We start from the raw sequence: 60,948 nt of genomic DNA on the forward strand, positions 1-60,948 counted from the left end.
GAAAAAAATATTTTTGAAAATGTATCTTTAGAATACTAAATTAATAGTTTAGATAATAGTATAATAAGAAATTCCCTAGAATAGACCTAAAAAGAGTTTTTGTAACAAATATAGACCTTAAAAATAAAAATGACCAAAATAGACTTAAATGTTTTATCAAAAGAAGTAAATATACACTTATACCCCTAGGGTTAATTAATCTAAACATTAATGTTTAGAGTTAACGGGTAAGTTTAGGGTTTAGGGTTTTGGATTATGGGTTTAGGGTTTTGGATTATGGGTTTAGGGTTTAGAGCTGACAAATGAGGTTGTGGGATAAGATTTCAATTTTTTATAAATAAAAAAATTAAAATTTTCAAAATAAAAAAATGATATTTTGTTTACTTTAGTTTTTGATGTCTATTTTTGTCACAAAAACTTTAAAAAAAAAATAGAATTGCCTTGATATAATCTTTATATATAAAGTACTGTTTGCTCACTCCTGGCTGTGACACGTCATCGTCCACGTCAGTAAGTCGCTGCACCAGGAGGCGACACGTGTCTGTTCACCCAAAACACATCGTTTCAATTAAAGCAGTACGGATGTTTATGGGCTTTGTTCTTGACATGTTGTGCGGCCCGTTCTTCAGTTCCAGTGGCCGCAGAGCTATGTTCTCTTCAGAGATGCGATCCATTTCTAGGGTTTTCTGATTCTTCGATCTAAAGGAGACGATTCGGTTTGTAAAGGCTTTCGATCACGTCCTTACACCTTCTTCCATCAATCTGAACGAATTCTTCCAGATTCATTGCATTAAGCATGTTCTTAACTCCTTTAGCCACAATTTACACTTCAACGTCTGTTACTCTTCTGAGAGGCGGTGTTTCTACGGGTATAAAATGTTGGAGTAAGCTTGAAGTAACTTGAGATTGAAGCTACCTAATCCTATTGAGTTATGGAAATCTATAAGGATTAGGAAATATTGAAATATGTTAAACCTATTGTGTTTAGGAAACTTTGATTCATATATAAGAAGATGTCAAGATGTGACATAGCTTATGAGTTTTAGGTTATTGATTTGATATTGTGATTGTGATCTGAATTGTGTGAATAAGAGAAGGACTTCTTATTAAACTTGTTTGTGTGATTCTATATTTGGTATCAGAGCCAGCAGGTTCTAAAGATCGATCATGAGTGATAACAAGGATGAGATCGTAGCACACAAAGACACCGGCATGGCGCACAAAGACAACGGCCCTGCTTCCATCAAATTTCCGATGTTAACTTCTTCAAACTATACTGTCTGGGCTATGAGAATGAAGGTGGCACTTAAGGTCAGTGAGGTATGGGAAACAATTGACCCGGGATCCAAGGATGAGAAGAAGAACAATATGGCTATAGCGTTTCTATTTCAATCCATACCCGAAGCTCTAATCTTGCAAGTTGGAGACATTGATGCAGCAAAGGGAGTTTGGGATGCAATAAAGGCAAGACATGTTGGAGCTGAGAGGGTCAAAGAAGCTAGACTACAAACCCTAATGGCAGAATTCGATAGACTCAAGATGAAAGAAGAAGATACAATAGATCTCTTTGTTGGGAAACTATCTGAAATCTCATCAAAATCTGCATCACTAGGCGAGACCATTGAAGAATCCAAACTTGTGAAAAAGTTTCTAAAGACCTTGCCAAGGAAGAAATATATACATATTGTGGCCTCTCTTGAACAAGTTCTTGATCTCAACACAACGAGCTTCGAAGACATAGTGGGTAGATTGAAAGCGTATGAAGAACGGATCGCTGAAGAAAAAGAAGAAACACATGACGAAGGGAAACTGATGTATGGTGATACAAGCCAAGATAGTTATGGAGGAAACTATTGTGGAGGACGAGGACGAGGTCGAAGCGGTCGTTCTCAATGGAGAGGAACAGGTCGTGGTCGCACTGGATCAACGTTTCAAAGTCAGCGAGATGCATATAGACAGCGTCAAAACGGAGATGCGTCACACATAACCTGTTTCAAGTGTGACAAACAGGGTCATTACGCTAATGATTGTCCGGACAAAGTGCTAAAGCTCCAAGAGACGGCTGAAAAGAAAGATGAAGACACCCAAGATGCTGATGAATTAATGGTACACGAAGTAGTCTACCTCAACGAGAATAAAGTAAACCCTACTAGCTTTGAGGCTGATCTTGATGCAGAGAACGTGTGGTATCTTGACAATGGTGCTAGTAACCATATGTGTGGGAACCGCCTGTTCTTTTACAAACTTGACGAGACCATCACCGGTAAAGTAAGATTTGGAGACGACTCTCGGATCGACATACAAGGAAAGGGCTCAATCCGTTTTGTTCTTAAGGAAGGCGAGAAGAAAATCTTGAATAACGTCTACTATATACCAGGATTAAGAAGCAACATTATTAGTTTGGGACAGGCTACTGAAGTGGGTTGCGAAGTCAGTATGAAAGACAAGACACTGATGCTATATGACAGATACGGAAGCTTGATGGTTAGTACTACACGATCAAGAAACAGACTATACAAGGTCAGTTTGGAGGTCGATCGTATGTACTGTCTACAAATAACTGAAGCCACACAAACATCTGTATGGCACTCACGACTTGGCCATGTAAACATCAACACACTAAAGCTGATGGCAAAAAGGAAACTTGTTACTGGCTTACCCAACGTCGAATTGAGAAAGAAAAGTGTGTTTCTTGTTTACTTGGAAAGCAAGCGAGGAAACCTTTTCCACAAGCAACGAAGTTTAGAGCTTCTAATCCACTAGAGCTTGTTCACGGGGATCTTTGTGGTCCTATTTTACCAACAACACCGGCTCTGAAGAGGTATATATTTGTGCTTATAGATGATCACACACGATACATGTGGACAATATTATTGAGAGAGAAAAGTGAAGCTCTTGAGAAATTCAAAAGATTCAAAACACTTGTCGAGGAAGAAACACAGAGCAAGGTCAAGATGTTTCGAACCGATAGAGGAGGTGAATTTGTGTCTCATGAATTCAATGAATACTGCGACAAGAAAGGTATAAAGAGGCACTTGACAGCTCCCTACACCCCTCAGCAGAATGGAGTTGTAGAACGACAAAACCGGACACTTATGGAGATGACAAGGAGTATCTTGAAGCATATGAACGTGCCAAATAACCTATGGGGAGAAGCTGTGAGACATTCTACTTACCTAATCAACAGACTTGCAACAAGGTCATTAGATGAGAGAACACCATATGAGATGCTACGCTCAAGAAGACCAAACCTCTCGCACTTAAGAATATTCGGATGCCTGTGTTATGCAAAAACAGAAGCACCGGGAAGAAAGAAACTCGATGATAGAGCAAGAGCACTGGTACACTTGGGAACTGAACCAGGATCAAAATCATACCGATTACTTGATCCAGTAACCAAGCGAATCAGAGTAAGTCGTGATGTTGTGTTTTATGAAGAGAAAGAATGGGACTGGAGTAAAACAGAGGAAACAGAGCATCCTAAAGCAGGAGAGCTTGTCGTGAAACTCAAGAAGTTGGGTAATGAGTCAAGAGAAGTCGAGATCATTCAAGATGATGAAGAAGAAGAAGGTGAACATGTTATTGAAGTTGATGATGAAGAAGACATTGAAGGTGATGAAGAAGATGATACACAAGAACCTAGACGGTCACATCGCGTGAGTACAAAGCCATCTTATCTAGATGACTATATTTTGCTTGCTGAGGTTGAAAGTGAACGCCTCTTGATGATCATTAACGATGAGCCATGGGATTATAATGAAGCCAAGAAGTTGAAGGTATGGATCGATGCTTGCAAGGATGAAATATTCTCTATAGAGAAAAATAATACATGGGAACTCGTTGTGTTGCCTTCTGGAGTAAAGCCAATTGGACTCAAGTGGGTATTTAAAATAAAGCGTAATGCCGATGGTAGCATCAGCAAGTTTAAAGCACGGTTGGTGGCAAAGGGTTATGTTCAAAAACATGGTATTGACTATGATGAGGTCTTTGCACCAGTGGCTCGGGTTGAGACAATAAGGATGATCATGGCGCTTGCGGCTTCTAGAGGATGGGAGATCCACCACCTTGACGTAAAGACTGCGTTGCTCCATGGAGAATTGAAGGAGGAAGTGTTTGTGGTTCAGCCAGAAGGATTTGTAGTTAAAGGTCAAGAAGAAAAGGTTTATAAACTCAAGAAAGCACTTTATGGTTTGCGTCAAGCACCAAGGGCCTGGAATATAAAGCTAAACCAGATCCTGCGAGGTCTGAACTTTCAAAGATGCTCGAAGGAGCCTTCACTGTATCGAAAGGAAGAAAACAAGAGTCTACTTGTCGTGGTTGTTTATGTAGATGATCTATTGGTTACTGGATCATCACTTGAAGTAATACAAGAGTTCAAGAGAGAGATGGCTACTAAATTTGAGATTTGTGATCTTGGCAAGTTGACTTATTACTGGGGGATAGAAGTTTATCAAGGAGAGAATGGTATTGTCTTAAGACAAGATCGGTACGCACGGAAGATTCTTGAGGAAACGGGAATGAGCTCGTGTAATCCTACACATGTACCAATGGAGATGAATGCCAAATTCTCAAAGTCACCTGATGATAAGGACATTGATGCAAGAGAGTATCGACGAAGCATTGGCTGTCTAAGATACCTACTACACACACGTCCTGACCTTTCATTCAGCGTGGGCGTGCTTAGTAGGTATATGCAAGAACCTAAGGAATGTCATGGAGCTGCTCTAAAGCAAATCTTGAGGTACCTGCGTGGTACATGCTCTCTTGGTCTTCGGTTTAAGCGTGGTGGTAACTTGAAACTGGAAGGTTAAAGTGATAGCTCGCATAATGTGGACAATGATGATGGGAAAAGCACTACAGGCCATGTTTTCTACCTTGGAGATAGTCCTATAACTTGGTGTTCAACAAAACAAGAGATTGTGGCGTTGTCAAGCTGTGAAGCAGAGTTTATGGCTGCTACTGAAGCAGCAAAGCAAGCCATTTGGTTTCAAGAACTGCTAGGAGAAGTCCTCAATGAAGTTTGCAAGCGAGTAATGATCAGAGTCGACAACAGATCAGCAATAGCACTCACAAAGAATCCTGTGTTTCATGGTAGAAGCAAACACATACATAGGAGGTTCCATTTTATTCGAGAGTGTGTGGAAAACGAGCAAGTAGAAGTTGATCATGTGCCCGGAAGTGAACAGAGAGCTGATATACTAACCAAATCACTTGGAAGGATCAAATTCAAGGAGATGAGAAACTTGATTGGAGTTGAGGATATGAATGAAGTTGAGCTCAAGCTTATGGGGGAGAATGTTGGAGTAAGCTTGAAGTAACTTGAGATTGAAGCTATCTAATCCTATTGAGTTATGGAAATCTATAAGGATTAGGAAATATTGAAATATGTTAAACCTATTGTGTTTAGGAAACTTTGATTCCTATATAAGAAGATGTCAAGATGTGACATAGCTTATGAGTTTTAGGTTATTGATTTGATATTGTGATTGTGATCTGAATTGAGTGAATAAGAGAAGGACTTCTTATTAAACTTGTTTGTGTGATTCTATATAAAAAGGTATGCTTTCATCCTCTCCAAATCATTTACATCTTTGAATCACTTTTTTTTTGCGAAGCATAAAGAATCAATATTCAGGAAGATAATCGAAGGATTCAGACATGGTGGAGATCGCTCCTAGAAATCCAGAAAGGTTGAATCTTTGTATCCTTTTATGTAGTTTATGTACCCATTTTTATTGACTCCATAGGTGTCTTACCTTGAGATTAAAAGTCTTTTGAGAGATTTAAGAAACAATTCGAGAGTTCTCTGCAGATGTACGGATCATGTTTCTTAGTAAAAACCTTTAATTGTTTATTTTTGTTGTGTTCTGCTCAGGGTTTAGTGTTCAACATGTTCTTTTTTTTTTTTACAGAACAGGATAGAGACCATGATCAAGGAGAGAATCAGAAACTGAGTCTATATCAAGCCTTGCAGATTATCTGCTTCTGATAGCTTACAAAGGTACACATATATCCCAACACCATCTTGTGTACACAAAAAAAAAAAATCTCTACTCTGTTTGGTGTTGGCTATCTGAGTCACCCTTTGCTTATAGTTAAATGTATGATTAATAAGAAGGCCAGTTTCTGCATCCCAAGGATCGGGTGACTCATCATCATCATTCCCTTACTTTCTTGAACTAAAATGTTTCATGATATCTCATACTAAAAGACTGTTGCAGATAGAATAAGCGGGTCTGTTCGAATGCACATAGTGGCTTTGATAGTTTCTGCCTTTGAGTTATCTTCCCTTAAGTGTCGTTACTGTGCTTCAGTGTCAACTTATATCGTTTGGGGATAGCTTCTAACTTAAACGTCCAATCTCTTTATTTCCATTCACGTTCTTAGTAAGACCTTATTGTGTCTAATTTATGAGCTTCTTACTGAGGCTTTTCTGGACTTCAAGCTACTGATGAATATCATGTGTATTTGTGCTTCTAAAATTGGAATGTATTCCTCTTGAGTTTTTGTGAATCGATTTAAATGTTATTGGTCATAATTGGATTGGTATTACATTGGCCTTCAACGAATCATAATTCACAATGTGAACATACATACGTTTGTGAACATACCTACATACGAATTGTGAAGCATTCATTGTCTTCTCTATTGTTCCAGCCTCCACAATAAGACTTTCTCAAGTAATGAAGTGTCACGTTCTTCTTTTTGCAGCTACATACGTTTGAGTTGCTATTATAGTTGATGTGCACATTAAGATAATGCAGAGATGAATGTCTGAATCTCAGTTTTCAGTTGCAAAAGCTGAGGAAGATAATGATGAAAAGCATAAACCATCAACTGAGGCTCTCAGCTATCACAATGTTTCTCAGGTCTTTCTCTGACTTTCTCTTTCTCTATGTTTCTAATTGTCCCAAAATTTCTAGGTAAGATAGACAATGCTATTCATTCACTAATTTTCCTGGTGCATCTTTGAAGAATCTTCTGAACACATGTGTCCTTATATACTTCTACAGTGTTTATTCTAATGATGGTCCTAAGCGAACATACTTTTTCTGGGATTACAAAACTTGATTTCCTAAAATCTATCTTCACTCTAAACTTGTGAAGAGTATTCACTCTAAACAGCATATTTTATTTATCTGTGTAGTACATGGATTTCCGTTACGTCTGGTTTCAATCGGTCTCTCTCTCTCTATGTGATCTAGCATATATGTGTCGTAGCTGTAACGTATTGTATGATCTCTCAAATATTTCTGTAGTAATGGACTTCACATATGGAAAAGAATGCTGTTATTAGTTGAGAACATGTTAGTGTAAATTTGGTTTCACCTGTTGACTTCACCATTCCGTTCTTTCATGGTGTACAAGCTCCATGCTATCAACTGGTCTAACTATTTTTATTTGGTTTCAGTCTCAATCCGTTCATTCACAGCAGGAATTCAGAGTAGTTATACCAAGACCTAAGCTTTTACCAGGCTTACATGTTCAAATCACCTATAGTTACAGCCAAAAATGGTTCTTCCTCTCGGTATGGTCTCATGCTCAACTGACATTGGCCTCCCGCTGTGTCATGTAAGTCTCATTACCCAAGCATCTGATATATTAGCTTAAACCTTACTGTCTTGAAACTCCATTGAGTCAACCATAATATTTTGGTTAATAATTGAAGGTAAGTTAGAATTTGTGCCGACAAAATAAGTTAAAATTTCTTTATTTGGTTATGAAGCTCTGTTTTTCTATCCTCCATTCATTTTTTGGTCTACAGAAACAGCTCTGTGGTAACAATGCAGCCAGTATCCGCAATGTGTGATTGGCAAGGTTGGGAATACCTGCAAATTTGTTCAGTCCATGAGCTCTTATTCTTCTTCCTTAAGCTACAGCCCGATGGTTTCTTCAGTCATTGACATGCCCCTCACACCTTACCCTCTTGAGTCCTCATTGCTCAGCACATTAGTACCCTCTTGAGTCCTCATTGCTCAGCACATTAGCTCCATCATCATCATCCTCAGATGAAAACGCACAGAGCTTCACTCGTCGAGCTCCAAGAAAACTCAAAACCACAACACAAGTGGTGGCTCTGAACCGTTGCTGCTGAAGTCTCTCCGTCTTCTTCTTTGACAACCAGCCTGAGCCATTCTGATCCTGCTGAGACCAAAAAGAATACCCAGTTAGCATTGAGTAAGACTTAGAATTTAAAGGTACAAAGCTCAAAGGAGAGAACCTCGCTCTACTTCTTCTATTGTTCCTCTATCGCTCTTTTCTTTTTATCAAACTTGCATGAACTGAGGACATGAAAGATGTCTATAAACTATAAACATATTTGGAACCAAGTAAGATAGATTGAACTATAATGAGTTTTTTTTTATATATGAAAAAAAGAAACTAAAAATATTTTTGTATAGCTTTGATAAAAAAACTGATCATTGTAATCTCTTATGCATAACTCTTGCATATCGTTACGTTTCTTTCATGATCAAAATTTGTGTAATGCTTTACTACGAATCTCTTTAACATTATATTCTTAAATAGTATGGCTAAAAAAATACAGCAACTAGAAATATATGCAAATTGTTTAAAAACATCTGTATAAATACACTATTAGGCAAGAGTGCACACTAAAATTATATACCGATTGCTTGATCAATAAGTTATTACTAAGCCAAGATGAATATAACAAAACCAAAAAAAAATTGATCCCACAATATCCGGCTACTTAAAAACGTTATACACGTTTGTCAAGCCCAAACAAGGCTACATTAACAAACGTAATAGTCCAATGTCTCTAACGGCCCTTAATTGGTTGATAAAATGTGCCACTTACTACTTCAAACTGAAAACACCGTGATATATCAAAATATCAAATGTTATTGTATATAGAAAATATAATTTTTTTTATAGAAATTATGTACTGGTTTAAAAAGGTCAACTATAGTTTCAGCAATGATATGAAAATAGAAAATATATATAGTTTCACAGTACGAACGATAGACCAATATAAAAGACCCCGGCAAAAAAACACATAAAACAAAAGAAAAATTAGATGATTAAAACAAATAGATTAAAATATCTACACAACCATAATAAAATAGAACTTATCTTCATTCAATTTGGGAAATTGCCACAAATACCACATTCATAGTATTATTTATTATGTTTACACTAACATTTATACTCTAAGGTTAACTAATCTAAACTTAAGATTTAGAGTTGAAGAGTGAAATAGGTTTTTTGTAATGTGAAATTTAAGATTATAATAAATATATAAACAAATACTTAAAAATATTTAAATATTTTTAAAATAGTTTCAAACATAATTTTCGATTTTCGAAAAAGAAATTTAAAAAAAATCAAAAACAAATTCAAAAAAATTATTAGGATAATTTTAAATAAAAATATTTTATTAGTATAATTTGTATATATCATTACATTTTCTGAATTATTTTTTTCTAATTTTGTATCCTCTAAAAAATAGAGAACAATGAAGGTTACTCTCATCTTAATTCAAACTAAAAATATTTATTAAAAATAATAATATGATCTCAAAATTATTTTAATTGTTTGTTTCTCTATAATATCATTTTTATAATAATTTTAAATGTTTTATAAATTAATATAAAATCTTATAAAATAGTTTTTATTATAATTCCCGTCCGTAGGGCGGGCTGATCCTAGTTTGGTATAAAAAGATGAGAAGAAAAGAAAGAAATGCTTTTTTAATTTCTAAAAGTGTGACATAAAAAACATAAGGAAAAGTAAGGATGCTCAAGTGGTGAACTGCATGCAATCTGTTTCCTTATCCCTCCCATTCATCCAAGTCGGACAAAAACGGCGTCACCTCCACTTGCTCTTCCCTTTCTCTCCGCCGGGAGTATATTCCTCGTCTCCTGGTTAGTATTAATTAGGATATGGAAAATGACGTCAAGGTCGCGGAGAAAGTGGAGGAAGCTGACCGCCTTCTTCCTCCTCCCCAGTCTCTTCCCTCTAATTCCGACGAGGAAGAATCCGAATCCGAATCAGAGGCCGCGTTCGAATCTCGTGACAAGATCGTGATCGTCGATTTCGAATCAGCCGGCGATCCCGCCGCAGCACCTCCTTTCTCGTGGCGGAAACTGTGGCTGTTCACCGGCCCTGGCTTCCTGATGAGCATAGCCTTCTTAGATCCAGGGAATCTAGAAGGAGATCTACAAGCTGGTGCCATCGCTGGCTACTCTCTCCTATGGCTCCTAATGTGGGCCACCGCTATGGGGTTACTGATTCAGATGCTCTCCGCTAGAGTCGGTGTCGCCACCGGTCGACATCTGGCTGAGCTCTGCCGCGACGAGTATCCGGCTTGGGCGAGGTATGTGCTTTGGTCTATGGCTGAGCTCGCTCTGGTCGGAGCTGATATTCAAGAGGTCATCGGTAGTGCAATAGCGATTCAGATTCTTAGCCGTGGCGTCTTGCCTCTCTGGGCCGGTGTTGTCATTACGGCGTCGGATTGGTTAGTCTTCGAAGATGATACAAATCTGTAGCTACTTAGCAGCGCTAATTGAGTTTAAAACTCACTAATCAGTACAAAACATCTATGTTTCAGTCTGAAATTAAGAACAATTGCTTTTCCTTTGGTGCTAATCGATTGTTTGCAAACAGTTTTTTATTTTTGTTTCTAGAGAATTATGGTGTGAGGAAGTTAGAAGCTGTTTTTGCAGTTTTGATTGCAACTATGGGTTTGTCTTTTGCTTGGATGTTTGGTGAAACCAAGCCAAGTGGAAAAGAACTTATGATAGGTAACAAACATAATGATCATTTCTTTCTCTACTCTCTTTGCTAAAAAAATTCAGATCTTTGTGGTCATGGTAGGTATTTTACTTCCAAGACTTAGCTCAAAGACGATTAGACAAGCTGTAGGTGTTGTTGGCTGTGTCATAATGCCTCACAACGTGTTCTTGCATTCGGCTCTTGTACAGTCGAGGCAAATAGACCCGAAGAGGAAATCACGGGTCCAAGAGGCGCTAAATTACTATTTGATCGACTCATCTCTCGCGCTCTTCATCTCTTTCATGATCAACTTGTTTGTGACTACTGTCTTTGCAAAAGGGTTTTACGGAACCGAGAAAGCTAATAACATTGGCTTAGTTAATGCTGGTCAGTATCTTCAAGAGAAGTTTGGAGGTGGGCTTCTTCCGATTCTCTATATCTGGGGAATAGGGCTGTTAGCAGCCGGACAAAGCAGTACGATAACCGGTACATATGCTGGACAGTTTATAATGGGAGGGTTTCTGAACCTTCGGCTTAAGAAATGGATGAGGGCAGTGATAACAAGAAGCTGTGCTATTGTGCCGACCATGATTGTAGCAATCGTGTTCAACACTTCTGAAGCTTCCTTGGATGTTTTGAATGAATGGCTCAATGTGCTTCAGTCTGTACAGATTCCTTTTGCTCTTCTCCCTCTTCTAACTTTGGTATCTAAAGAAGAAGTTATGGGAGACTTCAAGATTGGACCTATTCTCCAGGTTAGTTTCAAATTCTTTTTCCATAAAAGCTCTGAGATTTTCACTTGGTATGACCCTACATAGGTTACAATAGATGAAATGGAATAGAGAAGCATGATGTCATAAGTCTAGGGTTTTGTGAATTGATTGGATTTTATTGGTTCATCTTGCAGAGAATAGCTTGGACTGTGGCTGCACTTGTAATGATCATCAATGGGTACCTTCTGTTGGATTTCTTTGTATCAGAAGTGAACGGGTTTATGTTTGGAGTTACGGTCTGCGTCTGGACAACCGCTTATGTTGCCTTTATAGTCTACCTCATTTCACACAGCAACTTTATTCCTTCTCCTTGGTCTTCTTCCTCTTCCATAGAACTTCCCAAAAGAGTGACAGTTTCCAATAGCTAGCTGCACAAAAATAACTGCCCTTCAGGCCGCATATGTTACAACGGTAAACAAACTTCATCCTCTATACGTATTCAAAACGCAAAACTAGTGATAAGGAGTCTATTTTAGCATAGGTTTTGCGAATGTGACATTGTACTTTTTGTTTTGTTTTTTTTTAATAGTATATTCCCAATATGATCTAAAGAGGCTTTTACATCGCACAAAAGCAGAAAAACAAAACAATCAAACAGCTCATAGTCAGCCATTGAAATAAATGGCCAACCAAAAAGGAATTTCTTGACTACTTTTAGCAAAAAAAAAAATACTAAACTGCCGACTCTAATGGCAGTTATATACAAACCCAAATCCAGGCACTAACAACTTCCAACACAAGGCTTCAAGTCTCTGATGGTAACATCCTCAAAGAAAGCAAGAGGCAGTTCAGGTGAAACAGGCATGGTTGCAACACACTTGAACTGTAGAACGCAAGAGAATCAGATATTAGCCATATAGAAATGTCGTTGTTAAGTCTATGTTATATCAATCTAATGATGATTTTTTTTTACCTTATGTTGCTTGTATTTATTTCTAACAGCTTCAAGAACGTTCCCTCTTCTGCTTAGATACAAGTCATGAATGATACCCACACATTGTTGCAGATCAGACGCTTTGTATTTTGTGTACTCTTCTAACATTTGATTCTGTTTACATCACCAAAAGAGATTTAGGTTAGAACTCAACACCTTTCTGTAAAAGAAACAGTCATGGATCTTCTAATGGCTTACCCAAGGGTGTTGTTTTGGACGGATGATGAACCGGGCAAGAAAGACAGCAGAAGAAGCCAAAAGAGATGGCAAGAACTTCACGCAGGTATAATCCAACAGACTCAGTTCTGAGAGATAGCAACAGAGGAACTCTATCTGCAATAGTGACTCCTGCAAAGAAGGCAATGGAAAACACCAAGGATCAACAATTGAAACTGTTTTAAGTTGCAAACGGTCATGGGTTTTGAGCTTACATTGAAATCCTCTTGAGCAACCCTTGTGAACCGTCTGCAAAAACCCAACATAGAAAAAGCGCAGAACAATCAAAATGAGAACAAGATATTAAGTAATACATCAAAATCGAACCTTAGGAACGTTTTAATGGTTGGACATCCTAACTCAAACTGCAGAGCAAGAAGTATATCTGCCTCCATGGACACCACATCTTGTCTTGTAAACGTATTATCAGTGATGTACACAAAGTCTTCCACTTTAGGAGGACTTATCTCTTCGTATTTCCTACTTTTTTCCAATGCAAAAGAGTTACTTAAGCCAACCATTGAAGAAGCTTTTGTATACAACACCAAATTCGGTAAAAAAAAAAAGGAGTAGGATGCTTACGACGCAATAAGCATAGCAGAAACTCCAACAAGCTGAAGCCTCTGCCTGTGAATAGGCTTTGCAGACAAGAATCTATCGACATAAGAGACAGTGAGATAGAGTGTGTCGGAGACAAGTTTGTATTCCTCGGCAACTTCAACTAACCAGTCCACCAAAACCCCTCTCATGCTAGGCGTTATATCATTCTGAACCTTCTCGATATAATCATGTAGAGGTCTTTGTTTCAGCTTCCCCTGAATTTCATCAAACAAAATAAAACACAAAACAATCATTCAGCATTACATGTAATAAGAGCGAACTGTTGTTTACCTCCATTTCGCGGAGATACGCACAGATGTCGGCGACGTAAGGTCCACACATCTGAGGATCGACGGATCCAGATTCGAAATCCAGGGCGGGTGGAGGAGGAGGTATGGGAGCATGCTTCGTCTGTTTCTTGGCGGGGATGAGAGTTGATTTAGGCTTGTGGATCTCTCTTTCCTGATTCGGTACAGCGACATTGGTAAGCTCTCCGAGAACAACTCTCTTCTTGCTAACTGTGATTTCGTCCGCCCTCGCAAACGCTGTGGAGGCTTTTCGTTTCACCGCCGCCCTCGTCATCCTCGTGTTCTCCGACATGGTTTCTCAGTGTGTGTGGTAGGAGAGAGTGGGGGGAGGAGATTGCGAGAAAAGGAGAGACAGATTGGATTGAATATAGAAATGTAAATGAAATGGAAAAGTGTAAAAGCGCCATTTCCTTGGGGGAGTGATCGAGTTCTTTTTTTTTTAGGTCACGCAGCTTTTCCTTTTCTCAAATACGAGTCGGATATTTCGGATGTTCGGGTATTTCCATATAAAAGTATAAAAGAAAAAATTGGCAAATTGGGCAAATCGCAAGTTTGATATTAGGGAGTTTGGACACCTCAAGTTTAAATTAGCAAATTGGGCAAATCGCCTTTTCGAAAAGTGTGAAATATCGACAGAGGGCGCGCGTGGTTCTTGATATTACGACCGTGCCACCACTTATTTTTTTATTTAAAAAATCAGAAAAAGACCTAATAAAAGCAAAAAAAAATTAAAAATTAGAAAAACAAAAACATCCCATCAAAATATACCAGAACCACCTCTAAACAACTGCAATTGAGAACCAAACATAAGAAGATTCTCACATAAGAACCACCCTCGACTGAACCCAGATCGGCATGGTATCCCCGTCCAGCGTAACGCCCTCGAGGAGGGTGACTCGTAGTCAATCCGCCAGTGATAGAGAAGCAATTCCCAAGAAAATTCTCCGAGAAGGCAAAACTAGAACTCGTTATGAAGGTATCTCCTTTCGCTAAGCTCCGCTGTGAAATTCTTTGGGAAAAGTTTTTAAAAATATAGCGTTGGGTAAATGTCTGGATTTGGTCATTGTATTTCAGTAATGACAACGGAGTCAGAAGTAGACGAACCTGCATCAACCGACCAAGAAGAAGCTGCATCCACTGAACAAGACGAAGCTGCATCCACCGAGCCGGAATTTATTGTCACCACGCCGACTTTCCCGGAAAGACTGTTCGCACGTAATTGCTATCCTGCCAAACCTCGACTGAACATCTATTCAAAGGCGAATATCATTGGATCGTTAGTGAAGTTGCTAAGAGGCTCCCCTGAAATGAATTGTCTGCTAGGAAGTCAGTTTAGAGCTCTGTTCCACTTACCTGTAGCGCGCTGCTCTAACTCTGCGAAACTTGTACATTCTCTCCTCAGCCATCAGCTGGTTACGATGCGCCTATAAGAGCTCTGGTTCTTGTTTGCAGACAAGCCACTACGCTTTTCTCTACGTGAGTTCGGAGACATCACGGGGCTGAAATGCGAGCCTGAAAGAGAAAAAGTAGGAAACGGGTCAGAATCTATCGATGCCACACCTGGACGTATGTGGAAAGAGTTGTTTGAAACTGAAGATGAATACGTGACTGTACCAGATGTTCTTCGTATGCTTGAACAGCCTAGTCTTTCTGAGTGGAAGCGGTTGCCACTAGCTCTCATTGCGCTTGTAGATGGGCTCCTGGTTTGTCGTCACAAACTTCTTCGTCTGACGCCTGCTTACGTCGAGATGCTGGAAGACACCGGATCATTTCTTCAATATCCATGGGGGAGAGAGGCATTCGTCAGCACTCTGTCTAGATTGACACCACCTCAACCTTCTGATCCTTCTAAAATGGATAAATCCCTTTCGGTCATGCGCCTTCGTTTGAAACAGCAGTCAACAGCGTGTTATGGGTTCCCTCTGGTGCTGCAACTTTTTGCTTTTAAAGCTATCCCCTCATTGCTTGAGAAAATTCTTGAACCTAATAAAACCACTTATTTCTTGCAAGAACCAGAAGGATGCGACTCAACAAATGCACTTCTGAATTTTGAAGACATACTTCTGGTGGAAACCCAAAGAGAGGTACAGTGCTGTTGTCTATCTTATTTGCAAAACAGAAGTTAAGACGCTCAAACTTTGTGTACTTATGAATGTTTGTGTTCTTTGTTTGAGGTTATTGTTACGTATTCAATCCCAGATGAAGGTGGGGATCCAAAGTGGAAGAAAGAAATAATCGATCCCCGAATAGATAACTTAGTTCGTCGAATGTGGGAAGGGCACGAGTTCAATGCAACATACTTTAGAGGAGGTGATTCATCCCTTCCACCTCTGAAGGCAGCCGAAAAGGCTGAAGGTGTTGGTGTCACAAAAAAGTGTCAAAAGCCGTCTAGGCGGTTTGGGAAAGCCTGTGATGAACCTGGAAGTTCGACTCAGGCGCCTGAGCGTCCTATTCGACCTCGTCGTGGGATATGTAAACAGGCTGAACCAGGGAACTTATCAGATAAGGAGCAAGAGCTGAAAGATTGGATACGAGTTGAACTGAAAACCCAGTTGGGTAAATTGCGGAACGAGATTTTTGACTGGTTGCATCATGATAGGGGAGGCTCGTCCACGGTTCCGCAAAACACAGCAGCCGGTAAAACAAACAGAGACAACGGTCACGCTGACCCAACCGGCATGGAAGTTCCAAAGAAACGACGTCCGTTCAGTGGTGATGGTAATGATGAAGCTGAAATATTTGGGTCTGATAGTAAGAAACACAAGAAGAACAACGGCGATGGGTTTAGCGATGAGGAGACGATGAGAATGCATGATAATCATTGTGATGGTCGTACGCCAAATGCTCGCTTCTGGGAAAAGGTAATCAAACTGTTCCTACAATTTCTAATGATAAACAATGCCTGAATCCCGGTCTAACTTTTTTGAGGAAATTCAACGTGTAGGTAGATTCAATGGCGGGCGAAGGCCCCTCTTTCTCGAAGTCGGCAAAGATTCCAGAAGTCGATGTTTCAACGCCTATTGGACCAGAAACTGTATCAAAGCCAGCTAAACCAACTCTCCCGGAACCGTTGGAGGTAAATAGATTATAACAATAAATTTATAGGCTCTAGATATATTATGTTTGCTGTTCAGCTTAGTTTGGCCAGGTATTCAGCGTAGATTATCAGTTGTTCGTTTTAGCTAGTGAGGTGTACAGGAATACTGATTTGTTTGGTCAGGTATTCAGGTTATTTAGTTAAGGTATTCATGTTAATTTATGAGGTGTACAGGAATACTGATTTGTTTGGTCTGGTATTCAGGTTAATTTAAGAGGTATTTTGCTTAAGTAGTCAGGTTTACAGATCTGTTTGATAGTTTTCAGGTGAGTTTCAGAGGTATTCATCTTAGTTAGTCAAGTGTTCAGCAAATTTTACCAGGTGTACAGATTATGTTGATTAGGTGTTCGGATTTTTTTATCAGGAGTTCAGTTGAGTTTGTCAGGTAAACATCCAAATTGTTAGGTGAACATATAAACTACATCTGAATCGAAGTATTTGAATGAGCTATATCTGAACGTTGTCAGGGCGAGGGGGGAGATGGGTCTCCAATATCAGGGCTAAATTTGTTAGCAGAAGAGGTTGAAAAGGGGACACGGAGTGACAATGTGTATAAAGATCCACAGGAGAACACTTGTAGGATGCTTACCGTTTGGTCTCATCCTGAATCTTACGTCCTTCCGCCAGAGGAACAAGGTGGTAAAGCGTCACCGATAAATTCTGAAGATTACAAGACACCGCCAGAGGATGATCCGATGACTGAATCTCGCACACCAGACGTTGGGAATTCGAAGCTGAGTCGATATCTGACTAGGTCATTAAAAAAAAAACAGAGCTAGAAGGGAAATGTATTCCAATAAGCTCAACCAAAAAAGATGACATCCCGACGAAGCGTATTCCGAGACGTTCAACAAAGGTTGGAGGAGTGTACACCCCAGACAGGAGACTGAAGAAGCTTTTCTAAAGCTGCAAGAAACCCAAATATACGCCCTTAGCAGACTTGGAGAAAGCGCAGTTTCAAGAGTTTCAGTCAATTCTCCGCGAGAATCCGGCACAGTAAGTTGTTTGGATATACTGTATAAATTTCTTGGACTGTCAAATGTTTAATATTGACTTTTGGTTTGTTTTCAAATTTCAGGGAATTTGAAATTGTTATTGGGATCCATGTCTCAAATAAGTTCTTCCTGTCGTTGGCGAGGCCAACAAATTGGGTCAGTACCGAAGTATTCAAATCATCAGAACTTAATTTGTTTTATTCAAGTTACAACACGGATTTCCACCGATTTAATGTTCTAATGGTTTGTACATATTTTTCAGCACATTTATGTGCTAATTGGTATGCTAGTAAGGCGACATGGACGCAATTACCTGAGTGGGAGGTGCAGATTTGTAGACTACTTCAGTATTGCGGGCATCATATCAAAGTTCGCAGAGTTCGAGAAGGCCTCAGATAAATTGGGATTCAACTGGGGAGGGCTTGTCAGTTACAGTTTCACCGGAAAAACGCCGCGTCGGAATGACAAGAAGGAGTTGTTGGTTGATGTGGACAGGGTGTACGCCCCAATGATGTGGGGAAAAGATCATTGGGTTGGTCTTGTGATCAACTTGACATGCAGACAAGTGGAGATTTTGGACTGCAACATTCCCCATAATGAGTCCGATAATGAGGTGAACAAGCACATGGCTTATCTTCTACGCGCATTGCCTCATGTCTTAGCTGCGTTTTCGCCTCCTTCCGATAGTAGTCATCCTGAAGAAGACCAAGCATTTTCATGGGTGCGTCCAGACAATATTTACTTCAACGAAAGGTCTAGCGACTGTGGACCATGCGCGGTCAGATTTCTGGAAATGCATGCAGCGGGATACTCCTATGAGGATATGGGGCAGATCGATGACAAAATGGTGGACATATTCCGTCAGAAATACGCGATGGATACCTATGAAGAATTTATTGGAAACGCAAAAGTTCAAAACGATGGTTGAAGACGTGTATACTGCCTGCTTCATTTCGTTTGTTAAACCGAATTGTTAAACGGTTATTGTATCTTTCCATTCATCCAGACACTATAATTCAAACAGATCAGTTTATCTTTGATGGTTTTACATAGTCTTTTTTATATATTTAGGGTTTAGGGTTTAGGGTTTAGGGTTGCATGTTTAGGGTATAGGGTTTAGGGTTAGTTATTTGTTTCAAAGGAAAACAATTTCAGAAGTAGTTGGTGTTTTTACTGTTTCATTTAATAATTATTAGTGTAAACTTTAAAAATTGATTGCAATAACTATTTCTCTGAGTGTGTTAGGTACAAAATGTGGGAGAGGACAATAACTTTCCTATTAACTCATAAGACTCCTTTGTTTATTTCTTTATTCTATATATACATATTCAATGCGTGTGATAAACATCTCCAACAGAACTCAATAGTATGGCATCTCTAAACATCCCCAATCTTCCAGAAAAAATTTTGTGTAAAATAATAGAGATGGTGGGAGCGGATTCATTCTACTATCTTGGTGGTATTTTGCGGGCTGGAAAACGCGGTTATGCACTTGTCCACGAACCCTCCATCTTAAGGAAGTGTAATGTTCAGCCAATGGTCACCTTTGCAACATGTCAAATCTGCACTGGTGGTCAGTTTCAGGAGTTTTTCATCAGGTGCGTAACAGCTGGCAACACAAACGCTATCTACTATGAAGGGCTCTATGCAGCACTGATGGTAGGTCCTGAGAAATGTATTAGATTATTGCAACCAAATGTCCCAAATCATGATTTATCTACTTTAGCCGTCGGCATTTTCAACGTGTGTATTGGCAATGACAAGGAAGCCAGTAAACTGTTTCAGCAGTTCGCAGCTAATCACTATGACCTTCGCTCGGATGCGATAGTTGGACTAGGAGCTGATCTAGAGTGGCGATTGATATCATTTGGAGCGCCATACATGAACAGATATGGTGCATCTTTCAAATTTCCGGATGATGAGGTTATCAAGTCACCAAGCTGCCTTTATGGCCATGATTACACAGTCGATTTTGAAGGTTCTTGTAAAAACTGCAGGCTATTTTGGATATGCTGCAACATTTCTCACATCCTCTAGGACTTTATTTATGTTATCCTCGATGTTATCTGTTTTCTATCGTATAGCTTAAGTATTCGTGGACCTTAAGTATTCGTATACCTTAAGTATTCGTCAATGTTATCTGTTTTCTCTCGTAGACCTAAAGTATTCGTCAATGTTATATGTTTTCTCTCATATACCGTAAGTATTCGTAAACCTTCAGTATTCGTATACCGTTTAATCAATCAAAAGTGAGTAAAGATAAATACTAATGGAATTATGAATAGAGATGTCAATTGGGCTGTCCATGTCCATTGGGTATGTCCAAATTGGGTATTATTTTTCTTAAGTCCAAATTGACATTAGGCCATCTAATTTGGACTTAATAGGTTTCAGTCCAATTGGACAACTTTAAATTTTGGACCGTCAGTATTTGTATACCGTCAGTATTCGAATACCGTCAGTATTCGTATACCGTCAGTATTCGAATACCGTCAGTATTCGTATACCGTCAGTATTTGAATACCGTCAGTATTCGAATACCGTCAGTATTTGTACACCGAGTCTTATCTTTTCATGATAACTGTATGAGTAAAGAAACGATAAACAGATGTTGGAGTTTGTCTCCTAGCTTTGATGGTATACGTCATTTTCGAAAATAACAGCTAATGTTATACTCGACAACGGAATTATAACAATGCTTAATGTGGTAAATGCATTACAACAAATAATAATTACTGCCAACTGTCGAAGGGCGAAAAAGTCGTGGCGCAAGGAAAATCCCGGAGGAAAAGACCAACCTCTTTTATCCAGAAGCATCGGTTACACATGTCGTCAGTCTTGGCGAACTCTATATGCCACAGATCCCAATCGACATTCAACGTAGGTGCACAGGGGCAATTATAAAACAAAGGTCGATCTGTTGACATGAACATAAACTTCTTTGTTAAGAACCCCTCGTTAACGACCGACACCCACGGAACATCATCCATTCTAACAAGCCATCCAATTGTACCAACTGCTTCTCTCGTAAAACGAGCAAAGTATTCTTCATCATCCTAGTAGAGTTTGCGAGTCATTGCATAGGTATACAACGCTCGTTCGTATCCAGCATCCGCTGCTCTCTTCATCAAAGCAAGACCTTCTTCGTGGCGTTGTAGGGCGTAGAAATACTCAACACCCTTGATGTAAAGAGTACTTGGGTTTCCGACATCGTAGCATCTTCTCAACAACGTATTACGCAAGCCTGTCCACCAAGGGTATTTATACAGATCAAACGAAGAATAGACGTCAGGCGTGTCTGCCAGCGCACGCATTGACTTACAAGTAGATCTGAGTCTATACAGATCTTGAAACGAAATTTTTGCGACGCAGGAGACAATCAATTGTTGGATTTCGGAAGGGAGATCTAGAAAAGTCATCTCTGCCATTATAGCTAGATTGTGTTTTCAGCGTTGTGCTAATGATGTCCAAAATTCAGTTATTATAGTGAGCGGACGGCGGCAAGCGAAGGGTTGTCTATTTACGATGGTCACGCCCGTATAAGTCATTATATTGAGGAGACGCATTGAACCTATACCGAGACAAACGAAATAATGGATTTTTTATTAACCCTTTAAACCATGATTTGACAGTGTTAGGTTTCAAATGTAGGTGGGACAATAAATTTTCGTATTAACCTCACACGTTTTCTCTACAAACCTGTCTATTAAATTTCTATAATCCCTCTCATACCAACGATAAAACAGACCACAAAAAAACTCCAACAAGTGACCCCAATAGTATGGAAGCTCACGTACTCCCAAATCTTCCCCAGGAAATTGTGTGCAAAATCATTGAGCTTGTCGGAGAGGAATCATTTTATAATCTTGGCCCTTTTCTGCGGGCTGGAAAACGCGGTTACGCCCTCGCACACGAGCCCTCAGTCTTGAAGAAGTGCGATGTTAGTGAAATGGAGGAGGGGTTCGTCACATGTCAAATACGCCACGGTTGTCAGTTCCGGGAGTTTCATCTCAAATGTGTCAGTGCTGGCAACAGAAAGGCAATCTACTATGAAGGTCTCCTTACAGCACCGAGCATAGGACTTGAGGAGAGTATTAAAATATTAGAACCAAATGTCCCAATGCATGGATTCTCAACCCTAGCTGTCGCCATATTCAATGTTTGTCTTGGCAACGACAAGGAAGCGAGCAAAGTGTTTCAGCTGTTCGCAGCATATCACCATGACCTTCGATCGGATGATACTTGTGAAATGGGAGAATCCATAGAGAACCAATTGAAAGCCTTTGGAGCGGAAGACCTGAACTGCAACAAGTATGGGGAATCTTTCAAGTTCCCGGATGATGGCGTTATCAAGACATCCAGGTGCGTGTATGGTCATGATTACGCAGACAACTTAGAAGGTGATTGCAAAAACTGCAGGTTATTTTGGCTTTGCGTCAACATTGCAAACATCCTCTAGGACTTTATTTATGTTATCCTCGATGTTATCTGTTTTCTATCGTATAGCTTAAGTATTCGTATACCTTAAGTATTCGTCAATGTTATCTGTTTTATCTCGTAGACCTAAAGTATTCGTCAATGTTATATGTTTTATCTCGTAGACCTAAAGTATTCGTCAATGTTATATGTTCTCTCTCGTATACCTAAAGTATTTGTCAATGTTATATGCTCTCTCTCGTATACCGTAAGTATTCGTATACCTTCAGTATACCGTCAGTATTCGTATACCGTCAGTATTCGAATACCTTCAGTATTCGTAGACCTTAAGTATTCGTATACCGTCAGTATTCGTATCTTAATTTTACCAATATTAAACATGCATAAAAAGACAGCTTTAATAAACAGAAATCATATACTATATTATAAAATATAATGGGCTGTCCATGTCCAATGGGTATGTCCAAATTGTACGTAGTCCAAATTGTCCAAACCCAAAATAGAACCATAACATTTCACAAATGGTTTTAGCCCATCTGATTTGGACTTAATAGGTTTCAGTCCAATTTCACAACTTTAAATTTTGGACCCATCTAAAGGTCAGACCATTTGGGTTTGTTCTTGGTTAACCCATGGTCATTAAGCCCATTAATGGAATTATTCGTAGACCTTAAGTATTCGTATACCGTCAGTATTCGAATACTGAAGGTATTCGAATACCTTCAGTATTCGTAGACCTTAAGTATTCGAATACCTTAAGTATACTGTCCGTATTAGTATACTGTATTAGTATACCGTCGGTATTCGTATCCTAATTTTACCAATATTAAACATGCAATAAAAGACAGCAATAATAAACAGAAATCATAAATTATATTATAAATAAAATATAATAAAGAGTTCGAAAAAAAAGAGTTCAAAATAATTACAAAAAAACACTAAAATTCAAAATATTTAATAATATTAAAAGAGGAGGAGGTTCCTAGTCGGAGTCGGAGGTGCTGGAGTCGGTGCCGGAGCTGTCTGGGTAGTTGTCCATCCTGAACTGCCCAGAACCCAACGTGTCGTCGGTCCTGTCGGACGCGTCGTCATCCACGTCCGTCTCCATCTGTTTCCACTCCCAGTATTCACCTTCTTCATCGTCCTTAAACCCCGACGCTCCTTCGCCGTCATAGGCGTCTGCAACGAACTCTGAGTGCTTCAAGTTCCGAAACATAGCCGCAGCAATGGCATGTCGACATGGTATTCCAACTTTATGGAATTCAAGACATGTGCAAGACCTGGTTTCCAAATTAACAGAACTCCCGAAGCCGGTTGTTTTTAGAGTTACCTCAAATTCAAAAGCAGACAGAGGCATCACAGCGTACGCTCTTGCGTCTTCTAGATTGTCCTCCATCAACTCGTCAACAGCCGGGGGGATCTCACCACTCATTTTCGATATCTTTCGCTGTCTACTCACAAACCAACGACTAATCATGCGTCTGATGAACTCAAATAGCACCATTATCGGGGAATCGCGTGCAGGAACTAGTGCTTTGTTGAGAGACTCAGCTATATTCGAGCTCATTAGATTGTACCGCTCGCCCTCAAAGTGTGACCTTGTCCAATGCCTAGGATCGATCTTCTCAAGATAATCCCAACAGCGCTTATCTGTAAGTTTGATCTCCGCGTAAAGTCTCTTAAAGTGGGATACCTTGAATACCTCGGCTGCCATGCCAACCATTTGCTTCTGATTCTTTTTCTTGAATTTTGCGTCGACGTTTCTCTGTAGGTGTACGAGGCAGCACCCATGGTGTGAAAGAGGATACCACTTATCTTTAGCAACACATATTTGACTTGCTCTATCAGACACGATAGCTAAATCGGAGCCATCTTCTACGATCTCTTTCAGCTTCTCAAAAAACCAACTCCAAGACTCATTTGTTTCATTGTCTACAACAGCAAACGCTATAGGGAATACCTGATAATTGGCATCTTGCCCACTTGCAGTTAGTAAACACCCTTTGTACTTCCCAAACATATGAGTACCATCCACCACAATAACCTTCCGTAGATGCTTCCACCCGTCAATGCAAGCTTTCAGCGCCATGAACGCGTACTTAAACCTTATCCGACCCTTATCATCTTTTTCAGTTTTGATATCAGTAATGGACCCAGGATTTGCATACTTTACAACATAAAAATATTTCGGCAGGAGCTTGTAAGAGCTCTCTTCAGTTCCTTGTGCAGCCACAGTTGCTAACTCTTTTGCTTTCCAACATTTCCAATATGTGGCCGTAAACAAGAACTCAGTCCGGAGCATCTCGGGTAATTCAGATGCGCGCGGTCCAGCTTGGAGCCTTTCATACTTCGATCTCATTAGTGCAGCTATTACTTTCGACGTCGCATGTTTCTTATATTGCACTTTAGCATCAGATGTGCAGACATGCTTCAGTTGCGCCTTCCTCACGTGATATGCCGAAGATTCCCCCAATTGCTTAGCCATAACATAAAATTTGCATTTTTTATCAATGCATTTCGCTGCGTCGTAGTTAAACGCATGTTTGTGGAACTTGAACCTGAACACCTGCTTTAAGGCATAAATGTGCAAACTGATCTTGAATTCTTGCTTGCTACTGAATAGTTTTCCAGTGTACATATCAGCATCTGCTAGAGTGAAGTCAATATCATCGACGGTATAGTCGTTAACTGCTTCGTTGTTAGACGAAGATTCTACATCCTCAAATCCATATAGCTCAACGGCTCTAACGGATTTCATGAGTGATTCGTCATCAGCCTTATCCTTTTCACGACGTCTTCTTGCGTCTTCCTCACGGCTTCGAGACTGAGGTACCGGTTCGATAAAGTCGTCATCCTCGTCTTCTCCTATCAGGGTTTCATGTGTCTGACCACCCGAAACACACTGAGGTACCGGTTCGACAAAGTCGTCATCTTCGTCTTCTCCATCCGGAGTTTCATGTGTCTGACCACCCGAAACACACATAGGTACCGGTTCGACAAAGTCGTCATCCTCGTATACTCCATCAGATGTATCATGTGTCGGTCTAGACGAAACACATTGAGGGGCCTGCCCAACGAAATCATCACTGTCGTCAGCTTCCCGAGTATGCATGTTGAACGGCTTTGGAGGAGTCTGGAGAACCAACATTTGGGAGTTGTTGTCCAAACTTGGGTCCTCTTCTTGATTTGGATCTGAATGATTCTCAGTGTCGGCCACTTGATCACTTGACTTGACACCTAAATTGTTACTTGCTTCTTCAATATTCTCCATCGAAATCCTAGATGAGCCTATGTAATCTCTACCCTCATCTACGTAATCTTCGAAAGTTGATGGTGGGTTTGCGGTACGCTGTTTGTTTGTAGATGGACCACTGCCTTTGTTTGAAGAAGGATTAGTTCGTCCACTCCTCGTTTTAGTCACCACCTCACCACGTACACCTCCATATGTTACGTTCGTTCGACAACCACCACGTACCCCTCCATCATCATCCTTATCATCGTCCCATTCGCAATTTCGTCCAACAAAATCATGCCATAAATTGTAATCATAATCCTCATCGTCGTCATCTTCGCCTTCCCCTAACGCAGCATCTTCAGTCGTGTCCACTTTATTCTGAACTTCACATGTAGTTCCATCCACTTCACGCATCCCAAAACCATTTGAGGCATAAATTGCTTCAATTTCTGCAACTCCCATCAGAATTATTTCATCTTCGGTCAAATCAGTCTCACCGTCATTAACTTCATTCCGGGTGTTGCACATCAGCAGACGTACTCCCAACTTGTATTTCGTTGCTGCTGGCAACTTCTTTGGACTTCAAAAGATTCCCCATTGGCCTCAGATAAAGGATTTTCCCATCTACTTCCTCTTTGAATGTGACAAATACGTTGATGTACTTGTCCACCTTACGTGCCGAAGTGAACAAGTCGAAATCCTTGTCGTTGGAAATTTGAACAGGAGCTTCTCTTTCACCAACAGCACAAGATCCGTGTTCACGAAGCCAATATGACATCTCAATGGCAACAGACATTCCAACTAGACCGTATGACTCAATAATGGCCCGCTTCAAGGCTTCAACAGAAGTTATCAACTTCGCATAGACAGCCCTCCCCATACGGTCGCTATCAAGTTTAAAATCCCAGTCACCAGTGTCGTACATAATCCACCGTCCAGAGATTACAACGATGTATGAATCGTGAACACTTACGAAAAAATAGAACATAAATTAATTTAAAAATTCAATGTGCTAATCAGAAGCAATAAATATAGTTTCGTACAAAAAAACACCTAAATTCCGAACACTCTCAAATCTGTAATAAATGATTTCAGCCATAACTATAATGTCATAAATGCAATGGTGTACGGCTTATATATGATTTACCTTCGATGCTAGATACAGAACACTCACCATCCGCCATACCCTTTCCTCCCTCACCATATCGGATGCAGCTCATGCCTCTGTGTGTAAAATTCGCTGCCTCAAGTTCCCGAGTTCGGTAGCCTTTTTTACTCATCAACAAGGAGACAGGCAAAGAAATAGGGTTCGTACGTTTTTGTATTAAATAATTAATATTTGCCCTGTTTTTAATTAATAAATTAAAGTAAAACACATGTTTTCCAAAGTCACCAGTCATTAATGGCCATTCGTCCACCTTGGAGCCGTTGTTTCCCGCGAGAAATCATCACATATAAGGCCTTCCAGTTTTGGGGTCAAATAGCCCAAAAACGAAGCCCAATACCATGTTTCCTTCTGAAATTAAAATAATATAATATTAAAATCGTCTCTTACACGTACATCCGGCGCGCGTGTGTCGGTTTTCCAGAGGCAAGTTTTTCTGGGCAAAAGACAACTTGGTCCCACGAATTTCAACTCAAGATTGTTGGGCAAAAAGGTTAAAACTGTCCACTTTTTCTTCTCTCTCCTACTAGGTTGCCCAACAACCTAATTAAAACATGGGCTTGCCGAAATTTCTAATTCAAACTTGAGAGTTGCCCTATCTTCTAAATTTCCCAGTATAAAACTCATTCGGATATTTCTACACTTCGGATTGGGTTCAGATATTTTTAGTTCGGGTTTGGGTATTTAAATATAACCGAAAAAAACCAAATCATTTGATAAATTTTGTTTTTGAACCACTAATAAATAAATTTAAAACCACGTAATTCTTACAATATTTTTTTTATTCTTTCTCTTCTTTTGTTATTTAACACGATCAAGAATAACAAAAAAAAGCTCTGTGGATGGAAAACTACCCTTCCGTATGAAGAATGAGAAGATGGTTCGACGTGGCTCCCATTATTACAGTGACGTTTATGGTGGTTTTCGCTGATGAAAGCAACAACTAATGTCTCTGAAAAATCTTACATTGATCGTGAGAAAAACAATATTTTAGGAAAGATGATCTTTTTTTTTACAACAATATAGCTAAACAATGAACAAGTTCCTACCGGTTCAGTTAGCAAAACCAGTGGGATGGAATCAACATAGAAAAATAGGAAAGAAAATCTTGTAGGGAGAGAAGATGAGAGATGCAGATCATGCCTAAATCTCTCACATTTAAGAAAGAGATACATGTTCATATATATATATATATATATGTGCATATATTTAGATTAGGAAAAAAATGATTTAGTATTGATTTTATATAATATTATTTAACCCAAAATCGGTTAAGAAAAACGAGTCATTACATATCGGATGAAAGATGTAGATTTGGGTTAAAGTATACATACTACATCTTTCGGATGACTTCAGATAGTACTTTGGGTTTCGGATATATCCGATGAGGTTCGGCTATCCAAACTTGTTCAATACAAAACACGTTCGGATATTTTACTACTTTGGTTTGGATTCGGTTCAGTTATTTTTTGGCCAGGTTCGGATTCGGGTTTGGCTATCGGATAAAATGTCCAGCCCTATTCTCAAGTGCTTTCGAATTTTTAGTGATTTTACAATCCCAAATTTGGGACTTTTTAGGTCATGTCCGCTCTTTTTTATTTCCTTCTTTTTGTTTTTCCTTTCTGTACATTTTCACAATATTAATATTTGTTTTACTTATCTGACTAAAATCACTCCAATGAATCACCAAAATATCATAATTTTATCTCCAGTAAACACAAAAATCGACGTCATTCCACCAAATTTAGTGTAGCGTGAATAACACTATTCTTTTTTCGTCTAAAAAATATTTTATTTAAGATTGTCATCAAAGACGATAACATAAAAGTTGATATAATATATCGGATCAAGAAAGCCACAACAAGCTCTTGAGAAACAATCTAACTGTTAAAAAATATGATCTGACAAGTACGATTAATATCAGATGATTTTTGGTTGGATGTTGCCAATACATTAATATCAGATGATTTTGTTCCATGTTTTTTTAACATTTGGTTGGATGTTGCCAATACATTAATATCAGACCGATATTTGCCAATACATTAAAATCATTGATGAAGTCCAAACCGATATTTGGTTGGATGTTGCCAATACATTAAAATCAATGATGAAGTCCAGACCGATATTTGGTTGGATGTTGTTAATACATTAAAATATCAGATGATTGTGTTCCATGTTTTTTAATATTTAAAGTGTTTTTCGCATCACAATGGGGTGCAATCACTTTCATACCCTACATGTTAAACGTTCTCCAGATAAAATCAGATAATTTTCTCTCGTTAAAGTTGTTCTGAAAGAGATCGCTTCCGAAAAATAGATCATTTACTCTAGAATCCGTCGAACAATCTATGATAATCATTACAAAAAATTTAGAGCACCACAAGTATAAATCCGATTAAAAAATTCAGCGGAAAACAAAAAGATCCGTTAAAACTTAGAAAAAACAACTAGAACGAAATCTTAATATTAGAATATAAAGAAGAAAATATTATTAAAGGTGTAATCCTAGCATAAAAGCCACGGGTGCAGGCTCACAAATAAATCTCTCTTTTTTCCTCTCACTAACGGCTAGGGTTTCTATCAATCTTTTCGGTGTAACATTATTCATCACATTAAATATTAAAATAATATATTTTTAATTATAAATAGATTAGTTTTATTAAGGGAAATTCTCTAAAAACATTAAAATAGGTTTTTCACCAAAAAAATGGAGAAAATGAGCAAAAGAAATTTCATTAAGATATAAAAGATCTTTCTACCATTACTATAGAGGGGGATTTACCAAATATGACTCAAAACTTGATTTTAAATACAAAACTTTACCTAAACTTGAATCAAATGCAAAACTAACCTAAAAACCATGTGAAATTACGGTCAGCCCCTTGTGATCAAACAAAAAAAATAGAACTCATTTTTACGAATATAACCCCGGAAAGTCGTCTGAGTCTTCTGAGATACTATAAGTCGTCTAGACGAGTAAAAAATTAAAATCATGTAATTATAAACAATTTTAAGTAATATAAATTTAGATATAATAAAATTGAATAGTTTTCAACATAGATGAGTGAAAGTAGTTAATCATGATATTATTTGGCTTAGGGTTTGACAAAATCTAACCCTAAGAATACATACAATACATATATATATATATATATATATATAGAACACACAAAAAAACATTTAAGCTTTCCAGACTTACCTGGAAGTCTTATGACAGAGTCTTCTCACATGTCTTTCTTTCATAACAGATCTGAGCGTTTTTGTAAGTTTTAATGTCTGATTTTTCTTCATTTGGTAACTTCATGTTGCATAAAGTTCTTACATTTTTCCCAAACTAAAACTCTCCAAACCCATTCTAATCTCTTTGACTTGAAAACACCAAACTTTATATGAATTTTTTATTTTTGTCTCATGCTTTCTCACTAATCTATCTTTTTGTTGCAGGTTTTTAACGAGATGGTTCTCATCTTCCACTTGGATATGTACTTTGTGTGTTCTATATAAGTATATCAATGTAATCTTTCACTCATTTTCTCTGTTTTTAAGTCATTTGAACATTTTTTTATATGCAGGTTTTTCAGATCTGGAGCAGACTTTGGAAGATATATGGGAAGTCTTCTCGGAAGTCTTCTAAAATATAATGCGCCAGAAGACTTTCTAGAAGTTTTGTTTCTGTGGGGTCCAGGAAGTCTTCTGGCGGAGTCTTCTTTAATATCAAGTGGAGTCCAAGTTTTTCTTTGTAGAGGAATGATTTATAATAGTTTTGTTTCTGGTCTGTTTTGTGATTTGCATGTGTACTCCTTTAGTTGTGATTTTTTTTTTGTAAATTTGAAGAGATATTAATAAAAAAATTGGTAAATAAGTTCATATTCCACAATATTATTTTGCCAAAATTACTTGACATAATTGAAGTTATTGATACAACTTCAATAGCAAAACACAATAACATATAAAATTAATCAAATTTATTACAACTAAGGGAGAAGAATTCTCAAAAAAACTTAGTCAAATTCACAAAAAATAAACCATTACATAAGTTCAAAGATATAACACTTTCAATATAAGTCTTCTGGGAAGTCTTCTAGAAAAAAACAACATTGATGCATATAACAATAATGATACTTAAGTCATTGATACAACATATTAAGAATCATTTTAACCATTCTACTCACTCATAGCAAAAAATATCATTGATGCATATAACAATAATGATACTTAAGTTATTGATACAACATTTTACGAAACAAGTATTTTACCCACTTATAGCAATAATCTTCATTGGTTCATACTTAAGAGATGAAAACAAACAATAGTAACTAGTGAAAACATATCACAATTCTTACAAATTTGTGTTAAAAAACTTGGTCAAATTTAGTAAAACTAAGGCAGAAAACATATTTTGAAAATATGAGTTTTTACATATCTTGAAGTTACTTAATACTCTTAAAAATACAAGTTATTCAAAAACTAGCGTAGAAGACTTCCTCGGAAGTCTTCTCGGATCACCTAGAAACTTTAATAAACATGAATGTTGGTAACCTCATAAATATCACGAATTAAGTTATAAATTTCATCCAGTAGCTAAAATATTGATTAATAGATATGAATTAACAAAAAAAATGTTAATAATTCTTTATAGTTTTAGAGAAAATGAAAGTTTATAAAACATTGACGCTGACGACTTTCACGGAGGTCGTCTGGCAGACTTCTAGGAAGTCATCCATTAAGGTTAGTTTTGCAATTGATTTTTAACCTAGACGACTTACATGGACATCGTCCATCTTTGTTTGTTAAAAAAAATCGAGAGTCGTCTCGGGAAAACGGGTTAGTTTTGCATTTGACCGGATTGTGTCAGAAATTTGACTTTTCCTGGACGATTTACACATAAGTCGTCCTATAGAAAATTAAAAAAATCAATATTTTGTTATATTGCAATTGAAAAATAAAAAAAATAAAAAAAATTCTAGACGACTTACATGGAAGTCGTTCAAGATAAGCAAGGTTTGACCAGAATCTCGAAATAAAATCATGGATGACTTCAATGTAAGTCGTCGGATGGACAATTTTCGTGTAAGTCATCGGACGGACGACTTTCGTGTAAGTCGTCTAGAAAAAAATAACTTTTTTGTTTTATTTTCAATTGCAAAACTAACCTAAGACGACTTACATGTAAGTCGTCTAGGTATAACAAAATATTGATTTTTTAATTTTCTACTGGTCGACTTACGAGTAAGTCGTCCAGGAAAAGTCAAATTTCTAACACAATCTGGTCAAATTCAAAACTAACCCGTTTACCCTAGACGACTTACATGGAAGTTGTCTCGATTTTTTTTTTAACAAACAAAGATGACGACTTCCATATAAGTCGTCTATCAAAACACATTTAAAAGTCAATTGCAAAACTAACCTCTGCATTGACCAGAAGACTTCCATGTAAGTCGTCTACAGCCGTCTGGTCGAACAGATCTGAAACAAAAAACTGATTTCATAGTTTCAACCAGTGAGATAACTTGTTTAGCACACATAAGTCTTCTCCAAGTACCCAAAATCTCAAACAAAAGTGACCCACCAAGAATCGTGAGCTTCAATGATTGTATGAACCATAAAAATTTTAGAATCAAAATCTTGGGGTTTTTGGATGAATATGGAGAGAAAGTGAAAGATACGTTGTTTTTAGTTCATAAGAATTGAGAAAGAAAGAGTGTAAATCAATTTTTAAGTACATTAAGAGCTTCAAATTGGTTGTTCATGGTGGTTGGTGTATTGATGGCAATGACAATATTGTGAATACTTGAGGAAGATGAGGGTGATAGAGTCAAAAATGCATTTTCGAAAAGAAAAAAAGTGATGGCATTTTCGTGAATAATCTGAACTTTGGGGGTGAAAGAGGCAAGTCAAAGTTCCAAAAAAACATGGGTTAGTTTTTTGTTTAACTTCAAGTTTTGAGTCATATTTGCAAAAACTCCTACTATATATATATGAAAAATTATTTAAATAAATAATTAAGGAAAAAAGTAAAAATAAAAATTTATTTTTGAATATTTTGAATTCAAAATTTTTTGAATTTGTTTTTGAATTTTTAATTCTTTAAAAATAATTATTTTGAAATCCAATAATTCTTTTTGAAGCTATATTTAAAATAGGTCTTTGATATCGCTTAAATCACTCTATAGCAAAATTCTCTCTCAAATAAGAAATTCAGTTGTAGTACTTAAAGATTGAATCTACATAGAGCGTGAAAACACAATAAACTAGAGATATTAGGATTAAGCTAGACAAGTAATAATAAAGCAGTAAAAAGCTGTAAACAAGTGATTAGTTGGTAGAGATGGCAATTGGGAACCTGGACCGTGGGCTTGACCTAAGTCTCCTAAGAAAAAGTTAAATACTGCAGAACTTTGGTCAATTGCAAAACTAACATGATTACAAGAGAAGAAATCTCTAGAAGTCTTCTCTGGTATTTTCGAAGATTTTTCAAATTCACAAGTAAGCCAATATTTACAAAGGAAGACTTCTCAAGATGTCTAGTGTAGAGTAGACTTTCCTGAAAATCTTCCTTTGTAAATTTTCAATTGCAAATATGACCACAATGGAAGACTTTTGTAGAAGTCTTTTCTGAGAAGACGTAGAAGTCTTCTCTGAGAAAACTTTTTAGGAAGTCTTCTATTTAATGTTTAATAAACTTTCATTTTCTCTACAGTTAGAATGACTTTTTAATATATTTTTTATTAATTCATGTATATTAGTCAATACTGGGACTCATGGATGAAATTCATAACTTATTTGGTGATAATTATGAGATTTCAAATATTCATGTTTACTAATGTTTCTTGCTAATTCGAGAAAGAAATCTTTTCCATTAGATTTTCAAGAGTGTTAAGTCACTTCAAGGTATTTATTTTAAATTTCAAAAGTGTTAGATAAATTCAAGAATATCAAGTCATGTTGTTTAATGTGTCTTCTTAGATCATAAGATATAATTTTTAACTTACATGAGATTTAAAACTTCAACTTTCATTTAAAATTCAATTTTGATATTTTGTGAATATGACTAAGTTTTCTCTCTTAATTTTAGTAAATTTGACTAAGTTTTTGTGTTGTCGTGTTTTGTTTTTTTGTTTTTTACTTTTTCCCTCAAACGGCTATTCTATTACTCAAACTTGAAGTTTTTCCAGACCGGAACCGAACAACCAATGTAGTACAAATCCCTATGAAAGGATCTTGCTATCTTAGCTAATGAATCAGACGATACATTTTCAGACCGAGGAATATAAGCAATACAGAACTCCATGAATCTACACTTCAGCTTTAGCAGCTCCTTTAGCTAAGTAGAAAAGTTGGGCCATGATCCGGGGTCTTGAATCATCGAGATTAGATCCTTACAATCGGTGCCAAAATTATGGCACGTCGATAGTTGTTGCATGCACTCCATGGCCCATGAAAGGGCCTCGAGCTCTGAGTGTAGTGGTAAAATTCTTCGTCGTTGGTTCTTTGCCTCCCAATAGATGAGTAACTCATGAGTAGTTTGTCCATGTCCATCCATAACCACTAAAGAGTGCGTCACTTGTCCATGATCCATATATCATGCATCTCTCAGATATTAACTCTTGATGTGAAATTTGAATTTTTGCCGGTTTCTCCAGTTTTTGAGTAGCTTCAAACCAAGCATGTCATTCTGATTCAGCGTGTCGGATAATTTATTGTTTCTCGCTTTCCAAATATACCATATAATCCAAGGGTGTGGATCTCTATCTAATTTAGGAACTTCAATATTGCTCTTTCGCCAAAAAAGATAGTTTATATTTGTGAAATGGCTTACACTAGGGAAAACCAATGGTGGAGTAGGGGTTGCTGCATGTGCCTAAGTTTGTAAAGTTGGGGGAATTTTGATGCAGATAAATATTTGGAATATTTTCAAATATTAATTATTTATTTTATTAGTCATTTTGATACTTATCTTTATTATTTTAGAGTTTTATAGTTTTCTAATATATAGCCGCTTATGCTTAAGTTTGTATTCAGTTTTTGATTATTTAATAAAATTTAAGAGTTCTATATATATTCCTTGTTTTCAGTAGATTTATAGAGATCTCAACGAATTTGAGTAGACATTGATCTTAGAATCCAAGGTGGAGAGTTGTAATCGTAAGATCTCCCATGGCAGGCCGGCACAAGGTGGGACGTCTGTGAGTGGGGAATTGGTCCTTATGTATAGGTTGCTTGGAGTTGAGTATGTCGAGTCGGTCAATTCAATTTATAGCAATGATTGAGTTCATTGTATTGTGTGATGCTAGTTTGAATGAAAATGTATGGAAATGTTAATGTTATGTTATTTAAGGTTGCATTTGATTGATTGTAATGGATAGCCAGCCCTCTTTCCCGCATTATAGTGTCATGCGGGGAGACTTGTGTGGAACCATTTCACTGAGTAACCAATTTACTCATACCATACTTTCTATTTCTCTGTGTGCAGGACCATGCCCAGGACTGTGAGTAGAAGTATATGGATATGAGTGAGTTGGTATTTCACAGAAGGTAGTGCATCCGTTGACTTATAGGACCAGCAATGGAACACGCTAATTGTCTGAAATAAGTAAACATGTATCCATAACGCTTGCTCTGAACCCGGTTCGGACGTTGGGGGAGCAGACTGTTACATAAATAATCTATATTGAAATCGTCTTCTAAGCCGGTGGAACGGTATCACATGAAATTCCCCAGATAACATATCCACTTCCTCCTTAAGGAATCTGTTGTCGAATCACGAAATGTTGCTGTTTAGAACCATAACATGAGACAATTGTTAACTTTACAACAACGTAACATAAACTCTGAACATAGAGTAATGTTCTTAGGATACAATCTCATTGACGGCAAACACAGAGAAGTGTGCATCCCCAATAGAAGTTCTTAATACGTGTGTGAAGTTTTTACTTTGGGATCAGCTAAAAAATTATGGAAAACTAACAAAACTAATCATCAGCATCGTTCTGGCTATGTTTATGGGTAATGCATAAGGCTGATATATTATCTAGCCTATAAAAAGGAGGAGGGGGAGAGAGATATTAATTTTGTTATAATGAGCTTTGATACCAGATCTGAAATATACAACATAGCAGAACTATTGTCAGATAGTCATGGCGAGCTATCTTGTCATTAATTAGTTGTAGTCATGGAGATGAATCAGTTAAGCGTTTCAAATATTCTCTGTTCTTTCAAAGGATGCTCATTGCTTAAACAAACTAAAATCTTAAATTTACTGTGTTATTCCAACTTAAATCATATTATTGTATTATTCCTACTTCGAGGGGTACATACTAATCATGTATACAAAACGATAATTGAATGACAAATTATACTACACAATACATAAATTATTTTTCTGATGCCTCACTTCAAGAATTCTTCTTACTACACCAGGTTCAGCTATAGAGTGATCTGTATACTATTTGACCAGCAAGTCGGTAACATTTGTCAGAGATAACAAAACCTCAGCCAAAAGAAAAGTTTAAGATCAAATGGTCACATCCTCCCAAAAGGTAACTGGCAGCTCTGGTGATACAGGCAAGGTCGCAACACACTGGAACTGTAACAAAAAGGGAGAAACATTAAGAGTCAAGAATGCTAATTCAAATGATCTCATTATTAACAAATATTTTTAATCATCTACCTTGTGGTGCTTGTATTTATCTCTTACAGCTTGTAAAGCACCTCCTCTTCTGCTCAGATACAAGTCATGTATGATTCCAACACACTCTTGTAGATCAGCTGCTTTGTACTTTGTGTATTCTTCTAACATCTGGTTCTGTTTACATCAATCACAACCATCGATTATTAATGTCCCATTCAAAACATTGTACATGTAAGAGAATGAGAACAGAATGCTTACCCAAGGATGTTGTTTTGGACGGATGATGAACCGAGCAAGAAAGACAGCAGAAGCAGCCAACATAGATGGCACAAACTTCACTGCTTTGTAATCTAATATACTCAACTCTGATAAGTAGCAAGATAGTGGCTCTAGCTGCAAGTGTGGCACCTAAAATAAAGTCAATAGAAAAGGAATATTTAGCATTTGACACTCTTCATACTCTGCATTTTATATAAATGTAGATCAGTTAGAGCTTACATTGAAATCTTCTTGAGCAACCCTTGTGAACCGTCTGCACATAACAAAAAAAAAACAAGGAAAACACACACAAAATGAGGACAACGAACCAATACGTATTATCAGTATAAGACATGGTTTCATCGCACAATCTAACCTTATGAAAGAGTTGACTGTAGGCCTTCCCATTTCAAACTGAAGGGCAAGAAGTATATCTGCCTCCATCTTCACCACATCTTGTTTCGAGAATGTATTATCAGTGATGTAACAGAAATCATCTACTTTGGGAGGACTTATCTCTTCATACTTCCTACTCGTTTTCAATAACCAAAAGAAGAAGAAGAATCATCTCATAAGTTCTAGACATAGCAAAAGAGACAAAGAGGGATCTGATCTCAAAGATGCTTACGAGGCAATAAGCATTGCAGATACTCCAACAAGTTGAAGCCTCTGTTTGTTGACAGTCTTTAAGGACAAGAAGCGATCTATGTAAGAGACAGTGAGATAGAGTGTTTCAGGCAAGAGCTTGTACTCTTCAGCAACTTCAACTAACCAATCAACCAAAACACCTCTCATGGTTGGTGTCACATCTTTCTGAACCTTTTCGATGTAATCAGGTAAAGGTCTGTTCTTTGGCTTCACCTGAGTTCACATTTAAAAAAAAAAATGCTTTCAGCTTCACATAACATGTCCAAACCAAATCCGATTATGACAAGAAATTGGGAAGAACAATCTTAAATTGAAACTCTTCAGACCAAACCCACAATTAAATCGAGATGATTAGTACCTCCATCTCACGGAGATAGTCGTAGATGTCGGAGACATAAGGTCCACACATCTTAGGATCATCAGATCGAGCATCAATGTCAGATCGAAACTCCACGGCAGCCAAAGCCACAGGAGCAGCCTTTCTCTGCTTCGCTCCAAGACTCTTGGTGGGTTTAACGATCTCTCTCTTCTGATTGAGATTCGTGACGTTGGAGAGATTCAGAAGCTCGCCAAGAACCACTCTCTTCCTGGTGACACGTTCCTCCTCCGTGGCCATAGCCTTTCTCTTCGCCGCCGCTCTCTTTACCCTCACGCAGATCTCTTGCTGCGTCATGTCTTAGGGATTGAAGAGATTGCGAGAGAGAGAGAGAGAGAGAGAGAGAGAGAGAGAGAAGGATCGAGATTTGGTGGGAGGAAGAAGTGAAGGTGAGAAGGGGGAAGAAAAAGGCTGAGCAAAAGCGCCATTCCTGAGCAATTTTTAGAGGTGAAATCAAAGTTTCTCGCGCTCTGTGTGTGATTTTTGAGTTTTTTCAGAGTCAACAACAAAATTTTGGAGGTAATCTGGAATTTGTTTAGCGGCAAACTTTCATCAGATTTGTGTCTGAAATTTGTTTTCCCAGTTAGATTGCTATGGTCGTGCCACCGAAAACATATTTCACACGTTTATTATTATTTTCTACAGAATTATAGATTTACTCTAATTATCTACAAAAATTATTTGAACTATAAGTTCACATCACGTTTTAACACTCCTAATTATTTATGAAAAATAAAATTAAAAAAAAATTTATTTCAGTAGTTTATAAAAGTTATGACTAAATTATATCATATTTTAAAATTATTCAACTTGAAACTGAATAACTTTATCAATCTATATCATGTGTTTTTTGTCAGAAATATATACATAATTTTTTAATTAAATCAGAACAGCAATATTTATGTTTTTTTTTTTTAATATTAATTTATTGTATTTCGGTTATACCAAAGTGACAAAGTCCAAACCAAGCAATGAATGTCGTAAAGACAAAATTTTCACTTCTTTCCTACCTCTCATCACCAAACCAACAAAAGAAATCTCTGAAAATTATCTCAGAATCCCTAAAATTCACTTTGAAAAAATGGCAGAAACCGCCGAAACAATCAACACCACCGTCTCGCATCCGCAGCCTGAATCAGAAGACTCCACCACATTGTCCGCCACGGCGGATCAGACATCGGATGAAACCTCAAAAGCCGCAGATCTGAAGAAGGAAGAATCAGTCGCGGAGACGAAGCCAGGATCCATCTCGCTCCGCATTTGGCCGCCGACGCAGAAAACTCGCGACGCCGTCTTGAACCGCCTGATCGAGACGCTATCCACCGAGTCCATCCTCTCCAAGAGATACGGAACGCTCAACTCCGACGAAGCTTCCGCCGTCGCGAAATCCATCGAGGAGGAAGCGTACGGCGTCGCATCGAGCGCTGTGTCCGACGATGACGATGGGATCAAGATCCTTGAGGTTTATTCCAAGGAGATTAGTAAAAGGATGCTTGAGACGGTGAAAGATCGATCTGCAGCCACCGCCGGAAACGGAAACAACGAAGCGGTGGAGGATGCGACGGACGCTACGAAAGAGTGAGGCTTGAGTTCTGGCTTACTCTTGTCTGATTCCGTTATCTATTAGTGTTTGCTTTGATTTTGCCAGATTCATATGGGTTCTCTGAATTTATGACGAGATCTGTTATTGTAATGACTTGTGTGTGGATTTTGGTATTTGCTTGTCTGAAGATGGTTCCTTCTTCCTGATTCGCTGCTTGCTTGGTTTGGCTTGTTAACGATTATGAAATTAGCATTAATCAGCTGCTTAATATCGTCGTCTCGTCTGTTTTGGTTAATTGTATTCCTACTTGAATCAGTTTCTTGAATCTTCTTTCTACTTGCAATTAGGTTTGCAGTACTTTTTGAATCTTAATATTACAGCTAGAGATTTAAGTTCTTTAGATTTTGAACATGGATGTGTGTGGGACTTAGGAGCATGTTTAGTTTTTAATTGATGAAGTAACTATTTTGATTCACGTCAAAAACATGGAAACACGATTTACCTACATGTTCTAATGGTTGCTGAACATAGCTGCTACTGCATTTGGTTCTGTTTTTATGTTCTTTTCTTTTGGGTTAGATAATTGTTAATTGACTGTTAAACTAAGTTATATTCTTGCTCTTGTGTCGTCTTACATAAAAATAAGTGGATTTTTCTGCATTTTTATATTCTCTGTCTAGCTTCTTCATTATGCTTTGCATATTTTACCTTTAATTGTAGTAAAGCATTTTTTTTACAGTAGACAGCCGATTTATTTGGTTTGAATCTCTTTCTAAGCTTAGATGAGTATTCTTTAGAGTTCATCGAACTCTGCATTTACTAATAAATCTCACCAGTGCTCTTATACAATATCACAGATTCTCTGTTGCTCTCTCTAGTCTTCTCTCTGTTTTTTTTCTCCATTCCAGACAGCATTTCAAGAATCAATTTGAGAATCCAGTTCAACATTAGATTCAGTAATATGATAGCTACTTGGCTGATGAGTTCAAAACAATGTCACAGAAAACAGACATTTTCTCTGTTTTATTTGTGAAACGCAACTCGCGGAAGAGTAATATTTTCTCTTCAGAATATTATTTTTTAAACTCAGCCTGCGCCGCAATTCAAAATTTTCAAATCGGCTGATCCGTACTTGTCTCCCACCCACGGATTTTGATTAATTGCCACCCATGGGCATATTGTCATCTTCCCATGTAAAGAACAAAAGTGACACTCACCGGTTCACCTAAAACTCTCATTTGTAAAAATGAATCGTCTGGGTATCCAGACCAAATCTAAAGCCGTTCGATCAGACAAAATGTCAGGCATGTTGATTCGATATTTTGATCATTTTCTCAATAGGCCTTAATTAATAGGCCACATATTAATTCTCTCAAATATTTGAGCTCTTAAGTAGTTTATATGGTTTGAATCTGATCCATTAGGAGAAAGCTAAGCCCAAGCCCAAGTATGAGTTTTTGTTATAAAAGCAAACGGAGACAGAGCACAATAACCAACCAAGTGCGAGAGAGATTTCTCCAAATTCAAAATTCTGAGCTCAATTTTCTTCTTCTTCTTCTTCGTGTCTATCTCATCTTGTAACAGAGAATTGGAGTTGATTGAGTGATTGAACAGTCTATCACTGAAAAGATACAGTGGATAACGTAAGTGGATTCTTTCGTTAAGCAAGAACGAGTTTGAGACATAGAGAAAGTCGCGAGAACTATCATCAGCTCATTATAATTATTTTGTGCCCATTGTTGTTGTTCGAGGTTATCAGCTTCAGTTATTCTCCTTGAAAATTCATAGTTAGTTTTTTTTTTCACTTTGTTGTAATCGATTTAACATAACTACTCTTGATTTCTTCTATCCGTTTCGATATTTGCTATTTAGGGATTTTGAATCGGCTGTAGTATTACCTTCGTATCATGTTGGCTTACTATACTACTACTGACAATGTTCCTTTTTTTAATTTTTTCTCTGGCTTCGCTTGTGATGGGATAAGTCACAAAACTTATTCATCTCTTTATCTAAGTTTTCCTTTTACTATAGGATTTATCTCTTTCTTTTTCCTAATAGGTTTTAAGCTTTCTTCTCTTATATCTCAAAACTCACGATCAATAAACTATTTTCTTCAATCTATTTATATCGCTTAAGTTAGTACAAGAGCTTTGCATCCTTCTTATCTTCGTGATCATCTTCTACATCTGCGTTTATCCGTTCTTAATAGGGTTTCTAGTTTGTGATCTATTTATCCAGGTAGTTTTAGTCTTCCTTAACTCAGGACGGGGGGGGGATATGGCGAGTTGGAAAGTGACCACAAGAGCTCTGTGAAGGATCTAGGAATTCCTGGAACCCACAATATAGTAGCAAGGAGGAATACACCTTCTCTTTTGTTTGATCGGGAAACGGTACTAAACGGTGAGACGTTTGGTTTTAGATGTGAGTTAAGCAAAGACGTCTTATTGATGGTCGGAAAAGCGTTTAGTCGGTTACAAGAAAATGAGATGCGTAAAAGAAAGGAAATCGGGGCTCGAAGAGCTTGCCGGAAAGGTACAATAGGGCGAGAGAGTAAAGATAAAACCCTAATCTAGCCCCGAGTATGTGTGAGTGATTTCGGATCCTCTTTACGGTGCACCCCTTTCTCCTTATATAGTCGACTTGGTGATGTTTCGTGACCTAGCTTGTGTCGTCTTCGCAGACTTTTAACTCGTTGGGGTCCAAGTTGCTTTGGGGAGCCGTTAAGCCACATGCGCCTAGTCGATTGTGCGATAGACTAAAAGTACTCTCGGGTCGCGCCGAGGAGTTGGCGTTCCGAGCCGCCGAGCCGAACTGTCGTTATGTCATCGCGGGCTGGGCCGTCTATTCTTCGGGCCTTAAGGGATGGTCATATCCATCCTCTACAGTAAGTCCCCCACCAGTTCATCGGTGAGTAACGTTCTGTCGAGCTCGATGAATTTGGAAGGTCAATGGTTTGGGAGGATAGATGGTCTGTTGTAGAGACGTGACGCTCAATCGGTATACCGAGAGACGTCTCCTCGGCTTCTTGAGCTCAGGTGATTCGGAAGATTCTGGTTTGGACCGGTTTTCTTTTGGCTAATCCGATTTTGACCTCGACCATCTGTTCGATCTGGGTTGGACCGGGTTATCAAGGGAAGTCGAAGCGACACATCGGTTTCGTGGGCATCTAAGTGCTCCTTTGAGGCCCACGTAGGCCTAATGATGAAACAAAATTAATTACTTGACATTGTTGGCATGTTACTAGTTTTTACTAACGAACAAAAGTGAATTTCTTTAAATTATATTAAAATAACTTCTTTATATTTTCATTTCCATAAGTGAATTAAATACAAGTGATATATATTTTAGCCGACGTTTTTCTTCCCTCTTTCTCTCTTCCATCCCTAAAATCTGCCTAATCTCGTTCATCGTTGAGCTCCGACGTTCGGAGGATCCGGCAGTCGCCGGTGCACGTTAGCTCCGGCGTCGGAGGCACCACCTCCTCCTCTCTCTCCATTTTTATTTTGCTTCAATCTCTTGTCTTCTTTTGCCTCCGATATGTCCATCCCTCTGGTAAAGCTTTAGTCGTCGGAACCCTAGATCCTTCCGGGGGACATTAAATCCGGTTGCTTTTGCTCGATCTGGATATGCGATGAGGAGGTGAGGGATCTATGTCGATTGGAGTCGGCTTTTGAAGGTGGGGCGCCGGTGGATCTTATTTTTTCCCTTGCTAGATATGTCTGATGTCCTGGCATATGAGGCACGTGGAGGCTGTATGGAGTTCTCTTCTCTAGATTTCTCCTTGTTGTTCTATTCCAAAGGCCTGCCTTCGATGTGGAGTGGAGTCTTTCGTCGTTCTTATCGATCGAAGTTGGGTGTTATGCTTTGGCTTATGGTCCCCATGTTGCTCAAAGGAGATGGCGGTCTCTCTATGTCAGTGTGCTCTCAGTGGTTGTGATTGTCGTGTGGCCATCTCTGCCCTGTGTTTGTCGCGTGTATCTTAAGGTCTGTGGATTTTTAACTGTCGTCTATAGGAGAGGAAGCCCCTTCCGGCGTGTGCTCTGCTTTTACTTGTGCTCCTCCTTGTTATGGTTTCAAGGTGGTCCTGCCTTGCGCAAGGTCTGGACCCTCCTCCCATTTTGATGCTTCGTTCTCATCCTCCAACGGGTTTGAACTTTGAATGGCAAAAGCGGATTGGATTAGGTTATCTAATCCTTCTCAGGTTTCGTGTAGCTTCTCCGGTTGAGTCACTCCGGTTTGCTTGCGGCTTGGAGGCTTGGGTGGAGAATAGCCATCCCAGTGTCAGGGATTCCATTTGGTTGATCTGGCAGGCTCTTCTCTGTCTTCTTCCTTTGCAACCTACCTTACTTCGTTGGATGTGGAGTTAGTGTGTGGCCTCGGCTATGGCGGTTCTCATCCATGATTCCGTTGGATTGCAAGGATGGTTGGCTACTTAGGTATGCTATCTCTTCTCTCCTTGTTTTGGGTTCAGCACTTAAGGCCAGTGAAGAAAGCGAGCTTGAAGCAATCATCAAAGAATAGCTACTCCATCGATGACACATAAAGAACTGGCATCTGAGGCAATGAGGTAAACATCACCCTTTTAGTGGTTATCATCGATGGAACGTAACGGTTGATGATAGTCTAAAGACATCAGAGTGCTCTAGCATAACGTGTCAGTATGGTGGGCGAACATAGCTAGTGTCGTAATGTTCGATTTAGATAATTTTGTTCAAATCAAGCCTTGTAATCGACACCTGAATTTTTCGGGTTGAATCTATAAAACATAAATATTTGTTTTTAGAACATATAGTGAAATATTTATTTACGCATCTTGAAGTTTTCACTTTCATATATATTTTGTCCCTCACATTAACTAAAATATATAAAAAGCAATGAGATATTCTTTATAAATAATAAAATTTATTTAGTTTGGAATTCCAATGAGTTATCAAATAACTTACAAATAATTATCAAGTAACTTACAAATAGTTTACAATTAACAAGTTATAAGACAAGACAAGTGTACAATTTTAGAAAGTATTTGAAAGTGCAAGTACTCTCCTTTACTGAAACAAGTACAAGTATACAATTTTATTACCTTACAAGCTAATTCGAGTACCAAATACACCGAAAATACCAAATACTCGGTTTGTTTTTTTTTTGATGAAATTTTAAATTTATTGATCATCAGTGAAAAAGAATAGTTATGTACAAAGGACTAAAGATTTAAAAAGATGAACAAGAATCCTAAGCCTTATGTATGTGTTTTGTACCACTCTTGCATAAGATCTCTCAACCGTTGCTTCTCCCAATATCTGGTAGCTAAAAGCCGATTACGAACAGTTTTATCAATGATCTTCGCCAGTTGGTGATGCTGTCTAGGTTTCTTGAGATGTCTTCTATCATTTCTTTCCCTCCAAACCATATATATTGTAGCTTGAAACACTAACCTCAGCAGAATGTAGCCAAGATAGCCGAAACTATGGGTTGTTAAGTGTTCGAGTGTGCTTCCCCAGTCAGGGTCAGGAGGTCTCCCCAACAACGTACCCACCACTTCAATCCAGAGAGTAAAGGTGTAAGGGCAGGCGAAGAACAGATGGTCCCTAGTCTCGTTTGGCTCTCCACAAAACAAACATCCTTGCACCTGTCCCCAAGATCTCATACGGTCACCCGTTGACAATCTATTATTAACAGCCAGCCATGTAATGAACGCAAACCGGGGAACTCCAAGAGAGAACCATATCACTTTACTCCATGGTTTGATCGGTCTGTTTACTCGAATTTGCTTCCATGTTTGAGAGGTTGAAAACTGATTACAGAACTCATTCTCATTCTTTCTCCATAGAACAATATCTTGAATGTGTCTAGATTCACTCAGCTGAAGAGTTTCAATCGAGTTGATAATCTCTGTGAGTTGTCTGTCGCGAGTTCTACGAAAAGCCCATCCTGCCTCTGTTCGTACTTCACAAACCAAAGCTGATCTAGTGATACCAAGTTTCTGCGTTCCAGATTCGCCTGCAACTTCAATCAGACGACCACTAGGATGCCATATGTCCTCCCAGAATCTAGTAGTCTGTCCATTATGAATCTCTATGCGCAAGAACTGCTTCGCTAAGTTTCTCATCTTCAATAGCTTACGCCAGACCCATGAACCCAACCCTGTGTCTCTCACGTCCCAAAAGGACTCTCTTCGAAGCAAATACTGTCTCACCCAGTCAACCCAAAGAGATTGCGGTTCACTGAAGATGCGCCATATTAGTCTAAGGGAAAATACCTTAGCTACCTCTGCTATACTCCTGACACCCAAGCCTCCCTCTTGCATTGGAGTGCAGACCTCCTTCCATGCCACTTTTGCCTTCGAAGTGTCATTTGGGGAACCACTCCAGAGAAACGCAGAGCTCATACTATCGATTTCATCCATACAAGCTTGCGGTAGACAAAACGCAGAGCACCAGAAATTTGTTGTGCTAGCAATGACAGATTTAATCAACATAAGTCTACCTGCAAAGGAGAGTGACTTACTAGTCCAGCTCTGAAATCTAGCTTTGATCTTGGCTAGTAAAGGCTCGTAATCATGCCTTGACATAGATTTAGTCGTGAGTGGAAGGCCAAGATATATTGGCAATCCAGAGACAGTGAACCCCGCTGCTACTGCCCTATCTTCAAGTCTCTGCTTATCCCTGCCTGCCGCAAAGACCGTCGATTTTGATATGTTGATGTTGAGTCCTGAGATACGAGTATACTCATCAAACACTTCTAGGACACCTTCCAAAGAAGCGGGAGAACCATTGGTGAATACCATGATGTCGTCAGCGAAGCTAAGATGAGTAAGCTTTAGGGATGAGCACATCGGATGGTACCCAATACGTCTATTCAGAACCGCAGAGTTTAGCATCCTGGATAGAACATTGCTCACTATGACGAACAGATATGGCGATAAGGAGCAACCTTGCCTGATCCCCCGTGCACTGGAGAAAAACCCTTCCAACTCACCATTCACTGAGACAGAAAAGGCAGCAGTGTCCACGCATCGCATGATCCAAGTAACGAATAGATCAGGATATCCCATTGTGCGAAGAACAGCTTCGATAAAACTCCATTGGACTGTGTCAAAAGCCTTAGAAATATCCAGCTTGACTGCAGAACGTGATGAGATGTCTGGCTTGTGATAATCTTTCACTAGTTCTGTTGCTAACAAAACGTTTTCGAGAAGGAGACGTCCCTTGACGAACGCACACTGATTCAGCTCAATAGCAGAAGGGAGTGTTGCTTTCAGCCGCCTTGCAATGATTTTGGAAATCACTTTATAAACTACGTTGCAACACGCGATGGGCCGAAAATCAGACATTCTCTCCGCCGCTGCTGACTTGGGAATTAAGGATAGGAGCGTGGCATTGGTGCTCCTTGGCATTAATCCATATAGAAAGAAAGACTGGACTGCTACTATAAAGTCTTTCCCAACTACAGACCAAGCTGCTTTATAGAATTCCGCTGAGTAGCCGTCTGGCCCAGGAGCCTTATTTGTAGCAATAGAGAATAAAATCTGCTTGATTTCTTCTCCCTGCACAGGCCGCACCAAACCCGCTGCTACATCCTGAGGACACCGATACTCCACCACATCCTGAAGGTTCTCAATAGGAATCTCCTCAAAATTACTCGGCTGACTGTTGAGGAATTTGTCAAAATGCCGCGCTGCCTCTGACTTAATCTCCTTCAAATCCGTGAGTACTCTTCCATCTTCAGTGACAATACGTCTGATAGCATTCTTTGAGTTCCTTGCTTTGCAAACATTGTGATAGAAACAGTTGTTACGGTCACCCAGCCCCAACCATTTAACCTTAGACTTTTGGAAATAGAACTGTTCTTCAATGCCTGAAATATGATGCCAGTGCTCCCATGCTGCTGAGACATCTTCAAAAGCTGCAGTCGTTGGGAGATCTGTGGCTACAGCTTGTTTTAGACATAGGTCCTCATAGGCAAGCTTCACTCTTGAAGGCAAGTCACCAAACAAATCCTTGTTAAGCCCGCGGAGATCACCCTTCAGGCTCTTTAGTTTGCTATGAAATAGTTTCAGAGCTGATCTGGAATGGTACAGCGGCGCCTGAGAATTCCAGACATTATCCACGACTTCAAGGAAACGTGGGTGACTCGTCACATGGTTAAAGAACTTGAAAGGTTTCCGGTTAGCTGTCTCAGATGGTCGGAGCTGCGTCCACACCCTCAGATGATCAGACACACCACCTGCTTCAAAGGTAGCAAACGAAACTGGGAATGTCGTAAGCCATTGGCTATTAACCAAAACTCTATCCAGTTTTTTGCTGATAGGGCTCTCAGATCGTCGGTTTGTCCATGTGTAGAGTGAGCCTACCTGTGCGAGGTCATCCACAGCACATCTACCAATCGCATCCTGAAAATCTCGCATTGAGCATGTCTCACTGATGCTCTGAGAGTGCTCAGTTGTTGAGCGGATCACATTGAAATCGCCTTGAATAATCCAAGGATAATCATTCCCTGCTAATGATGTAGCAACCATCTCCATTTCTTTCCACAAGACCTTACGATCGCTAGCAAGGTTAGAAGCGTATACAAAAGAAGCCAGAATTATTTCACCCGTGCTTTTAATCCTAACCCAACAAGTGATCATTTGCGAACTTGAAGAAGCCGGGACCATCTCTACATCGTCGGACCAACAAACCCAAATTCTTCCTAGTGGATGATGATCATAGTTATGAATACAACTCCAACCAGGAAAAGCAGCATCAAATACCTTCTGAAAATTCTCCATTTGTACCCGAGTTTCCAATAAGCAACCAAAAGATAACCGTGCAGCGTGTAACCAATACCGTACTGCTCTTTGTTTGCGTGGCTTGTTGAACCCACGCATGTTCCAAGCGAAAGTCGACGACATTATTTCCTCTTAGAGGAACCTTTCTTATTATTGGTAGACTTGACGGCTTGAATAAAACTCTTGTTACTAACTAACTGCATACGGCTCCCTTTCCCTCTACCTTTCTGGTTACTAACATGGCTGGTTTGCAGCTCTCTCTCTTGGGATTCACTTGCATCCCCTCGTTCCTCTTTATTTCCTCCAACTTCCTGTAAATGAAACCCATCATTTCTCATGGTACCATTCTCCTCTTCCTCTTCATCTATCTCACCCTCTTCTCTGATGCCACTTAAGACCTGAAAGCCATTAGGTGACACAACTCTGCACTCGCCCTGAGATTGAAGATTTTCCCTCGGTGAGCTAGGCTTGCCATTCTGCGTCCACTCACCATCTATCCGGGTCTGCAATACTTCTCCACCACCATTCATTGGGCCCTCTTCTATTCTTTCAACGGTGTTGTTAACATCTACCACAATTGCATCAATCTGTTCTAAATCACTTAACAGCTTCAGGACCACTTCCTTGTCCGACCCTGTAGCTTCAGACTTCTTTTCCAGACTCTGGTCCCTCTTGAGGATAGTCTTGGTTTGCGCTTTCGTACACTCCTTCTCTGTGTGCCCCCAGCCTTCACATGACATACAGCGCGGTGGAAGCCAAGGATAGAACACCTCCACTGTAACACTGCACTGATCTTTATCCTTGAAACTGATCTTTTGGGGCAGCGGCTTCATCAAATTTACTTCTACAAGCACCCTTGCCACATCCATGCGCACACATTTCTCAGTGTTGGGATGGAGCTTGACAAAGTTGCCAGCGGTACGAGACAGAAATCTAAGCCCCTCCAGCGAATATAGATAGCCCGGAACGTTTACCAGATCCACCCATAGAGGCATCGCTGACAAATCAGGGGGGTTCTGCGCTGTCTCCGGGTTCCATTCACATACCATCAAAGGAACATCACCAATATGCCAATACTTCCTTCTCAAGACTCTCTTCCTCATTTGCTCATCTTCAATACGGAACAACACAGTCCTCTTGCTTATGAATTGGACATCAATCTTGGACTTTGGGGAACTCCATATTCTGTTTACAGTAGAGTGTATAGAACCAATGAAAGGTGAGTCTCCCATAAAGTAACCTACAGCAAAACTCTTCCACAAAGGCTCTACATCTTCAAAGATCTCCGTAGGTATCTCAATGTCTGCCACACCATCAACAATCTCAAAATCTGGCCCAGCTGTAGTCCCCGTCCCCACATTCACTGCTTCTGCGTAAGAACTTTTCTCCCTGACAGGGCTTTTTGCATTACCCTTATCTGTAACTCCTTCTCTGGTCACCATCTCTTTTTTCCCCTCTACAATCCGGTACTGAGATAAAGTGACCGGCAAATCCACCCCATTGACAAGCCCAGAAGATTCCCCATCCACCACAGCGTGTGTTTCCTCAATCTCAATCCCACTCCTCTCCACCAATACTTCCGTAACTTTGATTCCCCCACCTACTGACTTCCCCGAATCTGACCCCAGACCCCTTTCACCCACATCCAATCCTTGCTCTCCATTGTTGCCGTTTGAATCGAGCGGCGGCTCGGTCGCCTTCGTCATCGTTTTTTTGTCGCGGCACAAATACTCGGTTTGTTCCCACCCCTAGACGAAGTTATACTTCCTCACTGATGCAGAAATTTGTCTAAGGGTGGGCATTTAGGTATCCGTTAAAGATTTAAGCCATATTCAGGTGTTTATAAAAACAAATTGGGTTTGGTTCAAATATTTACGGGTTTGGTTTGGATTCAGATATCCATTTAAATTATGTTAAAAATAAAAAAAAAATCCTAATAAAGCTTAAAAAATAAAATAAAACGCAACATATAATTTTGAATATTGTATGCAAAATATATATAATTAACATGGAAATTATTTTGGTTTTGATGTTTGGATGGAGAACCAGTATGTATTAGGGAATTTCTAGTGTTTTGAGTAGGCATGGGCGTTTGGGGTCCCAATTGGGTTTCAGTTTAGTCCAATCGGGTTTCGGTTTTTTGGGCTTATCAAAATCAGCCCCATTCAGGTTATATGAAAATTTGGTTCGGGATCGGTTCGGATTCGGATCGGGTTTAGTAAATCTTCAAAGAACCGGTACAACCCGATGTGAAATGATCTGAACAGATACAAAACCATAAGACAGTGTGGTACAAACTACCAGCCGGAGACAAGATAATGGCCTAAAGCAAACTCGATAGACTAATTAAGTCAAAGGAGAGAATAAAATCTAAAAGCATACAGGAGTATAAGGATGATAGAACCAAAGGTGTATATTGATAGAACCGCCCAACCTCCCACTATTGATCTCTACAAACCAGAGACTCAAGCCAATACGATCTTGCTCACAAAGAGAAGCAAGCTCAAGACTCACCAACTAACTGACTCACATATTCCTCTTGGGTCCTCTTATATAGTGCGAGGCCCAATAACAACTGTAACAAACTCTATACCACTTGTGTAACCATTTATTAAACTCATAACAACTCCTCTTCTCTCTCTCTACTCTTCATTCTCCTTTCCTCTCTTCCTCCTCACGTACACTCTCTGTAGCATATCAATACCCCCATTCGCAAGATTCAGCTTGTCCTCAAGTGAAAATCCTGGAAACTGATTCTTCAACTCGCCAACCTTCATCCAAGACGTCTCATGGTCCGGTAAATTCCTCCATTTCAGCAACACCTCCAAATGGCCTGTCTCATTATAACGGGTCTCTAGTATCTCTTCCGGCTCAATCACCAGCTCTGTCTCCATAGCCTCGGGGAATACTGTTGTGACCACAGAATCACCGATCACCGGTTTCAACTGGGACACATGAAAAACCGGGTGGACCCGTGATGTCTCAGGTAACTGCAACCGATAAGCAACATTCCCCACTCGACCCGTGACCACAAATGGGCCATAATATCTCGCAGCAAGCTTCTGAAACAACCGTTTACTCACCGACTGTTGACGATACGGTCTCAATTTCAGAAAAACCTTAGACCCTACCTCGAACTCTAACTCCCTCCTGTGCTTATCTGCATTATTCTTCATTCTTTCTTGAGCTGGTAACAGGTTTTCTTTAATGGAACTCAAGAACTTCTCTCTTTCCAACAACATCGCCTCTACTTCAAAGTTTTGCGTCGCACCCATCTCATAGTTCAACAAAGAAGGTGGTTCTCTCCCATAAACTAGCTGAAACGGCGTACACTTCAAAGCTGTGTGATACGCAGTATTGTACCACAACTCTGCCCATGGAATGAATTTGGACCACGTTTTCGGGTGAGTTGAAGCAAAGCACCTCAAAAATGTCTCCAAACATCTGTTGAGAACTTCCGTTTGCCCATCGGATTGAGGATGAAAGCCTGTGCTAAACCGTAAACGTGTCCCTGACATTCGAAAACACTCCTTCCAAAACGAACTCAAAAAGATCTTATCTCTGTCTGAAATGATCGATTTTGGATATCCATGTAAGCGGATCACTTCTTTAACAAACTTCTGAGCGATGTCAATGGCTGTGAACGGATGTTTAAACGTAATGAAATGACCATATTTGCTCAAACGATCGACCACCACCAAGATTACATTGACACCATTTGAAGTTGGTAATCCTTCAATGAAATCCATAGCCACATCCTCCCAAATCTTTACCGGTAATTCAATAGGTTGAAGCAACCCTGCTGGTGATAATGTTGAACAATCTGAAGGTCGCGTGTTCGATCCACGCTCACCGCACCAATTTGATAGAACCAAAGGTGTATATTGATAGAACCGCCCAACCTCCCACTCTTGATCTCTACAAACCAGAGACTCAAGCCAATACGATCTTGCTCACAAAGAGAAGCAAGCTCAAGACTCACCAACTAACTGACTCACATATTCCTCTTGGGTCATCTTATATAGTGCGAGGCCCAATAACAACTGTAACAAACTCTATACCACTTGTGTAACCATTTATTAAACTCATAACAACTCCTCTTCTCTCTCTCTACTCTTCATTCTTCTTTCCTCTCTTCCTCCTCACGTACACTCTCTGTAGCATATCAATACCCCCATTCGCAAGATTCAGCTTGTCCTCAAGTGAAAATCCTGGAAACTGATTCTTCAACTCGCCAACCTTCATCCAAGACGTCTCATGGTCCGGTAAATTCTTCCATTTCAGCAACACCTCCAAATGGCCTGTCTCATTATAACGGGTCTCTAGTATCTCTTCCGGCTGAATCACCAGCTCTGTCTCCATAGCCTCGGGCAATACTGTTGTGACCATAGAATCACCGATCACCGGTTTCAATTGGGACACATGAAAAACCGGGTGGACCCGTGATGTCTCAGGGAACTGCAACCGATAAGCAACCTTCCCCACTCGACCCGTGACCACAAATGGGCCATAATATCTCGCAGCAAGCTTCTGAAACAACCGTTTACTCACCGACTGTTGACGATACGGTCTCAATTTCAGAAAAACCTTAGACCCTACCTCGAACTCTAACTCCCTCCTGTGCTTATCTGCATTATTCTTCATTCTTTCTTGAGCTGGTAACAGGTTTTCTTTAATGGAACTCAAGAACTTCTCTCTTTCCAACAACATCGCCTCTACTTCAAAGTTTTGCGTCGCACCCATCTCATAGTTCAACAAAGAAGGTGGTTCTCTCCCATAAACTAGCTGAAACGGCGTACACTTCAAAGCTGTGTGATACGCAGTATTGTACCACAACTCTGCCCATGGAATGAATTTGGACCACGTTTTCGGGTGAGTTGAAGCAAAGCACCTCAAAAATGTCTCCAAACATCTGTTGAGAACTTCCGTTTGCCCATCGGATTGAGGATGAAAGCCTGTGCTAAACCGTAAACGTGTCCCTGACATTCGAAAACACTCCTTCCAAAACGAACTCAAAAAGATCTTATCTCTGTCTGAAATGATCGATTTTGGATATCCATGTAAGCGGATCACTTCTTTAACAAACTTCTGATCGATGTCAATGGCTGTGAACGGATGTTTAAGCGTAATGAAATGACCATATTTGCTCAAACGATCGACCACCACCAAGATTACATTGACGCCATTTGAAGTTGGTAATCCTTCAATGAAATCCATAGCCACATCCTCCCAAATCTTTACCAGTAATTCAATAGGTTGAAGCAACCCTGCTGGTGATAATGTTGAATAATCTGAAGGTCGCGTGTTCGATCCACGCTCACCGCACCAATTTGATAGAACCAAAGGTGTATATTGATAGAACCGCCCAACCTCCCACTCTTGATCTCTACAAACCAGAGACTCAAGCCAATACGATCTTGCTCACAAAGAGAAGCAAGCTCAAGACTCACCAACTAACTGACTCACATATTCCTCTTGGGTCCTCTTATATAGTGCGAGGCCCAATAAAAACTGTAACAAACTCTATACCACTTGTGTAACCATTTATTAAACTCATAACAACTCCTCTTCTCTCTCTCTACTCTTCATTCTCCTTTCCTCTCTTCCTCCTCACGTACACTCTCTGTAGCATATCAAAGGACTTCAAGGAAGACGAGGCTAAGCAATACATGAAGCAGGATAGTTCGAGAAAGCGAAACAGGCCTAAATTATTAGAGTTGAACAAAGATCTACCAAACCCGTTTCCATAGGAACTACGACACAAGCCCTTACAAATGCTTCAACTGAAATAAGCCACACTAGAAACACTCTTCAGACCAAGCAGCCAACGATGAGACATACATGATTGGCGATTGACTACTCCAAGACCATCACGATGGAGCACATGCTCCACATCCCCTTAACAAGTAAACCAGAGAACTCGTAGGAAGCAAACCAATGGACATCACAAATTCTCAGCATCGATGCTTCACCAAATGAAATCTTAAATGACCCACGAGGCTGAACGACAAAACCATACTGGAACCCACAACGTAGCAGAAACCAAACGTCTCTAAGAAGAAGAAGCAAACCAAAGACCACAATAGAGAACACCAACCGATGGCCCAAGAAAGCTCACCTTCCCAACAAGCTGACATACTAAACAGACACCATCATATCAAAGACATTCAATTGTCCAACACACAAACACAACCTAAAAACTGAGGCTAAGAGAAATTACAAAAGACCAAAGCCGAATCATAGACGGAGATACAAGTTTGATAGACCACCACTGACTTGAGAGCCACCACAACAGAATCAATGAAAGAGTTACCCACTACATCATAGCTGATTTAACATGCACCGTGCACCATAAATTTTTTTTAGAGTCCAGAAAGTGGTTACAAAACTAGTTCTCTAAACAACTAACCACCAGTCCAACAAATGCTAAAACACAGCACACTAAAGAAAAGCTTCACTTAATTCAACACCTTAAGAGTGGTATAAACAGATGATGTTCAATATCATACCGAGATCTTCGTACTTCACCAGTGCATGAACCCTACCAAATAGCCCACGACCACCGAACATAAGTCGGAGCGATCTCAACCAGCCAATTCTCCTACCCAGCAAGAGCAAGCATAGATCCGCAAGATCAAGCATAACCTCTCAACAAAACTAGATATGTACCAGTCACCAAACAAGGATGTTGAAAACTGAAGTCAAGAGACTCTCAATACTAAGAGAAAGAGACAGAGCAAGATTTCTCCCGGCAGTGGTGAGGGTCCCCGACCGATGGAGCAGCAGAGGGAACTATGACATCAGCTCCTTGTTTATTTGAGAGAGAAGAGACCTATGATGCTAAATAATCTATGGGTGGTTTTGTCAGAGTGACTTTTTTGTCAACTTTCAACATAATATATATATTTTTTACAACAGTAACTAAACTAGGAAGAAGCAACCACTGATTCCGAAAATTAATACAGATTATGGAATCAACATATTATAAAAAAAGAGAATTTTGAGAAGCACAGCGTGTAATCTTGTCTATCATTATATTATATGTTTTTGGTATATAATTGATCGAGAAATTAAGAAATAATATCTTACATCGTCGAAGTTTGTATATGTGGATAGTAAAAACTGGTCATTTTTTATAGTGTTGACATAACATATAACATATCAGACCCATTTTATTGATATGTGTAGCGGAATTTTAATTTTTTTGGTTATGAGATGCAAATTCCGTAATCGGTAGTATAAATTTTAATATACTTAACCAAAAAATATAAGGGAAAATTACGTGTTTACCACTTTCATGGTACCATTTTTCATTTTTACCACCACTAAAGAGACATTTTCAAAAATACATTTTTCATTAAGTGGCAAAAGACTATTATGCCCTTGTTATTTATATATATAATAAATCACTAGTTAAATAAAAAAGAAAAAAAATAAAAATAAAATAAATAAAATAATTTTTTTTTTATGTTTTCGAATTATACTTTTTCAAATTCGAACTTTTTTATAATATTTTTTTTTGAAACTCTTTTTCGAATTTTTTTTTATTTTTTTCAAAATTGTTTTTGAAAAACGAAAATTATGTTTAAAACTATTTTTAAAAAAAATTTTATATATCTTTTAAGTATTTATTTATATATTTATTAGAATCTTATATTTCACATTTCAAAAACCTACCTCATCCTTCAACTCTAAACTCTAAGTCTAGATTAGTTAATACTAAGGGTATAATTGTCTTTTATTCTTTATTAAAAGTGAGGCTAAAAATGATTAGTGTAAACATGAAAAGTAATACTATAAATGTACTATTATTGATAATTTCTCAAAAAACAACTGTTTAGAAGAACAAGCAAACTTTTTTTCGCCCAAATCCACTACGTATTTTAAACATCTGGGCCGCAACCCAAAAATAAAGACAGACCAAACAGAGTAATTAGTTATTGTACAATTCTTTCGTTTTTTTCTTGTAAAATATTCCATTAATTATTATTATACTCGTTAGGCTGAAAAATCTTTCAACTTCAGATATTTTTGATCTACCTTGTGAATGGCTATGCACGCTAGCACGTCTTTGGAGGTTGATGTTACACGTATATAGCCTATTGTCCCTTAAAGACTAACGTCTTTTTTTCTTTTTGAACAAATTTATGTACACCGCTGCGGAAATATTAGACACAGAAAAAGTAAGTGTTCTAACGTCGCAAGCTACCTCTTCAAAGTATTTATTAAATAATTTGAGTACACAATATAAAGATATTCTTGGGTTTACAGACCAATAAATTTTTTTTATTTTATATTTAATATTAAAAAAATATTTCAAATTATATTATATTTTTAAAATAAAAAATTAAATAAACAAATAAAAATAATAGTAGTTAAAAAAATATTTTTATTGTCATCAGCAATAAATCCTAAATCATAAACTCTAAATTCTTAGGTAAACTTTAAATCTTTGGATAAATCATAAATTCTAAATAAAAAACACTAAACACTAAAACACTTATAGATTTAAAGTTTTAATGTTTAGGATTTATCCAAGAGTTTAGGATTTACCCAAAGGTTTAGGGTTTAACGTTTAGTGTTTTGCTGACAACATTAAAAAAAAAAGTTAAAACTTTTTTTCTTTTTGTAAATATTATTATTTTTATTTATTTTTTAACTTTTTATTTTAAAAATATAATATAATTTCAAAAGATTTTATTTTCTTTTCTAAAATATCGAAAATAATAAAATGTTATTGGTCGGTAAAATTCACTCTATGAAATGAACCCAAAAATAACTCTAACATAAATTAGAGTTGAACTAACCAATTAGGAAATATAACTATTTGAGTATTTTAAATACGGTATAATAATTTCAGACGGCAATATGATTTTTAATGAGGTAACTTGTAAGACTTATCCATAGTATCTATATTATCAGAAGAATCTCACGCGCTCCTATTTGTGTGGACATGACATTTGGGGCTTGCCAATCAGATCTGATCTACTTGACGTCTCATCTCTTCCTTCTCATATTTTGTCTAACCTATAATTGACACTCACATTCAAAAAATTTATTCTTTTTTTTTAATTTTCTTTTTTTTATTAGCAAACTATATTAACATTATATATTTGAGATGGTTGATTGGAAAATTATACCGATGCTGATATTTTATCTTTCACTTTAAATATTATTTGAAGAAATTTTCTTAAACTGAAATCGAAGGGGAGGTACTGAACAGTGAACACCACTACAAAAACATGTTAGATAGATATCTCAATCCATCCATTGTTATTGTCTTATTGATACTCACACTACAGGTCAAGTCGAAAACTGGTTGAGCTATCTTTTTTTGTCATCTGTTAGATTAATATCTAATTATTTTTATTTTTATTTATTATGAGTTTGTATTTATTTTTGTATATCATCTATTTTCAAAAAAGAAAAAAAAAATTAAAATTTTGCTAGGTGTAGATTGGGGTTCAACTTGTTTCATATCACTTTTAATCCTTTGCGTTCAGAGCAGATTACAAATGAGTTTTCCTATCTCAATTGGACATTCTAGTGAAATTCAGAACTAGTCACCATTATTTTGGAAATTAATAAGAAGAGCAACAAAAACAAACACAAAAATAGAATAGAAAAATTTATTAAAAAAAAAAAACAATTATTAGGCTTATCTCATTTGGCTTTATATATACCACACCACAACCTCTTGTCCATCGTATCTTTCATCATCTTTTCTTCTTCTCCAAAGAAAAATAGTGAAGAAAAATGAAGCTCCTTAACTCAGCTACCGTGATCCTCTTCTTAGCGATGATCGTGGTATCATCAGCGATGGATATGTCAATCATTTCCTACGACAAAAACCACCACACCGTCTCTTCCAGAAGCGATGTCGAAGTTTCAAGACTGTACGAGGAGTGGGTAGTGAAACACGGGAAGGCTCAGAATTCTCTTACAGAGAAAGATCGACGGTTCGAGATCTTTAAAGACAACCTCCGCTTCATAGACGAACACAACGGGAAGAATCTTAGTTACAGATTGGGTCTTACGAAGTTCGCGGATCTCACTAACGATGAGTATAGATCCATGTACCTCGGGTCTAGGCTCAAGAGGAAAGCCACGAAGACTAGCCTTCGCTACGAGGCGCGTGTAGGTGACGCTATCCCGGAGAGCGTTGACTGGAGGAAGGAAGGTGCCGTGGCTGAGGTCAAAGATCAGGGAAGCTGCGGTAAGTTCTTTATTTGTGAGAAATATTTTCTTTTTAACTTCTAAATATAGTAATATCTGTCTGGTTCGTTCAGAAAGTATTGGAACTTGTGGGGAAAGACATATTTGCCCCTTCCAAGCATGCTGTGTGAGGGTGTTAGTTCCCATAGTAGTCTCCACTTGTGACTTTTACTGAGACTAAATAATTTCTGTTTCAATTCAAAAAAAAAAAAAAAAAACTGAGTAAATAATTTTGCATGCCTGAAAATACAAAATAAATAAGTTTTTATGAAGCAAATATTACGCGTTAAGACCAAATGAGTAGTCACTAACTTGCTTAGCCACAAAAATATTGAGTTAAATTATCACTGAAACAACAAAACCAAGTTTTATGAAACAAATATTACGAGTTAAGACCAGATTGTTTTCTTTTTAAAGTTGAGACAAAGATGAGTAAGTCTTAAATATGTTCTTGGTCTTATTTTCGAACCATTAACTTGCTTAGTCACAAAATATTGAGCTAGTTGGTGATTGATTGTGTTTGTTTTCATAAGGAAATTTGATATTAGTAGGTGTGTTTATGTTTGATGTTAATGGTTTATCATGAGCTGATGTTAATGACTTACGAATCAACTAATTTAATTCTGTATTAATGAAGGGAGTTGTTGGGCGTTTTCAACCATCGGAGCAGTGGAGGGCATAAACAAGATCGTGACAGGAGACTTAATATCCTTGTCTGAACAAGAATTGGTTGATTGTGACACTTCATACAATGAAGGTTGTAACGGAGGTCTCATGGACTATGCTTTTGAGTTCATTATAAAAAACGGCGGAATCGATACAGAGGAAGATTATCCTTACAAGGGTGTTGACGGACGTTGTGACCAGACCAGAGTTAGTGTTTTGTTCTTTAATAATAATTCTAAACAACCTGTGGATGATTTTTGTTTCACCTTTGTTGGTTTATTGCTGCAGAAAAACGCTAAAGTTGTTACAATCGATTCATATGAGGATGTGCCGGCTAACAGCGAAGAATCATTAAAGAAAGCACTTTCTCACCAACCAATTAGCGTCGCCATTGAGGGTGGTGGTCGTGCGTTCCAGCTCTATGATTCGGTATGTATTTTAATCATTTTCTCTTAGTTCTTAGGAGTTTGATGATTTGACTAAACTGTTTGTATGCGTTTTTCTTTCCAAAGGGTATATTCGATGGAATTTGTGGAACAGATCTAGACCATGGAGTTGTGGCGGTCGGATACGGAACAGAGAATGGCAAAGACTATTGGATTGTGAAAAACTCATGGGGAACAAGTTGGGGAGAGAGCGGATACATAAGGATGGAGCGCAACATTGCGTCTTCAGCAGGAAAATGTGGAATCGCTGTTGAGCCTTCTTATCCGATCAAGAATGGCCAAAACCCACCAAACCCTGGACCTTCACCTCCATCTCCCGTTACGCCTCCGACCCAATGTGACAGTTACTACACATGTCCTGAGAGCAACACTTGTTGTTGTCTTTTTGATTATGGAAAGTATTGTCTTGCTTGGGGATGTTGCCCACTAGAAGCAGCCACATGTTGTGATGACAACTATAGTTGCTGCCCTCACGAGTACCCCGTTTGTGACCTTGATCAGGGAACTTGTTTAATGGTAAGTTTTGCTTCTCCCACTTCTTAGGGAAACAACATATTAATGGTAATTTTTTGAATATTTCATTTGCAGAACAAGAACAGTCCATTCAGTATCAAGGCCATAAAGCGCAAGCCCGCAACACCATTCTGGTCACAGAGCAGGAAGAACATTGCGTAAGAAGTTGGTGACACTGCACATTTGTTTCTTCAGAGAGAATTCTGACTCATATGAGCAAGAGATATCTGAAGAGATTTGTCAAATTATTGTATGTTGTTGTTTATGACATAAGGATACATAAAAATGCAGCTGTTGGGTATTGTGTATATATTAAAAACCATAAGTTGCTTTTAGTCTCTTAGTTGGGTTTCATTGATATATAAAATTTACTAGGTGATTTTCCCGTGCTCATGCACGGGTATAAATATTTCTAAAATAAAAATATTATAATAATTGATTGCTATTTATTTTTGATTTTAAATTAATTAGTAATTTGTATGCATCATTTATATTAATAATATTCTATTCATTTAATTATACATATGATTTATATATGTTATATCCAATCGGTTTTGTTTTTTTTATAGTCGATTTCGTTATCATTTGGGTAAATTTGATTCTATCTCTGAATTCAACTGTAATTTTTTATATTCTAAATATATTAAAATTTGATTAATTTCTTATTTACATTTAGGTGGTTATTGTCTTAGATATGTAAATATATTTTTAATGAATATTATGTATAACTCAAGATATATTGTGCTTAGAACAAATTAAAAAAATAAACTAAAGTGTTTGATTCCAAATTACATAAATTAATACAACGATAATATTTTGAAGTCTCATGTATATATATAAATTTAAAAAAAAAAACTAAATTGTAACAGGTGGTTAATATTTTATTTTCATTTTGAATATGTTTTGAGTTGTCCTATGATTTATATTTATAAAATAAATTATTATTCTTATAAAATTTTATATTCTTATCGTAGTTAAATCTATGATTTTAGATATAAGTTGGATTAGTCGAGTCACTCATGTTGTGAGTATATTGAGTTACATATATTTTTTCAAATTCAAAGCGAAGTATAATTATTTTTATTATAATCAAGTTAAATCAAATCAATTTTATTTATCATTTAAATGTGCATGTATTTTCATAATATTTATCAAATTATATGTTGATGTTTTTAAAAAAAAATAGAAAATAAAGCGATGATCCATAGGAAATTACATGCATAAGTAGCTGATACATTTTTGGAAGCTCATGAACATATATCAATATTTATAATAATTAAAATATTTTATAAATTCTAAATAACTTTATGCTTTTCATTTATTGAATGGAAACTGAAATTTATTTTAATTAATCTTAAAAATGAGAATTCAGATTTGCTTTGGTATTT

The 60,948-nt window shown here is 38.2% G+C and overlaps 5 protein-coding genes across 7 annotated transcripts; 3 read left to right on the forward strand and 2 right to left on the reverse strand.

Annotated features, from left to right (window-relative positions):
* Positions 1–9,692: 9,692 nt before the first annotated feature.
* LOC103848346 (metal transporter Nramp2) lies at positions 9,693–12,565 on the forward strand. 2 transcript variants are annotated; one of them, XM_033281793.1, is made up of 5 exons: positions 9,693–10,480; positions 10,630–10,766; positions 10,840–11,492; positions 11,645–11,921; positions 12,229–12,565. In XM_033281793.1, the coding sequence occupies exons 1-4, from the start codon at positions 9,906–9,908 to the stop codon at positions 11,876–11,878; spliced, it is 1,599 nt and encodes a 532-aa protein (XP_033137684.1). In that variant the 5' UTR covers positions 9,693–9,905; the 3' UTR covers positions 11,879–11,921; positions 12,229–12,565. The 2 variants fall into 2 exon arrangements, with proteins under 2 accessions (XP_033137684.1, XP_009123512.2); XM_009125264.2 differs by having other exon boundaries at positions 9,694–10,480; positions 12,207–12,565.
* On the reverse strand, positions 12,053–14,891 carry LOC103848347 (cyclin-A3-4). Of its 2 annotated transcripts, none has more exons than XM_009125266.3 (7): positions 13,552–14,891; positions 13,243–13,475; positions 12,988–13,143; positions 12,876–12,909; positions 12,643–12,792; positions 12,424–12,558; positions 12,053–12,333 (listed from the first exon to the last, which is right to left on the reverse strand). In XM_009125266.3, the coding sequence occupies exons 1-7, from the start codon at positions 13,858–13,860 to the stop codon at positions 12,232–12,234; spliced, it is 1,119 nt and encodes a 372-aa protein (XP_009123514.1). In that variant the 5' UTR covers positions 13,861–14,891; the 3' UTR covers positions 12,053–12,231. The 2 variants fall into 2 exon arrangements, with proteins under 2 accessions (XP_009123514.1, XP_009123515.1); XM_009125267.3 differs by having other exon boundaries at positions 12,988–13,140; positions 13,552–14,880.
* A 20,930-nt stretch (positions 14,892–35,821) lies between these two features.
* On the reverse strand, positions 35,822–38,140 carry LOC103848253 (cyclin-A3-2). Its single transcript, XM_009125202.2, has 7 exons — positions 37,393–38,140; positions 37,015–37,247; positions 36,763–36,915; positions 36,627–36,660; positions 36,387–36,536; positions 36,168–36,302; positions 35,822–36,083 (listed from the first exon to the last, which is right to left on the reverse strand). Exons 1-7 carry the CDS (start codon positions 37,705–37,707, stop codon positions 36,012–36,014), a joined length of 1,092 nt encoding a protein of 363 aa, XP_009123450.1. The 5' UTR covers positions 37,708–38,140; the 3' UTR covers positions 35,822–36,011.
* A 225-nt stretch (positions 38,141–38,365) lies between these two features.
* LOC103848252 (WPP domain-containing protein 2) lies at positions 38,366–39,221 on the forward strand. The gene has a single exon (XM_009125201.3). The coding sequence runs from the start codon at positions 38,492–38,494 to the stop codon at positions 38,990–38,992; it is 501 nt and encodes a 166-aa protein (XP_009123449.1). The 5' UTR covers positions 38,366–38,491; the 3' UTR covers positions 38,993–39,221.
* Positions 39,222–57,426: 18,205 nt separating this feature from the next.
* Positions 57,427–59,967, forward strand: LOC103848250 (cysteine proteinase RD21A). The gene is made up of 5 exons (XM_009125200.3): positions 57,427–57,936; positions 58,573–58,808; positions 58,890–59,030; positions 59,114–59,563; positions 59,636–59,967. Exons 1-5 carry the CDS (start codon positions 57,477–57,479, stop codon positions 59,720–59,722), a joined length of 1,374 nt encoding a protein of 457 aa, XP_009123448.2. The 5' UTR covers positions 57,427–57,476; the 3' UTR covers positions 59,723–59,967.
* The last annotated feature ends 981 nt before the right edge of the window (positions 59,968–60,948 follow it).

Source organism: Brassica rapa, chromosome A10 (assembly GCF_000309985.2).
Source record: "Brassica rapa cultivar Chiifu-401-42 chromosome A10, CAAS_Brap_v3.01, whole genome shotgun sequence".
Taxonomy (NCBI): domain Eukaryota; kingdom Viridiplantae; phylum Streptophyta; class Magnoliopsida; order Brassicales; family Brassicaceae; genus Brassica; species Brassica rapa.

What these genes read in the sequence shown, in the direction of transcription:
- LOC103848252 (XM_009125201.3), top strand. Translation starts at nt 38,492, where the DNA reads ATGGCAGAAACCGCCGAAACAATCAACACCACCGTCTCGCATCCGCAG.
- LOC103848250 (XM_009125200.3), top strand. Translation starts at nt 57,477, where the DNA reads ATGAAGCTCCTTAACTCAGCTACCGTGATCCTCTTCTTAGCGATGATC. An exon ending in CAAAGATCAGGGAAGCTGCG is followed by an intron (nt 57,937 to 58,572) that starts GTAAGTTCTTTA and finishes GTATTAATGAAG; the next exon opens with GGAGTTGTTGGGCGTTTTCA. An exon ending in CGTTCCAGCTCTATGATTCG is followed by an intron (nt 59,031 to 59,113) that starts GTATGTATTTTA and finishes TTCTTTCCAAAG; the next exon opens with GGTATATTCGATGGAATTTG.
- LOC103848346 (XM_033281793.1), top strand. Translation starts at nt 9,906, where the DNA reads ATGGAAAATGACGTCAAGGTCGCGGAGAAAGTGGAGGAAGCTGACCGC. An exon ending in TGGAAAAGAACTTATGATAG is followed by an intron (nt 10,767 to 10,839) that starts GTAACAAACATA and finishes TGGTCATGGTAG; the next exon opens with GTATTTTACTTCCAAGACTT. An exon ending in AGATTGGACCTATTCTCCAG is followed by an intron (nt 11,493 to 11,644) that starts GTTAGTTTCAAA and finishes TTCATCTTGCAG; the next exon opens with AGAATAGCTTGGACTGTGGC.
- LOC103848347 (XM_009125266.3), bottom strand. Translation starts at nt 13,860, where the DNA reads ATGTCGGAGAACACGAGGATGACGAGGGCGGCGGTGAAACGAAAAGCC. An exon ending in GTCCAAAACAACACCCTTGG is followed by an intron (nt 12,559 to 12,642) that starts GTAAGCCATTAG and finishes TGATGTAAACAG; the next exon opens with AATCAAATGTTAGAAGAGTA. An exon ending in ATAAATACAAGCAACATAAG is followed by an intron (nt 12,334 to 12,423) that starts GTAAAAAAAAAT and finishes TGCGTTCTACAG; the next exon opens with TTCAAGTGTGTTGCAACCAT.
- LOC103848253 (XM_009125202.2), bottom strand. Translation starts at nt 37,707, where the DNA reads ATGACGCAGCAAGAGATCTGCGTGAGGGTAAAGAGAGCGGCGGCGAAG. An exon ending in TCTGCAATGCTTATTGCCTC is followed by an intron (nt 36,916 to 37,014) that starts GTAAGCATCTTT and finishes GAAAACGAGTAG; the next exon opens with GAAGTATGAAGAGATAAGTC. An exon ending in TTGCTCAAGAAGATTTCAAT is followed by an intron (nt 36,537 to 36,626) that starts GTAAGCTCTAAC and finishes ACTTTATTTTAG; the next exon opens with GTGCCACACTTGCAGCTAGA.